Consider the following 72,089-nt stretch of genomic DNA (forward strand, 5'->3'; position numbering starts at 1 on the left):
CCCCCTTCTGACACCCAGGTGGTGACACACATCTCTGCGTGCCTGGCACATATCTCAACTTGGATGTCGGCCCACCATCTCAAGCTCAACCTCGACGAGACGGAACTGATCTTCCTCCCGGGGAAGGACTGCCTGCTCAAAGACCTCTCCATCACGGTTGACAACTCCACAGTATCGCCCTCCCAGAGTGCAAAGAATCTTGGCGTGACCCTGGACAATACCCTGTCATTCTCTGCACACATCAGCACACATCTCCTGCAGGTTCATGCTCTACAACATCCAGAGAGTACGACCCTACCTCACACATGAAGCAGCGCAGGTTCTAATCCTGGCACTTGTCCTCTCCTGTCTGGACTAATGCAACTCGCTGTTGGCTGGGTTCCCCGCTTGTGCCATCAAATCCCTGCAACTTATCCAGAACGTTGCAGCCCGCCTGGTTTTCAACCTTCCCAAGTTCTCTCATGTCCACTACAAGACCATGGTGCAAGAGGAACTGCCCCTCCCTACCTTTAGGCTATGCTCAAACTCTACACCCCAACCCGAGCACTCCGTTCTGCCTCCTCAAGTCTCTTGGCCATCCCAAGCCTACAGGAGAGCAGCTCCCACTCAGCCCAGTCCAAGCTCTTCTCTGTCCTGGCACCTCAATGGTGGAACCAGCTTCCCCAAAAGCTAGGACAGTAGAGTCCCTGCTCATCTTCCAAAACCATCTGAATCCCTACCTCTTCAAACAGTATCTTAAATAATCTTCCTTCTCACCTCGACCCCCCTCCCCTCAAAATATAAAATAATAATAATAATAATATGGCGTTGTGTGGGCGTGCAGTTTGCTGAACAGAGTGCCCCATGGTGGTGGTGGGGTTATGGTATGGGCAGGCATAAGCTACGGACAACAAACACAATTGTATGTTTTCTATGTCAATTTGAAGGCACAGAGATACCTTGATGAGATCCTGAGGCCCATGGTCGTGCCATTCATCCGCCGCCATCACCTCATGGTTCAGCAGGATAATGCACGGCCCAATGTCGCAACGATTTGTACACAATTCCTGGAAGCTGAAAATGTCCCAGTTCATCCATGGCCTGCAAACTCACCAGACATGTCACCCATTGAGCATGTTTGAGATTCTCTGGATTGACTTGTACGACAATGTGTTCCAGTTCCCGCCAATATCCAGCAACTTTACACAGCCATTGAAGAGGAGTGGGACAACATTCCACATGCCACAATCAACAGCCTGATCAACTCTATGCAAAGAAGATGTGTCGTGCCGCATGAGGCAAATGGTGGTCACTAGGGCTGTTGCGGTGACCGTATTACCGCCACTCCGGCGATCACAAGTCATGAAGGCAGTCAAACTCCATGTGACAGTTTAGTCATGGTAATTAGGCTTCTCCAAGCTCTGATGCTGCTGATGGTTATTAGTAGCCTACCAAACTTGCTAACTGCCTGGTACTCAGCACTTTATTGTCCCTCTAATCACTCTGACACCAATGCAAATGTAATCGAAAATCTAATCAAACACTTCATGAGCGCCCATGAGCTCATGTTGTGCAACGTTTCTATAGGCTATGCAATTGAGCTAGACAACAGTGATGACCTCTATTAAAAAGGGGAGGATCCCATCAGCTTTCTGGCTAGGCCTAAAATATTTATTTTTCAACTTTCCTAATATTAAGCACATTGCTTATCTTTACAACAGGAGTATAGGCTACCTGGCTGGCATGAAAATGAACCATGAGAAAAGCTCCTCCATTCGCTATTTAAGTGCATAGATGACATATTTTTTCCCCGCTGCCCCTGTTTGGAGACAAGTGCATGATAATGGTGCATTCTAAATTAAAACAAATTTCACAAATATATTATTTAGTATATGTAAAGAAAAAATCAAGAATAGTCTGATGGGTGACAATATTCTTTGCAACTTTTTAGAATCATAGCCGCACATTAATCTGCTTTACAGGGGGTGTAGAGCCTGACTGCATACATAAGCAGCGTGTGAGTTTCAAGTTTGGGGAAGATCATTTTCACCATAAAAATTCACCTTCATAATAAACTCAGTTAAATATTTGAAATTGTTGCATGTTACGTTTATATTTTTGTTCAGTGTAGATGTCTTTCTTTCATTGATCCCTAATATTCTCAACCTGTTCCCTCGATATATTCTAGTGAGTCTGTAGAAAAAAGTCTAACTATGTAAAAGGCACACTGTATTTAAAGGGATGGCTTAAGATAAATGTACTGAAAACCCTATTCATTGAAAACTCCACCACAAAATATGTTGGCCAGCAAGTGGGAGTGTTTTCAGCAGTTGAATGAAATGTATTCAGAGTGTGCAAGGTAGCCACACCTGAAGAGCGCATTACACGACTGAATAAGGTAGGCTAAGGCTGAATATCAACAACTGAGAAGTGTGTAGGAAAGGCATGTGTAGGAAAGGCATGTGTAGGAAAGGCATGTGTAGGAAAGGCATGTGTAGGAAAGGCATGTGTAGGAAAGGCATACATTCCGAAGTTGGGATCGACCCCTATAGGAATAGGTGCCATTTGGGATGCAACCAATGTCTCTCTGTACTAAGCGGTGTACAGTTTCCTTGTTAGTGGTGATGAATGGGCTGTGGGGCTGGTTTCATTAGGGTCTTTAATTTGAACCATAATTAGATGCAATCCCTTTTAGAAGACAAAGCAGATTCCCAGACAGTTCATTAAAAGACATGGGCCACAAACGCTGAAGATGGATGCTTCTGGTTTCACTGGCCTGGGTCTCTCAGTCTGGGCCTTGTTCACAGTTTACTGAACTGAACCCCCATGAGGCAACTTTCCCCTCTTTACTCTGTAGTCCCCACACTGGCAGAGAAATGGTGGTGATTTTAGTTTAAAAAAGCAGGTAAAAGGAAACAGTTCATTTCTATGTAAAAGTGTTGATGTTGACAATACCACACTTTTCTCATACAATAGTGATAATTATGTCACATTGTTAAGAGAAATTAGACTATAATCTTGAGATGAAGTGAATGTAAAACGCTGTTTGGTTAGTGTGGTTAGCTAGCACCATGCGAACAGATCTAATATTTTAGTTATCTTATCAAACAATAGGGATGATGATAAAGTTTGATGATGGTCAGGTTGTTCATAGAACTGACTGAGTAGGGGCAAACCCATTATTATAAACAAATACCTCCGGACAAACATGCAATCAGTAGCTGTGTGCATTATTGATCAGGGATAGAGAGGAAGGAGTAATGAAGCTATGCCTTGTGTCCAGGGTTTTGGAGTGAGAAAAGAAGAAGGAGAAGAACTTTTAGGTCAACCAAGAGTTTTAACCACACAGAAAGTGCCTGTGCGTTTCTTGGAAAAACAGTGTAAAAAGAGGAATGAAAACACAACATAGACGGAATCGTCAGGGCTGTCATATGAGCTATTGTGTCTCGTCAGGGGAACAGCCAGTCTAGCGTCCCTCCCTGTCCATCTGACAGAAGTTTGCGCTGCATCCCATTTGTGTCACTGTGTCTCCTGTTTTACAGGCCCTATAAACCCTCCATGACAAGGGGGAAAAGAGATGGTAAGCCATCAATTAGACCTGAATGGTGTCCGTAAAAAAAAACAGGCTGATGCCACAAAGGTGAGCTGAGTCAATCTCAGAAGGAAAATGGTTTACGGTGTGATAAATCTTACAGAGAGAGGTGGATAGCATGGAGACATCTCCGGCCCTGTGGAGGTTACGGGATGTCCTCTCCTCTTTCCCTGAGGTTATCAAAACAGAAAGGTAGAGTTATTTAGCTAGCTGATCCAGACAGAACAGGGACACACAGGATCCGTATGTACAACAAGGTCATCTTATTTGGAGAACAAACTGGCCAAGATGTTGATTGGCTTCTTCCATAGAGTTGGAAATGAACTTTGACAATCCCATAAAAGGCCTGCACATGGAAAACTATTTGTTTACATAGGACAAGGTTTATCAACAGGGGTACAGAGGAGGGAATGTGTGTGAGACGTTAAGAGACGGGGGAGCCGTCTGTGAATATGTTTGTGATTTACAACATTCTGCTAAAGACAGGATTCCAAGATTCCAATGCATCACCGGGGGTACACTGCCTGCCCTCCAGGACACCTACAGCACCCGATGTCACAGGAAGGCCAAAAAGATCATCAAGGACATCAACCAGCCGAACCACGGCCTGTTCACCCCGCTATCATCCAGAAGGCGAGGTCAGTACAGGTGCATCAAAGCTTGGACCGAGAGACTGAAAAACAGCTTCTATCTCAAGGCCATCAGACTGTTAAATAGCCATCACTAGCCAGCCTCCACTCAGTACCCTGCCCTGAACTTTGTCACTGTCACAACCAGCTACCACCCGCTTACTCAACCCTGCACCTTAGAGGCTGCTGCCCTATGTACATAGACATGGAATCACTGGTCACTTTAATGTTTACATACTGTTTTACTCATTTCATATGTATATACTGTATTCTAGTTAATGCCATCCTATTCAATTATTGCTGTATATATACTATTCTATCCTACGTATTGTACAGATATACTAAATATTCTATCCACATACTGTCCATAATGTCTATAATGTCTATACATCCAATCATATACAGTACATATATTTATAGTCCGGACTCCGACATTGCTCGTCCTAATATTTATATATTTCTTAATTCCATTCTTTTACTTTTAGATATGTGTGTATTGTTGTGAATTGTTAGATACTACTGCACTGCTGGAACTAGGAACACAAGCATTTCGCTACACCCGCAATAACATCTGCTAAATATGTGTATGCGACCAATACAATTGATTTGATTTGATTTCTAAGGTACCAGACTCCATGCTTTCAAAAAGCCACCACACAAACCTCTGTCTCACACACACATTGAAAAGGCAACACCCATCACATACCCACTCAATCCCTACAATGCCATTCATATCATATCTAGACCCTGGCTCTTTCCACCCTTCCCCTTTCCCTTCCCCTGTATCTCTTTGAGGCTGTGCTCTTTTCATTTCTGACAGAGACCTGTCACACACTCTGTGCCCCCAGTGTCCCCACTTTGTCCTCTTACAGCGCTAGCCAAAGACTCAGAGATGGTCTGACCTGATAGCCCTCAGGCCGATTGTATACTAAGGTTAGCTGTTTGCTACTCTCATACAGAGACACTACAGTGTGTTGATATCTTTCTATAGCCCCGAAGAGCAATGCTTCTATGGAGTCAGAGATCTGATACAGTGAGACCTTCATTGGCCCCTCGCCTGCACCCCTCCTTTTAGCTAACGTTCAGTCTTTTGAGAGGCCAGAGATGGAGGGTTGTGATACCGTCGACCTAGAGTCGTCGTCTTTCTCCCACTTGTGTCACTCACTCAAAACCCAGTGACGCACTTCACGTTGCCTTTATGCTCTCTGGACACTGTTTAAAAAAAATGCAAGTCCATTAAATAGATACACTATATGACCAAAAGTATGTGGACACCTGCTCGTCGAAAATCTCATTCCAAAATCATGGACAACAATATGGAGTTTGTCTGCTATAATAGCCTCCACTCTCCTAGGAGGGCTTTCCACTAGATGTTGGAACATTGCTGCGGGGACTTGCTTCGATTCAGCCACAAGAGCATTAATGAGGTCGGGCACTGATGTTGGGCGATTGTCAGACCAACCACATCTACCGTATGTCTTACAGGCCATGCTAGTGAGAGCCCCTTGCTGTGGCTCGATACCTCCTTACCCCAATAAAGCTCCAGTGTAGTGCTCTGTTTTCAGATGAGACCAGTGGGACCACTCTGCTGGTGGTGTTCTCTACTGCCATTTAGACAGAATAATACAGAGAAAGGAGACCATGTTACATAGAGAGGAGTGCGTTTGTAGATACAGTAGCTAGCTGCCCATAGAGAAAAGGTGTCATTGCACGTCCAGTGCATGTGTCAGAAGGTGAACATTGACAGGTTCTTTAGGATCTGGGTTGAGCAGGCAGAGCGAAGTAGAGACAAAACACAAAAAAGAAAAAGCATATAAAATGTACCCCTACTTCACAACTGCCCACTCTGAGGCCCAGATCTTGCCGACTACGCCAAATATCACACAGTGGAAAAGTGACAGGTACCTTAGGATCTGGGTTGAGCTGGCAGTGTGATCCCAGCTTCAGCCCAGCCTTAGCCCCAGCTCAGCCAAACCCAGCCCCAACCCAGCCCATGCAGCTCCTCTCCCAGCCTTGATCCTGACCTTGCAGGTCCCTGGGTGCTCCAGCATGGGTCCTGGATGGATGGGGTGACCCTGCTTGCTTAGTCCCCAGTCCCCTCAATGCACAACACAGCCCCCCTCAAAACTCGATTCAGTGATTAATGAGCTTTAAGGTGACAAATCGCCCCTGTGGCTCAGCTGTGGGATCGAGCACTAGGGCGCTTCATACGTTGGCCATCGCCACCCATTCAATCGATGCTGCAATGTTTCTTTTTTTAATCCTCATTTTCTCTCTTTGTTTCTCTCTCTTTGTTTCACTTTCTCTATTAACCCCCTCTCTCTGTCTGTCTCCCTCTGTCTCTCTCTGTCACTCTCTCTTTCTCTCCCCCTCTCTCTCAAAGTGACATCACAACAAAGCAGAGAATAAAATATCCTTTTTCAACACTTTTGACATACTAATTTGATCTGACAGAATGCAATGTACTAGTGTGCAGCCTTTCTGCTTTCCCATAAAGTGTGTTTGTGGAGGTTCTGTGTTATTTCAATGTACTCAACAAATTTTCAACCCAAATGGAAAACTCACTTGACTAATATTATGTTGGCCATTGAGGATGTAACACATAACCCCTATGCGTTATCAAAGCAATAACCTTGATATTTACACTTCCCAACCCTTGCCATAATATTCTAATATCCTGGTTCTATTTGCTCTCTTAACGATGGGTGTATTTTAATAAACAGAGTGGGTGGAGATGTGTGAGTTGGCAATGGGGACATTAAAAGCTATTCACACAGTGGCAACGAGGACGTAATCAGAGTGTACACAGACACAAATACACACACAAACACACGCACACACGCACACACACACACACGGGCAGAGGCGATTCACCGGGTAAAGGTTAGATCTGAGAGAAAATTGGCTTTTCTATATTGAATAATTAATGCGATCATCTTCTCTCTGATGGCCCTGCTCTCATTCGCTGGAACACAGCTTCATGTTAAACAAACAGGACATCTGATTGGTCAGGGGAGAACTTAGGGGGGTTCTACGATATGCTGTCAACATTATACAAGCTCAGGGGACTCCAGTGACATGTAAAATGTTTGCCACTTGGCTAGCTGAGCTAAAGACATAGTTCTTTCACCTGAAATGAAATAGGCTTCATTCCTTTTGACAATTCTTATAAATAACCAACCAGACAACATCATTATTTGTGAGATTTTTAAAGCAGCGCCAAGGTTTCAGCTTTGTACTGTAACAAAACACCCTCTTTTTCTCTTGAGATAGACCCACATGCTTCCAGGATAAATGTCATATCTCTCTCTATGTGCAGCCGGGCTGGGCAGCAGGCAGCCTCAGAGACAAAGTTATTACAGAGGCAGAGCTGCCAAAATGGATGACACTGTGGTGGGTAGACCACTTCTCCCTTTTATTTCTTAATAAAAGGATTTCTCTCCCCGACGGCTGATAGATTTCTGCCTGTTTCTGCCTGGAGAGAAGCAGAGGAGAGGGGAAACCCGAGGAGGATATGTTTCCTGACAGTGGGTCTGTCTTCTTAATGACACAGACTTCAACATAACCTTCAATAGCCGCGCGCCGCACATGGTGCCGGGCAGAGCCGCCCTCTTCACTGACAGTTTACCCAGGTCCCCCGGCTCCAATAAATGTCATGCGCTCATCACTCTCTGACCACCGGCCAATTTGAAACCCCCGACTTAACGGACAAGTCATAAATCGGAACATACAGACCCCATTTCTCGCTCTCTCTCAGGTCTATCTATGTGTGTGTGTGTGTGTTTGGCCTGAGGAATCTCCACCTCTCCACCATAATATTCCATATGTTCATTTCAGCTCCCTCCCTCCCTCCACCTCCTCCTCCTCTTCCACCTCTCTCTTACTTCATCTTCTCTTTCTTTATGGCCAACATTTAAAGCCCTGATGGTCTCGCTAAGCTAGCATTTGTCTGGAGGGCTTATGGGGTGTTGGAGGGGGTGGGCAGAGGTAATATTTACCATGTGTGAGGGACTTCATAACTCCCCACTGGTATAGGCAGTTTTCATAGGGTTGATGGGGTGATATTAGAGGCATGGTATAGGCAGAGTGAGACACTCTTTAGATAAGGTTGGGGGGAGGTTAGGGGCATGGAGATATGAAGAGGTTACCGCAAATGACTATTTCCCACTGCAGGAATGACCTGCGAGATTAACAAAGATGATAGATTATTTGAAGCTGCCAAATATAATAAAAAACAAGAGCAGTAAAACCTGAAATCTGTTTTCTTGATGAACGCTCCACACACTGGTGACCTTAAGGAGTGACACTTGTTACCCATAACCCTCCGTTTAACTTTCGATGGCTACGTCCAAAATGGCACCCTATTCTCTACACAGTGTACTACTTTTGACCAGGGCCCATGGTGCTCTGGTCAAAAATAGTGCACTACATACACTCTTAGAAAAAAATTTGCCATCTAGAACCTAAAAGGGTTCTTAAGCTGTCCCCATAGGATAAGCCTTTGAATAACCCTTTTGGTTCCAGGTAGAACCCTTTTGACTTCCATGTAGAAACCTGTACATGGAACCCAAAAGAGTTCTACCTGGAACCAAAAAGGGTTCGACCTGGAACCAAAAAGGGTTCTCCTATGGGGACAGCCGAAGAACACTTTTGGTACCCTTTTTTCTAAGAGTGTAATGAATAGGGTGTCATTTCTTCCCCAGTACTCTCTCCCTGTGCTCATTTTCCCTGGTCGTCAGGACCTTGGCTGTCAGAGGGTTGTTGAACGAGTGCAGCCTCTCACAGTGACAGGTATTCATGTGTGATTAATGGGCCAGGACCAGCTCTGTGTGGGTGAGGCAGAAGTCCTATCAAACCAGAGAAAATCACAGCAATTAGTGACTGACTGATGAGGTCACTCACCATGCTGCTTCCTGCTGGGGGTTTAGAATATCCTGTTCACCCTGACACTACTCAAAAGGACTATAATACACCACATAGACACATAGAGAAAGGCTTTGTCCATCCTGTTTGGGTTGTATTTGTTTCTTGCAAAGCTGAAGACATTTATTTAGTCTCTGAGTCATTCAATTATAAGAACCCAGCATTCAAAATGCAACACAAGCAATTGACAAAGTGAGAGATCCATCCTATTCTCATCCTGTTCTCATCCATAGGGATCAGGCGTGTGTGTGGGGAGGGGCGGAGGTCGACATAGGAGCGTAAGGTGTTTTTAAAGAGGAACCAAAGAGCAATCTCCATTCCTGTCACCTGTGTTCTGACCACCTCAGAGGACAGGGGACACGGGCGGACCTGGACATCCGACCCACAGATTTAAAATGGAGGCTTGAACAAGGCCCCTCTATCACCAAGGGTCCAGAGTGATGAACTACACCCACACCTCCATGAGACAGCAACAATACATCCCTTCAATTCCTTCCTCCCTCTGTCCATACCTTCCAATACCTCATTCATTTTCTCTCTCTCTCTCTCTCTCTCTCTCTCTCTCTCTCTCTCTCTCTCTCTCTCTCTCTCTCTCTCTCTCTCTCTCTCTCTCTCTCTCTCTCTCTCTCTCTCTCTCTCTCTCTCTCTCTCTCTCTCTCTCTCTCTCTCCCTGCACGAGTGTCCAGCCTTCACCTAGGTTTACCCATTCGACTCACCACCCCCCCCTTCAACTCTCCACCCCTTCACGTCTCCACCTCTTCTCCGATCCATCCATCCCACCACCCAGCCCACCACCTCCTCAACCCCTCCTTAAAGACATTGCGGAGATGCAATCGTTTCCAAACTCCTTGTGAGTGATCCCCCAGTCCGAACGTATGCGTGTTAGGGTGTTAGGGTATTCAGGCCCACGGGTGGCAGATGACTGATAGCGCTGTGTCTGCGAGGGGAAACTGAATGATGGCTGTTGGACCACATGGTAACAGAACAGAGGGTGTGTGTATTTAGACAGAGCTGAGGAGAGGAAGGATAGAGCAGTAGCCAAACCTACCCTGCCCTGCAGCTCAGATCCTACCAAATCAGCACAAGCAAGATTACTAGACTTATCTAACAATATCATACCTTTCTAAGGCTGATAAGTCATTCTTTTCTAGAATCACTTTATGCAACGTACATTAATTCTGACCTAATTAACACATTATAAATGCATTAATAGAACACCATAATATGTGCGCGGTAGGTAGTCTAGTGGTTAGAGCGTTGGGCCAGTAACCAAAAGGCTGCTGGTTGGAATACCTGATCTGACAAGGTGAAAAGTCTGCCAATGTGCCCTTGAGCAAGGCACTTAACCCTCATTTGCTCCAGGGATGCCGTACTACTATGGCTGACCCTGTAAAACACATTTCACTGCACCCATCTGGTGTATGTGACAATAAAACATATTTGTTGTTAGTCGGTATAAGTGATCCAGTAAATCTGAGTAAGTTGGGGGAAAAAATGACTATGAGTACTCTGAGTAGCCTTTTGCCAACTCACACCTGGCCCTGGCCCTGGCCCTGGCTCTGGCCCTCGCCCTGGCCATAGTAACAAAACATTTCCTTCCAGTTGAAGTGATTCAGAAGAACCTCCTGTGTGCAATCAGGTCCGCCCACACAAACAAACCACAACAGACTGTTTACAGGACAATAATCATACTCACATATTGGTAATTAGGTGTCAACTGCACCCTCAAGTCTAGCAACCCTCTGGAAGGTATTGATCCCTAAGCTGTGGTAAACAACACAGAGTTAATTATGAGTTAAATGGAAGACACAACCACCAGTAGTCATAATAGCTTTAATCCGCCTTAAATTCTGCTGGACAGTTATCAACCAGACGGAAGGGGGCGGGAGAGGGGGGGTTCTGACAGTGCTATCGCCGATGACGACTGACAGGCGGGTGTTTTGGAGCGCTGGTTGTGGTGTTGGGGAGGAGTGACGCATTGTCTCCTGGGTAATGCTGGCCTACGGTAATGAGTCCTCAACGTGGCTGTCTCCCAGGCTCCCGGCTTGTCTGGAGGAGGAAAGTTTACAATTTATAGCTGTGATCACAGAAGCTGATAAGCCCAGGGGCCGTATGTATCAAACATCTCAAAGTACTGTAGAAGTGTTGATTTAGGATCAGTTTTTCCTTTGAAATCAAACTGAATAAGATTACATGGACAGAAAGAACCTGATCCTAGATCAGCCCTCCTATTCTGAGATGCTTGATACATACGACCCGAGCCCAGCTTTGCAAGGTGGCTGTGGGATTGTTGTTTTTGAAGTTGTGCTGTTGGGTCCACTACAGCCCCCACAGAGTAAGGCCCCCATTTGGGTTTCTCCCAAAGAATAGACACGCACACGTATGCACACGCGCACAAACGCGCACACACCCCTCCCCTGCCACACCCCCTCCAATTGGGTTTTTCAAATCTCTGCCTCGGCCCAACCCTCCTCGATTTAATAAGGAATTACAATTGTTTGTCATTCTAATCTGTCTAGTCAGACAGAAGGAGATATAAAGAGGACGGTAGGGCCATGTTGGACAACAGGGCGTGTGTATGATTCATCACTCTGTCCTCCGGCCCCAGATTAATATTTGAATGTAATTATTACTTCCCTAGCCATTAGCGTACTGGCTAAATGAAATCATGTGAAAGAGGTATTTCATTAAAGTTACCACAGATGGGGAAAGGAGAAATCACTGGCGAGGCGATCCCAGTCCTAGATGACCGATGGGACCCTACAGACAGACATGGAACACTCAGGGTTCTGGAATGCTGTTCTGCATTTTAATGTGGAACTGGTATGATCGTTGCAGTGTAGCCATGGCTATAAAACATTCAGAAGGACATGCCTTTATTATTTAGGCCACAATAAACAAGACATAAATCAATGACTAGATCTAAATGTTTGGATTGAATTGGATTTTATACAAACACTTCTAATGCGGAAATATTGAGTCATTGAAAGGGGTCAGCGGCTTCATGAATAGGCTGAATGAAATAAAATGTACAAGGTGAACAGGTGTTGAGAGCCACAAAAAATGCATTATAGTTGAAATATTAGAAGACCAATATAACTTATTTTATATAAACTTGATTCATAAACATTTTCTAGGGAATGTATTACTTTATTTTTCTTCTTTAAAAGGACAACAAATTGCATGTAAAACTGTTAGCCTTTCAGACAGACTGTTACTGTACCTATAATACATACTGTAGATATTTTTTTAAACAGAGCTGCAGTTCAATCAATTACAAATAGACAGAGCCATACATGAGTTCAAAATGATAAGAAGACAGATGGTGTGTGTGTATGTATGTGTGTGTGTGTGTGTGTGTGTGTGTGTGTGTGTGTGTGTGTGTGTGTGTGTGTGTGTGTGTGTGTGTGTGTGTGTGTGTGTGTGTGTGTGTGTGTGTGTGTGTGTGTGTGTGTGTGCGTGCGTGCGCGAGGGTGCGTGCGCGAGGGTGCGCGTGCGTACAAACACACCCAGTGGAAGAAAGCCAAGTGGAGTTAGCTAGCTGGAGGTGACAGCTTAAAGACTGTCAGGTATGTTTCTGTCCCACTGTGTTAAAGAACACACACACCACGCTACATGGCTCTATACTCACATATAATTTACACCGCTGCTATAAGGGCATCAAAAGAACGAAGACATTTTGTAAATGAGAGGTTTGGGGAGGATCATATCATACAATAGATCCATACCAACTCAGATGGATCTCAAGGGGCATTAACACACACACACACACACACACACACACACACACACACACACACACACACACACACACACACACACACACACACACACACACACACACACACACACACACACACACACACACACACACACACACCGTCACAGTATGAATGTGGTGATCTGAGGCAGGGTGATCCTTAGTACTAGTGACTGGGTCACATGGTCATATGTAACGGAACCCTCCCGCTCTAGAACCATACTAGCTCCATTCTCCACTCCTCCACTGAGCTAATGTTCTGTCACAGCTAATGAGAGTGGTGGAACCAGAGTGATGGATCCGCTCTGGCATCTCCTCAGAGAACTATCCTACACTCAGTGTAGTGGAGATAGAGATCTCTGCTCCTTAGACTCCTAAGGTGTTGTGTGTAAATGTGTATAATACAGGGAGACACATTCGCTAATTACTATTAGCTTGTGTCATGTTAGGTCCTTTCTTACTTTGAGCCAACGATTTGTGAAAGAAACCTAATTCTCTTCCTATACTGTAAAACATTATGCATCAACTATATTTAATTGTGAATTACACCAAAACAAATCCTAACAGTTTAACCATTAAGGCAAGGTAGTCTGCGGGCTACAGTCCACAACAATAACACTGCCTTGTATAAAGCGAGCAGACACTTTTTACAAGGTTGGTTCCCTTCCGGCTAGAGGGGACAGCCTGTTTTGTCCTTGAGATCCTGTACCCAGCGTAGCTCTCATACTCTCAATGGTGATTTATAGATGGTATTGTTGTGCTTCTCAATATTGTTCAATACACAGACTGTGATTACCTCGTCCCCCTGCCACTCTGGACCTTGTCATGGCTTCCTTCCAAATGGCGCCCTATTCCCTATGTAGTGCACTACTTTTGATCAGGGCCCATAGGGTTCTCGTCAAAATGTGTGCACTACATAGGGAATAGGGTGCCATTTCAGACATAGTCCCTGTTTGAGATGTCTGCCTGGTGTTATAAGGCCCCTAATGGCCCTGGGGCCCCTTGACAAAATCATTGTTTTGGGCAGGATTTTGATAGCCTGGAATCCAAACTGATATGTTCTGTTTTAATGGTGAAATTGAGCATATCAGTTTAGATTCCAGGCTATGATTAGTTTGGGTCATTTCAGTTTTAATAAGAGGGAATTCAACACTGTTTGTGTTATGTGGGCAGGAAAGGGGATGCACTGTCATGGGCCTGTCCTGTCTAACCATGTAAAGCACCCGTTGAAAGGGTACATACAACCATGTACGCATGAAGACATGCACACAGCATAGGATCATATGCACTCCAAAATACTGATGCCACAGGGAAGAAGTCGTAATACATCCTTTTCCCAAAAAACATAGTGAACGACAGTTTGGCCATGCTTTCAAAATATCTGTAACTTGACACATCTAAAACAAAAACTATTTACATGTGTTACAACATATATATTAAATAAACAGCTGTTAAATTGGACTGGATGGAATGAAGTGGAACAGCATTCATCCACATTTGGATGGAGGACAGGACGGAGCCAATGCTAACTGTCAGATGGACATAAAACTGTCAATTAAAAATGATCTCTCAGAGCCTATCCATTTTGAAGTCAGTTCCACGACCACTATCCCAATTTAAGCTCTGATATTACCGTTGTGTAAGTGTTAGTTGAAGAGCTATTTCAATTCAATCATTATATTGGATAACACATTCACAGAAAATAACAGTCTACTTACTATCAGAATTAAACAATCGTTGATCTCTTTGAGCACACATCATTCGGTTATGTTACACTTCTTCAGAAAGCAGGGAAATCTATGCCCTTAGGCTGTGAAGCGTGGTGGCTCGTATGTGCTGGAAAAATGAAGAATCAAAGCAATAGTCTTTATGCAATGCCTGCTCTCTTCCTAGTCCACTTTCTCTATCCATAGTGAAATGCATACACCTTTTCTTTGAAATATTGGAATTGCTGTGGTTTAATGATAATAAAAGTCAATTTGTGCAGATAACCGTAACAAGACAAAGGAGCTTGCAGACACTGCCACCTATTGGCAAGAGAGGAAAGCTATCTGGCTAAACTAAAGCATAGAATGTCTAACTCCCAAATTGCACCCTATACCTATAAAGTGCACCCTGTGGGCCTATGTCAAAACTAGTGCACTATATAGGGAATACGTTGACATTTGGGATGCAGCCATAGACATTGATGTCCGTGGCAAAGTGTCTTCTAGCAGTGATCTGAAAAGCCTTCGCTGTGATGGATGGCAAAGCCCAGCTGACCATATTGCTGTGCTAATAAAAACCTGCCCTGCAATTCACATAGCTCACTGTGTTTTTTTTTTACCCCGGCACCATTGCTTTTAAGAGGAAAACTGGTTTAGGTGTCAAAAAGAACGATGCCCCTCCTCAGACCACGACTCACCTCAGAGGTATAGAATGAAAGGAGAGCTATATTTACAACTAAGTTTTCTCCCGGGCTTGAGACAGCAGGAAAGACCTTACAGATTAAACTTTTACCTCACTACTCCTTACTTGAACGTTTTGACTTCATAGCTTCATTACAAGATGGGCAGTTACTGTACAATAACAGTCATTTTAATCGAAATGTAAAAAATAACAAGGATAAAAAGATACAGCATAAGAATTAATGGATCAAATATAAAAGAAGACCTTTAAAAAAACAAAAGCAGTGTGTGTATAAAATGCGGCGCTGCTAACACTATCAAATGATGAGGAACGATCTGATGGTGAGCCAGCTGTTGCCATGCAATATGAACCATGGGCCATCATGGTGTCAGTATACAGTGCAGTCAGCAGAGGATCGCTGGGTACACAGGAAGTCACTTGTTATCTCTTTGTATCCAGGGGCGTCTGTAAGGCCACTTCCTGTTTTAATTACAAGGAGAACAATTAGTGACAACATTTTATAATTCATGTGCAGATGATCCAATATATGTATTGGAGTTAACCATCTCACCTTCCATGAGATTATAGAGGTTGCAGTAGTTTGTGCCGTGATCTCTAATGGCATACCAGCTCTCTGAGACAGACATGGCCTGCAGAGAAAGAATGATTCTGGTTAGAAGAAGTGTTTAAGACCTGAGACCTGTTACTGTAGTGTTAGCTGCAGATAACCCACAAAAAAAAGATCACTAAATAGGCCTACACATTATATTATCTTCTTTATATGTCATATGGATGTATAGAAATGACAACAGGATCAGAGAATATCCCTCCTACCGAGACGTGACAGTGGGTGAAGAACTCAAAGGAGACCAGACGGAACGTCAGGTCATCGACAGACTTCTTAAATGGTGTGGTGTGTTTGGCTGCTATGAAGTGGATAGAGGCTGCCTGGAGCTGGGGAGCAGAGAGAAAGAGATAAACAGAACGAGATAAAGAGAAAGAGATAAAGAGAGCGAGAGAGAGAGAGAGAGAGAGAGAGAGAGAGAGTAGACAGGTCATAGTCTGTAGTCGGAAATATGTAACACACATAGGGTTGTAAAACTACCAGTATTTTACCAAAGTTATTGGAATGTTCTTTAATTTAGGTAATTACCAGGTAATCTATGGCAATCTATGGTAACTTTGGCAATTTATACTTAAATAACTGAAAATATATATTCATATAAAATATGAATTCAAGAGAAAACAGCTAAATTAATGAAAAAAGCATCTAAACAACAATGACATAATTTCCAATTAACTGCAACTTTTCCAACAATTTACTTTTGACAACTGCCACCAGTTTGGCACCAAAACATTTACAACAATCACATATTGACAGAGTAAATAAAGTTGAGTAAAAATACAAAGGATAATTCATGGTGAAACCCTCACCAACGGTATTCACTAAGTTGATTGATTATATTTAGGTCACAGGTGGTTGGTGGCACCTTAATTGGGGAGAATGGGCTCGTGGTAATGACGGGAGCAGAATGGTATCAAATACATCAAACACACGGTTTCAAGTTGTTTGATGTCATTCCATTTGCTACGTCCCGGCCATTATTATGAGCCGTTTCCCCCTCAGCAGCCTCCACTGATTTAGGATAATGTTTTACAGCTTTGTTACAATGTTTTATATTAAAATCATCTCAATTTATGATTTTATATATTTGACATGTTTTGAAAATTCCATAAAAGGCTTGAACGTTTCAACTTTGAAAGTTACCAGTAATATACTCTTCTTTTGCAACCCTAAACACACACAAGTAATTATACGATATAAAAACACACAAACACACACACACCATACCTTGTAGAGGCACCTCTGTCCACCCATCGCACAGCTGGACATGGTCCTCCACTGCTTGATCTGAGTGATCAGACCTTCATAGACCTGTCTACAGGGGATCCCAAAATACCTGTAGTAGGACCCAGAACATAGAAACACATCGATGACAGGGCTTAATACTTAGTCTCGTCGGGCCATCAGCTTGTCTAGTTGAGAAGCCTGGGCCCCGGAGGCTACTCATTACGAGTGTCCACCACAGTCATTTCAGGTAAAATGGCACTGGCACCATCTTGTGGATACAGAGGGTAGTGTTCAACTGGGCCTAACGTAGAACTGCTAATTAAATTCACAAGCGGTTGTAATAAATCAGCCCTATGTAAAGTTATCGATTTTTATTTGGAGCCATTTTGCACAGAGAGCTAAAATAAATTATTAGTGATCATGAGGGGCATGTCCAAGAGATTATATGTTTGTATTTATTTAACCTTTATTTAACTAGGCAAGTCAGTTAAGAACAAATTCTTATTTACAATGACAGCCTACCCCGGCCAAACTCTAACGACGCTGAGCCAACTGTGCGCCGCCCTATGGGACTCCCAATCACGGCCGGTTGTGATACAGCCTGAAATCGAACCAGGGTCTGTAATGACACCTCTAGCAGTGCCTTAGACCGCTGCGCCACTCGGGTATGGGTCAGACCATAAAACAGCAAGAGTGAACAACAGCAACAATTTGTTTTTAAAACAACCAGCACCACAATAAAAACAGCACCCACCATCTGGTCAAAACATAACATATAGTAATAGCATAGTAATGGTCAAACAGTAGCTTACCATTCTACTTTGCATTGTGCATGGAGAGGTCCCGCAGATGTGATCTTGAGATTTGAGGTCCCGAAAACTAGAGCCACCGCAAGGATCCACCCTGTCAAATGCATCTTGTGAAAAGTAATATTTTTTGAAGCAGTATCCAAGTAACACATTCACAACACCAACAACAAAGTTCTGAGGCCTGTTTTGGGAGACGGATAGAAAATCACAGGATGGTCATGTGCGTTTAGAGGAAAGGAAACAGCCTAAACTCAATTAACTTTAGAAAAAAGATCCATCATTCTACAGAACAGAGACAGAGCTACAGAGGGCAAGACTAGAGAGACATCTATGGGTCATTGAAATGAAAGCATCCACTGTGAACTTGTGAAATTGTAAACTGCTTCATAAATGAACATACATTACAGACATACATTCCATGTTCACGGTTCAATAATGAATTGGAGACAGTTAAAAAAGGAGAGATTTTTTTTTTCAAGTTGTTGTAAGAGGATGAATAGGACATTCAAGATACAGTGTGGTTGTTGAAAGCTTTTTTGTTGTTGCAAATAAAATCTATTTTTTATATTGGTTAACTATAATTTAACTTATTTGATCCTTAGAGGTGTCTGTGTGTGTTCGTTTCTCATGCTTGCCCATGTCTTCTAGAAGGAACTAAATATTACAGAAATAGAAAAAAAGAGTAGTGTAGTCCTGTATCGTTCACGAGGACACACCATTCAAAATGTGTGGCTGTGAATTGTATCCAAGACCCGCCCCGAAATGTCATATTCACTCCGCCTCACAGGCGTACTTACCTATCCTTGCCCAGAGGTGTGTAATAGATCACGCCCCTTCCAAATCCAACTTCCAATCCGTGGACAGGATTTGCCAGACCCCCTCCTTACCGCGGCCCTTTCACTATAGAACGCTCAATGCCCCACGTCCGCATCATTTTGAAGACACGTAGGTTGTGGAACTTTTAAATAGATGTAGCCCGAGCCGCGAGCTGGTCGAGGACTGAACACTTCTCTTCATAATGTAAATGATCCCCGTGTCCTCCACGCGTGCTGAGAGTTGTTCACGCAGCTTCTGTCTTCCCCCACAACTTTCATCCCTTTGGACCCGTCCATCGGCAGGATAAATATTTGTACAGATGACCTAAACTTCCAGTAAGTCACTGATATAACACACATACAGTAGTTTGACAGATTTCCACATTTATGCCATTGTTTGCTTTTACTAATGCTGTTTGCGCATATGTTCTCTGGTAAGGATTTTATAGACACTTAAAAAAAAAGTTACAACGAAATTTAAGTAAACCAATAAAACATTCATACAGGTATCACATTTCCATATTTGCTTTCTACTTTAGTAGGCTACACTGCACTATACTAGGCTACAAATGTAATACTGTTTTTCTTCCTATTCTATTTCTGTCACAATTATGTTATTGTGTTACCTTTTGCCAGTCCTGTTTTTTTAATCGTCTGGTATTAATGGTTTCGGCTTAATGCCGTGGGAATGAAAGTCATGTGGATTCTGCTCTCAGATCTCGAGTTCTTCACATTCCATCTTGTGAATTAAACCCAGGAGAGTCTGATTGGAACAGGCTAATTATTCATAGATTTCACATCTGTCACTCGGTCGCGTCATAACATTATTATGAACGTTCTCCAAGCCGCCCTCTACCGGCGGTGTCATTGTGGTGGCCTAAAGTGGTTATATACCCAGTCAGTTATTCTGGATGGAGGTAACTACTGTTTTTGTAAATTACACTATAATGCCTGGAAATACGATGACATTTCAACATTTGTCAAATATTTAGTAGGAAACCACTTTGTCAGCATTATCATGTCGTCAAATTGACTTTAGACAGATGGCAACGTTGTCATTAGCTAGCAAAGTTTGTCAATACTGCATCTACAGTCAATTTGGTGACATCAAAATGATGACAAAAGGTTTTTCTACAAATTATTTGCCTCCATTTGAATGTCATTGTATTTCCAAGCAACTGTAAAGATTGCAGTCAAGAGTGCAGTATAACTAAAGTATGCTGCAAATACTGCATCCAAAATAACACCGTTTTTTTTTACTGCAGTAATTTTGCAGTATAACTGCAGTTAGAGTGCAGTGCTATTACTGCATCCAAAATACCACAGCCGACTGCAATTACGGAACTTTTACTGCAGTTTCAAAACGGCAATATTTTTTTGTAAGCCACTCATTGACAATGCATTGAGTAGAATGCTCTGTCAGGCACCAATCGGTTCAAGACGAAAGTTCAAAACAATATTGTGACTACATGCAACCCATATCTATTCACGATAGTTGCGTCTATTATAGGCATTGGTTGAAGCTCGGCGATAAATTGAAATCTCCGTATCATCATATCTAAGAAAATATGACACCAGTCTCGATGACAATTTGCAAATCAACTTGATTGGAGGTACACAACACACTCCACACCTATCGTCATCAGCCGTCCGTCAGTTACCGAGAACCACATACCAGATTTTTAATAGGGTCTTTAGCAATTGAGTTTTAAGAATAGTGTAACGACCCTGGGTTTATAAACGCAGAAATCGACTCTGCCGCTCGAGCATGCTTTTGCGGCACAGTCGATGCTTGCCCCATGCTGCCAGTCATAAGAAGTGTTTGCGAACAAACCTAGGCTACTGTATAAAGATAGTTTGAATACCACAATGTAGCTGAGGTTAATCAATAAATATTTTGATTATCTAGGTAGCTAACTAGCTAATGTTACCTAGCTACAAAGTACAGCGGCTACTGTAGGCTCTGTAAACTAGCTAGCTAACAAACAGGCAAATAAAGGTACATAGCCAATGAATGTGATTTTGTTTTGATTAGCTAGGTAGCTAGCTAGCTTACGTTATACAAATCAGATGAGCGCTAATGTTGGCTAGTTAGCTAACCAACAAGCGAGGAAAGCTATCTATCTACACTGCTCAAAAAAATAAAGGGAACACTTAAACAACACAATGTAACTCCAAGTCAATCACACTTCTGTGAAATCAAACTGTCCACTTAGGAAGCAACACTGATTGACAATACATTTCACATGCTGTTGTGCAAATGTAATAGACAAAAGGTGGAAATTATAGGCAATTAGCAAGACACCCCCAATAAAGGAGTGGTTCTGCAGGTGGTGACCACAAACCATTTCTCAGTTCCTATGCTTCCTGGCTTATGTTTTGGTCACTTTTGAATGCTGGCGGTGCCTGCTGGAGGTCATTTTGCAGGGCTCTGGCAGTGCTCCTCCTTGCACAAAGGCGGAGGTAGCGGTCCTGCTGCTGGGTTGTTGCCCTCCTACGGCCTCCTCCACGTCTCCTGATGTACTGGCCTGTCTCCTGGTAGCGCCTCCATGCTCTGGACACTACGCTGACAGACACAGCAAACCTTCTTGCCACAGCTCGCATTGATGTGCCATCCTGGATGAGCTGCACTACCTGAGCCACTTGTGTGGGTTGTAGACTCCGTCTCATGCTACCACTACAGTGAAAGCACCGCCAGCATTCAAAAGTGACCAAAACATCAGCCAGGAAGCATAGGAACTGAGAAGTGGTCTGTGGTCACCACCTGCAGAACCACTCCTTTATTGGGGGTGTCTTGCTAATTGCCTATAATTTCCACATTTTGTCTATTCCATTTGCACAACAGCATGTGAAATGTATTGTCAATCAGTGTTGCTTCCTAAGTGGACAGTTTGATTTCACAGAAGTGTGATTGACTTGGAGTTAAATTGTGTTGTTTAAGTGTTCCCTTTATTTTTTTGAGCAGTGTATATTTTGCCATGTAAGGTTTTTCTCGCATAAGGCTGAAGTCATGTGTAAACTGCTGATGTAGACACTTGCGTATAATCGGAGCACAAACAAACTAGCGAACGTCCTTGGCTGCTATGATATCCAATTAACTTTAGCTAGCTAAGTAACCTTAGTCAACGTAGATTTGTAACGTTAGCTAACGTGTATGGCCAGTTCATGCACCACAATAGATTATACTTTCTTACACAAAACTTAACTAGTTAGTTAACATTAGTTATGTTAAGTTTAAAACCACCACATTTTGGGAAACTGCCACGCTGATCACGTTCATTTGCATTGCACAGGCCAAACTACAGTAACGTTAAAACGAGGTAGCCAGATTTCAGACAGGACAAACACTGCAGTTAGCTATGCTATATTTCCTTGACTAAGAACATCCAAGACCACAAAACAAACCGTAGCCAAGGAAACAAATTGCTTTGTTTAAGAAACAGTAAATTAGATATGTAAATTAGATATGTTGAACTGCATATAGTAAATGGTTGAACTCAAAACTAAACTAACAAGTATAAACAAAACTTTAAGCTACACATTATTTTGACAGAGGTAATGAACTGTCCATTGATCAGCACAGCAATTGATAAAACAGGACCATGTTTTGGTCCTGTTTTATCAATTGCTGTGCTGATCAATGAGCTTATGTCAATATTACACAGATAAGTTAACAGTTACAGAAATCAGAAATGCAGACAGGCTCTATCAATCTGAGCTACTGTGTCCAACACACCACCACCTGTGTTTATGTTGGGTGCCTACTGACCAAAAAAAGGATGTTATGTTTTTTTTTGCTAAAATAAAGGTTTAAGGAAATGCACCACATGCGGTACAACTCACATTATTGTGGAAGCACCTCCTCTAAGAGTATGAATTAGGTTGTTTGAGAAGGTTTGAATCCTAAGGAACCTGCCTAACAATAGTTTGAAGTACAATACCAACATAGCTACTTTAGTAGGTCAAAGCTATGTGCTGGAAAACCTTGGTAGAGCATTGTGGTGCACATGTGAATTTCCTGACTTTTTTGGCTTCAGACCAATGCCTATTCTCACTTAAAATGTAGTTTCTTGTTTTTAATAATGTTCTATTGATCAGTAAGACCACATAGTCAACTCTATAGGAGTACTAGCCAAACTATGCACTACAATTAAGAGGAACTACCAAAGGTGTTTCCAGACGCGTAATTCCAGTATGTTGAAATGCCTTAATCTATGGTGATGTCATGATGTCTCTGTTCCTGTCTGCCCAGTCTCTGAAATGATGGAGAAAAGACAAGCGGATTCACAGAACACTGTGGTGGAGGACCAAGAGACATGGCATGAGCTAGCTATAATGGACCCAGTGGACAAACCACACCTAGTACATAAGGTAAAACACACCCATTGCCCATGTCAGTGAATCAGGCTAAGCTCTCTTGTGAGTAGGAAAAGCTTTTTCCGAGGGGAAATATGCCGTGTGAATAGGGGCACTTGTTTAATTAAAAGTTGTCCTGCTTACCCTGTTGCTGTTATTAGTCATTTCAACTGGTTGTGACTCAGACAGAATGTGAACCGTTTGTTTGCATTTAAGCTACCACCACAGAAAACCAACTATATAGTCAGTTAGTTGTTTGTCGGCCATAGATTGCTGTAGTATTACTGTGCTTTAGAAGAGGAAGCTTAGACACATTTCCCGGCCCATTTCCCAGAATCAGAAAGCTCTTTGTTTCCCTAGCAGTGGATGCGATCACATGCAAGTTCAAATGCAGCTCATGGCAGTTAAAAAATACGTAATCAAATGGTTATTGTCTACAATATTGCAGATGTCATCAGAGGATTGATTACATAGCAAGCCAGCGAAGCAAGGTAAAATATAGCTAGATAAAGCCAGAAGAAGAATATACCTGTTGAACATAGCTATGGTTGTTTTCATGGTCATCACTCACTCACTGTTAAGTTTGTCAAGGTTCCGACTGTAGCGTTAGCTATTGTTCTACAGACATTTTTGGTCGGTGAATGCGTGCCCATCAGTCGAATGTGACGTTGCCTCTCCTCTCCTCCCGAAGGACTCAGAGGACCAGGAGGCTCTGTTGTTGAACGGGGCTAAACATCCTGAACATCGCCCTCTGTTGGTCTCCTTTGCCCTGGAGGAGTTTGAGTTTCCCTCCAGCGTCTGTTTAGAAGAGATGCCCCTCTTCCCCCAGTGGCACCTACCCCTCAAACTGATGGCCATCTTGATGGCGCTGACCTTCCTGTACACTTTTATAAGGGATGTGCTGCAGCCCTTTGTGTCTCAGAGCAGGAGTGACTTCTATAAGATCCCTATACTGGTGATGAATAAGACCCTGCCATGGACGGCCATATCTCTGCTTGCTCTAATCTATCTGCCTGGGCTACTGGCTGCCCTGCTACAGCTGTACAGAGGTAGGCTACACACGCATACATATACTGTATGTATGGAGGCAGGGACACACACACACACACACACACACACACACACACACACACACACACACACACACACACACACACACACACACACACACACACACACACACACACACACACACACACACTCTCTCGCAGGCATGGGCACACACACACACAGAGACACACACAAACATGCAGGTAAGCACATACATCTACACCTAAGTATGCTCAAAGTCCTAAACTTAAATTTTCCCATTGCTATGTGCTACACGTGGACGTTTTTCCTTTGAGACTTAAGGCATGCTTCCCAGCCGAAACAGTTCTGAAGAGTTTGTGCATATATTATTGTGACGTTTTTGTTCGTTTTGGACTTATGTTGGCTGTTCTGGCACACAACCTGTTTTCTGGAGGCAAGCCGAAGTCTATGCCCCTTCATCGATGATTGGTCAAGAGTAGAGATTCTTCAATAAAGTCTTAGTTGTCATTAACATTTTTCGTTGTGAAATAATGCACCAAACATCTTCGTTAGATGTAAAATGTTTTCTTGTTTTTCAAGCGAAGGTCTTTTTAAAGGAGTATGCGAGCACACTCGTTCAGTTCGTCTAGCCAACTTCGGCTAGCCGCCAACCAAAGCATGCTGATGCCTTTCCCCCTACACCACTGGGCCGCCAGTGTTTTATGTTAATGTTACCTCTAGTGGTATTATATCAGAAGTGTGCCACTAAAGACCTATGGCAAGCAGAATCAACAACCTCTGCATCATTCAAGACTGTTGCTTTGTGAGAAGGTGTTAAAGTTCACACTTAGCAATTGTTATGTAAATGACATATGAACAGTTCAAATCAAAGTTTATTCATCGTGAACACAGATTTGAAGATGTTATCGCGGGTGCAGCTAAATGCTTTTGTTTCTAGCTCCAACAGTACAGTAATACCTAGACATAAAACAAATTCAAACACAATACACACATAATCCAGAAATAAAATAAAAATCCAAACATGCGTTTACATTTTCTAGACGCTCTTATCCAGAGCAACATACAGTAATGAGTGGACACATTTTAATATTTTGTTTGTACTGGTCCGCCACAGGAATTGAACTCACAACCCTGGCATTGCAATTGCCATGCTTTACCAACTGAGCCACACAAGATGTCAAAGAAGTTAAAGCAGGTCTGCCGGGGGCCATGAGACACAGGTGCTGGCCTGCATAGATGGAAACTGAACATTTTGAAAAGTGAATTGTCAATGGAAATGCACGATTAGGCCTACTACCACAAACAATTGAATTTGAAAGTCATTGGAGTGCACAGTCATACACATACTCCCACAAATACACACTGACATGAAATCAGTGCAGTGAGACACACAGTTTGCATAAGCGCAGTCAGAGTGGATTTATTTACTTATTTATTTAAGTTTAGAGAATAAATTGAATCCTATTTATAGTTGTTATGAATTAGCCCAAGGTTGTCTCTCCCTGCAGGAAGGTCTACTCATGTCTGCCTGGCAGAAGAACCTCAACATATTGTGTATCATTGGGTCAACACCAACACTCTAGTCAAAAAATTGTTCCCGTTTGACCTTACTACCCCCCCCCCCCCAATCCTTGTCTGACCCTTCCCCTCAATCTCCCCTCCCCCTCTTCATCTCTCTCTCTCTCTCTCTCTCTCTCTCTGTCCAGTCACTATTCGTAAGGGTAATTGGAGCCTTGCAGTGTATAAATATAGGTTGAGGTTTCCTCAGTGCAATGCAATTGTAGGGGGTTGAAAATATGCAGCCAGCCACAATGGAAGCAAGGTTCATAGATAGGATAACACATGGGATTTTTTGGGGCTTCGGTTTCTCTACAATAAAGGTTGATGGATCATATGAAAAGTACTGAAGTTAGTCAATATTCGGGTTCCAGTGAGAGCCAGACAGCCAGGATGTGGCAACCTAGTGTCAAACCAGAGCTAGGGTGTTGGTTTTGACATGATGACACACATTATCTTGAGGTTCTTCTGCCAGGCAGACGAGATGTAGATCCACCACGTAAAAACAACTTTCCCAGACAACTGTAAGCCTTTTGTAGCCTGACAGTTTGTCAGCCATTTTAAAAATGTGTTGAGAAGCACTACTAATCCCCCCCCCCCCCCCTCTCACACACACACACACACATCCCTCTGTCAGGTACCAAGTACAGCAGTTTCCCAGGCTGGTTGGAGAGGTGGATGTCTATGAGGAAACAGCTGGGCCTGCTAGCTTTCTTCCTAGCAGCACTCCATGCTATCTACAGCCTCTGTTACCCTATGAGACGCTCCTACAGATACAAGCTGCTCAACTGGGCTTACCAACAGGTAGATGGCTACTGGCTAGACCAGGCTTGTATCAAAAATCAGAAAATTTCATTTTTTTGTATAACTTGATATGCGTTTTATACTATGATGAACAGGAGGCTGCTTATTTCAGCAATATGGCATATATTCAATCAAACTCAATCAATCAAATGTATTTTATAAATTCCTTTTTACATCAACAATTGTCACAAAGTGCTTATACAGATACCCAGCCTAAAACCCCAAAGAGTAAGCAAGGCAGATGTAGAAGCAAGGTGGCTGGGAAAAACTACAGAGAAAGGGGGTTACTTAGTCAGTTGTCCAACTGAATATATTCAACTGAAATGTGTCTTCCGCATTTAACCCAACCGAAAGGCAGGAACCTAAGCAGAAACCTAGAGAGGGACCAGGCTCCAAGGGGCTGGCCAGTCCTCTTCTGGCTGTGCTGGGTGGAGATTACAAGGTTACATGACCATTTAGGCCAGATCGTTCCTCAAGATGTTCAAACATTCATAGATGACCAGCAGGGTCAAATAATAATCAGTGATTATAGAGGGTGCAACAAATCAGCACCTCAGGAGTAAATGTCAGTTGGCTTTTCATAGCCAAGCATTCAGAGGTCAAGACAGCAGGTGAAATAGAGAGAGGGAGAAATAGAGAGAGGGAGAAATAGAGACAGAGAGCTCCCTGCCATCCAGGATGGTCAGCTGAGCTCCCTGCCATCCAGGACCTCTATACGGTGTCGGAGGAAGGCCCTAAAAATTGTCATAGACTCAAGCCACCCAAGACATAGACTGTTCTCTCTGCTACCACACGGCAAGAGGTACCAATGCACCAAGTCTGGAACCAACAGGACCCTGAACAGCTTCTACCACCAAGCCATAAAACTTCCAAATAGTTAGTCAAATAGTTAACGAAATACAGTGCCTTGCAAAAGTATTCATGCCCCTTGGCGTTTTTCCTATTTTGTTGCATTACAACCTGTAATTTGAATTTTTATTTTTATTTGGATTTCATGTAATGGACATACACAAAATAGTCCAAATTGGTGAAGTGAAATGAAAAAAAGAACATGTTTCAACAAAAAAATTACGGAAAAGTGGTGCATGCCCCCTTTGCTATGAAGCCCCTAAATAAGATCTGGTGCAACCAATGACATTCAAAAGTCACATAATTAGTTAAATAAAGTCCACCTGTGTGCAATCCAAGTGTCACATGATCTGTCACAGGATCTCAGTACCTGTTCTGGAGGGCCCCAGAGTCTGCAGCACCACCAAGCAAGCGGCACAATGAATACCAAGGAGCTCTCCAAACAGGTCAGGGACAAAGTTGTGGAGAAGTACAGATCAGGGTTGGGTTATAAAAAAAGATCAGAAACTTTGAACATCCCACGGAGCACCATTAAATCCATTATTAAAAAATGGAAAGAATATGGCACCACAACAAACCTGCCAAAAGAGGGCCGCCCACCAAAACGCAAGGATCAGGCAAGGAGGGCATTAATCAGAGAGGCAACAAAGAGACCAAAGATAACCCTGAAGGAGCTGCAAAGCTCCACAGCGGAGATTGGGGTATCTGTCCATAGGACCACTTAAAGCCGTACACTCCACAGAGCTGGGCTTTACGGAAGAGTGGCCAGAAAAAAGCCATTGCTTAAAGAAAAATATAAGCAAACACGTTTGGTGTTTGCCAAAAGGCGTGTGGGAGACTGCTCAAACATATGGAAGAAGGTGACACTAAAATGTAGCTTTTTGGCCATCAAGGAAAACGCTATGTCTGGCACAAACCCAACACCTCTCATCACCCCGAGAACGCCATCCCCACAGTGCAGCATGGTGGTGGCAGCATCATCCTGTGGGGATGTTTTTCATCGGCAGAGTCAGGGAAACTGTTCAGAATTGAAGGAATGATAGATGGCGCTAAATACAGGGAAATTCTTGAGGGAAACCTGTTTCAGTCTTCCAGAGATTTGAGACTGGGATGGAGGTTCACCTTCCTTCAGGACAATGACCCTAAGCATACTGATAAAGCAACACTCGAGTTGTTAAGGGGAAACTTTTAAATGTCTTGGAATGGTCTAGTCAAAGCCCAGACCTCAATCCAATTGAGAATCTGTGGTATGACTTAAAGATTGCTGTACACCAGCGGAACCCATCCAACTTGAAGGAGCTGAAGCAGTTTTGCCTAGAAGAATGGGCAAAAATCCTAGTGGCTAGATGTGCCAAGTTTATAGAGACATACCCCAAGAGACTTGCAGCTGTAATTGCCGCAAAAGGTGTCTCTACAAAGTATTGACTTTGGGGGGGTGAATAGTTCTGCATGCTCAAGTTCTGTTTTTTAGTCATATTTCTTGTTTCACAATGAAAAATATTTTGATTTTCAAAGTGGTAGGCATGTTGTGTAAATCAAATGGTACCCCCAAAAAATCCATGTTAATTCCAGGTTGTAAGGCAACAAAATAGGAAAAATGCCAAGGGGGTGAATACTTTCGCAAGCCACCGTAGCTACCCAGACCATCTGTATTGACCCTTTTTGCACTCTTTTAACTCATCACATATGCTGCTGATACTGTTTATTATCTATCCTGTTGCCGAGTCACTTTACCCCTACCTATATGTATATTATCTACCTCAATTACCTTGTACCCCTGCACATCGACCCAGTACTGGTACACCGTGTATATAGCCAAGATTATGGGATTTTTTTTTAATGGGAATTTTGGGAAAGTTACTGGAATTTTGCAACCTTAGATAATCACAATTATATTAATCAATCGAATGTATTTATTAAGCCCTTCTTACATCAGCTGATGTCACAAAGTGCTGTACAGAAACCCAGCCTAAAACCCCAAACAGCAAGCAATGCAGCTGTAGAAGCACGGGGGCTAGGAAAAACTCCCTAGAAAGGCCAGAACCTAGGAAGAAACCTAGAGAGGAACCAGGCTATGAGGGGTGGCCAGTCCTCTTCTGGCTGTGCCAGGTGGAGATTATAACAGAACATGGCCAATATGTTCAAATGTTCATAGATGACCAGCAGGGTCAAATAATAATAATCACAGTGGTTGTAGAGGGTGCAACAGGTCAGCACCTCAGGAGTAAATGTCAGTTGGCTTTTCATATCAGAGTATCTCTACCGCTCCTGCTGTCTCTAGAGAGTTAAAAACAGCAGGTCTGGGACAGGTAGCACATCTGGTGAACAGGTCAGGGTTCCATAGCCGCAGGCAGAACAGTTGAAACTGGAGCAGCAGCATGACCAGGTGGACTGGAGACAGCAAGGAGTCATCAGGCCAGGTAGTCCTGAGGCATGGTCCTAGTGCTCAGGTACTCCGAGAGAGAAAAAGAGAGAGAATTAGAGAGCATACTTAAATTCACACAGGACACCGGATAAGACAGGAGAAATACTCCAGATATAACAGACTGACCCTAGCCCCCCGACACATAAACGATTGCAGCATAAATACTGGAGGCTGAGACAGGAGGGGTCGGTAGACACTGGGGCCCCGACTGACGATACACCCGGACGGGGCCAAACAGGCAGGATATAACCCCAGCCACTTTGCCAACCAGGATAGGAAGATCACGTCAGTGACTCAACCCAATCAAGTGACACACCCCTCCTAGGGATGGCATGGAAGAGCACCAGTAAGCCAGTGACTCAGCCCCTGTAATGGGGTTTGAGGCAGAGAATCCCAGTGGAGAGAGGGGAACCAGCCAGGCAAAGACAGCAAGGGCGGTTCGTTGCTCTAGTGCCTTTCCGTTCACCTTCACACTCCTGGGACAGACTACACTCAATCATAGGACCTACTGAAGAGATGAGTCTTCAATAAAGACTTAAAGATTGAGACCAAGTCGGTGTCTCTCACATGGGTAGGCAGACCATTCCATAAAAATGGAGCTCTATAGGAGAAAGCCCTGCCTCCAGCTGTTTGCTTAGAAAATCTAGGGACATTAAGGAGGCCTGCATCTTCTGACCGTAGCGTACGTGTAGGTATGTACGGCAGGACCAAATCGGAGAGATGGGTAGGAGCAAGCCCATGTAATGCTTTGTAGGTTAGCAGTAAAACCTTGAAATCAGCCCTAGCCTTAACAGGAAGCCAGTGTAGAGAGGCTAGCACTGGAGTAATGTGATCAATTTTTTTAGTTCTAGTCAAGATTCTAGCAGCCATGTTTAGCACTAACTGAAGTTTATTTAGTGCTTTATCCGGGTAGCCGGAAAGTAGAGCATTGCAGTAGTCTAAACGTAGAAGTGACAAAAGCATGGATACATTTTTCTGCGTCATTTTAATTTATAATATGGTAATCTCTCCATCAGGTCCAGCAGAACCAGGAGGACTCATGGGTAGCAGATGACGTGTGGCGTATGGAGATCTATGTCTCCCTGGGTATCATGGGTTTGGGTCTCCTGGCTTTATTAGCCATCTCCTCCATTCCCTCCATTTCTGACACCCTCAACTGGAGAGAGTTCACCTGGATGCAGGTGAATCTTTTGACCCTGAAAAATAAATAATGATGTCTGTCTGTATGTCCTTCCATCCACCCGTCTGTCTGCCTTTCTATCGATGACTTAAGTGGTCAGGGTTTCCTCTCCAGTATCTATTTATCTCTGTTTGTGTCAATGACCCTGAATTTCACTGTCAGTCTGTCTGTTTGGCAGTACCCGTGGAACTGTCTCCTTGTTTACCAATTATCCTGTTGTCTGTCTGTCCGTCCGTCTGTCTGTCTTTTCTTAGTAGCTGTTGACAGGCCTCCTTTTTGTTTACCTGTCTTCTGGTCCTTCCGTCCTGCAGAGGAGTCTGGGATATGCTGCCCTGGTCCTGTGTACAGCCCATGCTCTGGTCTACGGCTGGAGGAAGTGGGTGGAGCCTAAGCACTACGTGTGGTACACCCCTCCATCCTTTATCCTGGCCTCGCTCCTCCCAGCCACCGTCCTATTGGTCAAGGCTGTGCTGCTGCTGCCTTGCCTGGACCGGAGGCTGGGGCAGATTCGTCGAGGCTGGGAGAGTCCCCGCCCCCCAAGGGGAAGGGGAGTGACTGAAAAAGACTCGCTCTGAAAGATGACACGTCAAAACCTGGGATGCAGCAGTGACGATTGATAAATTGTTTCAATTTTGGGATAAGACCGGAAGCTTGGTCTCTGGACCTCAAGGAGAATCGGTGCTGGTTGATGGGCAACATAAAGTGGCCACTGCACAGTTCCACTCTTCTGCTTATTATACAGATATCTGAGGTGACATACTCTGTAGTCTACACACAGTGTGCTTACTGAATTGATGCCTTGAGAACATAGCCTGGTTAAGCAGACTGACCGCTGTGCTCATGTTTTGTTTAATTGAGATATTGCAAGATCAGACTGGTTTCACAAGGCTACTGAGGAAGCTCAGTTCAGTTGAAGGTAAAAGTAAAACGAATGACCATCTTGTGGCATGTTTGCACCCAGTCAGGGAAACATGGAGAAACCAAAGCCTGCTGCTCTTAGACATAAATTCTATAAGTAAGTAGTTAGTGCATAGTAATGTTATTTAATGTCAGACTAGACAATGGCTGTAGACAATCCCTGTAGACAATGTAAAATGTAGTGCATTATATAGGGAATAGGGTGCCATTTGGGAAGCAGCCATTGAGAGCATCATCATAATTCCGATTTAAGTAGGCCCATGACCATTTATATGAATGATTTCGAAGCTTACTTTGTGCTTGTTTTCAACTGTGTTTTCTCTGGCGCTAGAACATCCATTAGAATATATTGTATTAGAATATGTTGTATCAAGACAGCAGCAAAAGGTGCTGAAATATCCCAAAATGCAGTTGAAGGTAGAGGAAGTACCCTCAGTTTCACTCTGAAATAAAGATTTGAACAGGATGAGAGTTCAACTACTTGCCCTTTCATGACTACAGTTCACTTTTGACATTCACAATTGTTATTTTTTTTTAAACACATGACTCTAGTTCTTTGTCTAACTGAGTACCAGAGTCAAAGAGGTAATTGTTTTAGATGAATGCGTCTAGCTGTACAGTGACACTCTTGTTTATAATTCTTGGTCTGTGCCCTTCCTCGTTCCACTTTATTTTGTTCCACTTTATCCTTTGGATAAACATGGTGAAGATGTTGGAGAGATAATGCATAGATGCATAGTAATTATACTTTGTTTATAATTACTTCTGTATTCTTTGTAATTTCTAATGTATAAAAACGTGAGTAATGTTTAAAAATATGACTTTATCCTATTCTAACTGGTACTTGGCCCGTTTTTGTATGGCACTGTTTAATCAGAGGATGCTCAACTAGTCCTTTTCTTTCATCAAAATTCAAACTCACATGGGATTTAGCCTTTGCAAATGAATGATACTACTCCAACACGGAAATCCTAAAAGGATATGATCTGTGTCCCTAACTGAAGGAGACCTCGTTTTGAGGACATAGTGTAAACGGCAGTTACAGATCTACCTGCGTTGCATTCGTGCGTGGCACTACCTCCCCTTTGTGCGTGGTGTGAGGCTCGTCGCTGGTACGTGCTCTGCCTGCAAGACAGGAATCCGCTCAGTGTCTGTATGCATGACAGCGCTGCTGAGCCGAAGCACAGCCACAGCCAGATCCTCCTAGGAGAGAGAGGGAGGGGAGTCCGACAGACAGACCTGTGGCGATCAGCTGGCTGGATGTGTGTTATTCGTGCAGTGGTGTCCTTACCAGCTCCATGAAAGGTATGGCTGTAACCTTGCGATTAACGGACGAATTTGCACACTCTTGACACGCAGCCTACAATTTACGTACATTCACCTGTGAGCTATAGTAGGCTGTATTTGTAAAGCGTAATAATGTTTTACATTGTATAATGGAGTCTGAAGCGAAATAATTCCTCTGCGATGTGGAGCCTGGTTATTCTGCACTAGCAGCAATCTATTCTGGATGAGATGAGTCATATTGTCTAAACCTCGATTGGCGGGATTATTTTTCTAACGTTAGGAATACAAGGTTTACTGTGAATTAATTTTAGCATATTGTAAATTGTTAGTGGTAATAGTTCTACAGGTTAATACATCGCACATTTTACGAGAAGATATTTCAAAGTCACCAAAGGACATATTGTGACATGCTAGTGCCGTTCAAAAATGTTGAATGTATAGATTATACAGTATTTCTCAAAATATGTCATAGGTTAGATCATTTAAAATAATATGATCTCTATATGATAAGATTACATTGGTGACATATTTTGAGAATTCTTTTTTTTATAACCTGAAAGCAACCTATAGCCTACCATACTAATTTTTAATATCACGTTGTAGTTGGTAGTGTAGTCGGTTAATATCATTTTAATAATATATATAATATATTTTTTGGCTGGTTAGACATACTGTACATCAACCACATATATTAGATTCCACCCTGATTTTTCTAATTCGATTTAATCTACAATTTGCAGGCAGTTAGATAATTTAATATAACCAATTAAGGTCCCCAAGCTTTGCATCATCATAATGTGTTCCCGGTATTAAAACGTCCAGACCACCAAAGAAGGAACCATCAGCATCCCAAACCTATAACACTCTGCAATGAATGTCTCCAGTTCGACTGTACTTGGCCTAACAAGCTGTTGCTGCATCCTGCAGAGTAAAAGGGAGGAATTCCTTCTTGATAGGCTAGGGAACCAGGCAGCTGGGTGGATAGATGTTACCAAGGGTACTTACTCTCTTCTGGTAAGAGAGCAAGCAAACCGCAGTTCACACAGTTGGAGGCAATGTACTACACAGTGTATTTTTAATCTTATAATGTAAAGTTATAGCCAGACACCATCTATCTCTATGCTCAAAAATCAAGTACTGTACATAACTATCTAACCATATTCCACCATCCTAGAACCTGAGACGTCCTCCTAAAGGACAGGAGAGGTCTGGAGCCTCAGGATGGACACCATCTCCATGCTGGGCAGCGGCTGCAGCAGCCCGGCTTACACCGACACAGCCCACCCTACCACCCCCTCCCTGTTCCTCCCCAACGGGGTGAGGAAGAATGGCCCCAGGGACCCTCCTCCCCACAGTCCCCTCCACAAGCCTGTTATAGCCATCCTGGGCTCGGGTGACTTCTCCAAGTGCCTGACCATCCGTCTGCTCCGCTGTGGCTTCAAAGTGGTGGTGGGGAGCCGCCAACCCAAACGGGCCGCTGAGTTCTTCCCTCATGTTGTTGATGTGACCCACCATGAAGACGCTGTGGGTAAAGCTTCTGTGGTTTTCCTCGCTATCCGCAGGGAGCATTATTCTGTTCTCTGGGACCTCAAGCATCTGCTGGCAGGGAAGGTGTGTGTGTTTGTGTGTGTGTGTGTGTCAGGGGATTGGGTTGTGAGCAAAAAGACACATTTCCATTCTTCTTCTTCTTCTTCTAAGGTTCTGGTGGACGTGAGCAACAACCGCCGTGTGAACCAGTACCCTGAGTCCAATGCTGAGTACCTGGCCTCCCTGCTCCCAGACTCTACAGTTGTGAAGGGCTTTAATGTCATATCTGCCTGGGCTATGCAGTCTGGACCCAAAGATGCCAGCAGACAGGTAAGATGGAAGAAGAGGTCTGTGTCCCAAAGGGCTCTGCTCAAAAGTAGTGAACTATTTAGGGAAAAGGGTGCCATTTGGGACACACACACACAAGGTTAATTTCAGGATTTACTTATTCAGAATTAATTCAGGATCAAACACTGTCCCACTCTTTAACTCATTGCACAGTTAGTCATTCATTTTTAACTTCTAAATATTGTATTGCATAAATAACGCATAGCGACTTATGACTAAATTAGTATTTTTACATAAATAGAATGTCTCCCCTGGTACAGACTTGTTGCAGGTAACAAACCACTCAGTCTATTAAAGTTGGACCCAGAGCTGAATCTGCTGAAATAACAGTGTTGGCAGCCAAGGCAGTATAGATGTTGACCTGTCTGTCTAGCATGGTTCCAGATCTCTTTCTGCTGTGGTGCCAAACTGGCTAACATCCGTTTACAGAGAAATTAAATGGCAGCATCAGACTCTGCAACAGGATCAGCCAAATGGCTGCTGATAGTCTCTAAGCATCCATTGTCCTAACACTCGTTTGTTGTGATTTTTTTGGACAGCAGCTACCTCTCTCTACATCATTCTCAGTTGTTCAATGTCAGTTGTTACAAACCATTGTTGTTGACACAATCTGATTGGCTGACCTTTCAAAGAGGTGCACTGACATTATCCTCAATACATCCCCTCCCCCTACGGCATGATGATGTCATATGCGGGGGACAGATCAAACATGATTATGACATATCGCATATCAGGGTAAAGTCACTGCACCCTCGTCTTTATTCCTATGATATCCTCACTAGAAGGTGTGGCAGGCTACTGAGCTGGTTAAAGCATTAACAGTCTGGTCTGTGCTTGCCTGGGAGGGAGACTAATTCCTCCAAATATTATGCAAGGATTATAGTGAGACTCTACAGCTGAGAAGAACATTTTACGCTGCCATCCTTCTTCAAATAAAACCATTCTGGTCACACACGCACGCACGCACGCACGCACGCACGCACGCACGCACGCACGCACGCACGCACGCACGCACGCACACACACACACACACACACACACACACACACAGTAAATACACACAGTAAATTCAATTAACACAATTGGGACAATGAAAAAACAAGCTCGATATTATGAACCAGGGAATCAGATTGTGTTTGTGTCAGTCACAAGGGATAGAAACAACCACATCCATGTTTTCCTTTTACATAATTATATCTGCTAATTATTTGTTATTTCATGCCTATGATTGACAAGATAAGCCTTCCCCGAGGTTGTTTAGAAAAAAATGTACACTACACATTACATCACATTCACAATACATGAAATGCACATTGACCATGTCATACATATTAGATTGATTGACTATGTCATACATATTAGATTGATTGACTATGTCATACATATTTGATTGATTGATTGATTGACTGACTGATTGACTACCTTGATTTATTATTGCTTGATTACTCATTCCTCAAGGTGTACATCTGCAGTAACTCTGTAGAGGGCAGACAGCAGATCATGGAGCTGACCAGGCAGCTGAAATTCACCCCAGTGGACATGGGAGCCCTCTCCTCCTCCAGAGAGATTGAGAACATGCCCCTGCGCCTCTTCCCCGACTGGAAAGGCCCCGTGCTAGCCACTGTGGCTCTCTCCATCTTCTTCTTCGCCTATTCCTTTGTCCGGGACATCATCCACCCGTATGTGAAGAGCAAGCAGAGTGACTTCTATAAGATCCCTATAGAGATGGTGAATAGGACTCTGCCCACAGTGGCCATAACACTACTCGCTCTAGTCTACCTGGCTGGCCAGCTAGCCGCGGTCCACCAGCTGTACTATAGGACTAAGTACAGGAGGTTCCCTCACTGGCTGGAGGGCTGGTTACAGAGCAGGAAACAGCTGGGGCTGCTGAGCTTCTTCCTGGGGTGTGTCCACGTTCTCTACAGCCTCTGTCTACCCATGAGGAGGTCAGAGAGATACCTGCTCCTCAACATGGCCTACCAACAGGTGGGTGATGGACAGAGGAAGGGAGGGGGAGAGAGAGTTAGAGAGAAAGGGAGGGGGAAGGGGAGAGGGAGGGTGTGTGTGTCAAATCAAAATACTTTTTATTGGTCGCATACACATATTTAGCAGATGTTATTGCGGGTGCAGTGAAATGCTTGTGTTCCTAGCAACAACAGTGCAGTAATATCGAACAATACACTCTAAAAGTAAAATAATATAATTAAGAAATATAGAAATATTAGGACGAGCAATGTCTGAGTCCAGAGTATAAGTACAGTGGGGCAAAAAAGTATTTAGTCAGCCACCAATTGTGCAAGTTCTCCCACTTAAAAAGATGAGAGAGGCCTGTAATTTTCATCATAGGTACACTTCAACTATGACAGACAAAATGAGGGGGGAAAAATCCAGAAAATCACATTGTAGGATTTTTAATTAATTAATTTGCAAATTATGGTGGAAAATAAGTATTTGGTCAATAACAAAAGTTTATCTCAATACTTTGTTATATACCCTTTGTTGGCAATGACAGAGGTCAAACGTTTTCTGTAAGTCTTCACAAGGTTTTCACACACTGTTGCTGGTATTTTGGCCCATTCCTCCATGCAGATCTCCTCCAGAGCAGTGATGTTTTGGGGCTGTTGCTGGGCAACACGGACTTTCAACTCCCTCCAAAGATTTTCTATGGGGTTGAGATCTGGAGACTGGCTAGGCCACTCCAGGACCTTGAAATGCTTCTTACGAAGCCACTCCTTCGTTGCCCGGGCGGTGTGTTTGGGATCATTCTTATGCTGAAAGACCCAGCCACGTTTCATCTTCAATGCCCTTGCTGATGGAAGGAGGTTTTCACTCAAAATCTCACGATACATGGCCCCATTCATTCTTTCTTTTACACGGATCAGTCGTCCTGGTCCCTTTGCAGAAAAACAGCCCCAAAGCATGATGTTTCCACCCCCATGCTTCACAGTAGGTATGGTGTTCTTTGGATGCAACTCAGCATTCTTTGTCCTCCAAACACGACGAGTTGAGTTTTTACCAAAAAGTTTTATTTTGGTTTCATCTGACCATATGACATTCTCCCAATCTTCTTCTGGATCATCCAAATGCTCTCTAGCAAACTTCAGACGGGCCTGGACATGTACTGGCTTAAGCAGGGGTACACGTCTGGCACTGCAGGATTTGAGTCCCTGGCGGCGTAGTGTGTTACTGATGGTAGGCTTTGTTACTTTGGTCCCAGCTCTCTGCAGGTCATTCACTAGGTCCCCCCGTGTGGTTCTGGGATTTTTGCTCACCGTTTTTGTGATAATTTTGACCCCACGGGGTGAGATCTTGCGTGGAGCCCCAGATCGAGGGAGATTATCAGTGGTCTTGTATGTCTTCCATTTCCTAATAATTGCTCCCACAGTTGATTTCTTCAAACCAAGCTGCTTACCTATTGCAGATTCAGTCTTCCCAGCCTGGTGCAGGTCTACAATTTTGTTTCTGGTGTCCTTTGACAGCTCTTTGGTCTTGGCCATAGTGGAGTTTGGAATGTGACTGTTTGAGGTTGTGGACAGGTGTCTTTTATACTGATAACAAGTTCTAACAGGTGCCATTAATACAGGTAACGAGTGGAGGACAGAGGAGCCTCTTAAAGAAGAAGTTACAGGTCTGTGAGAGCCAGAAATCTTGCTTGTTTGTAGGTGACCAAATGCTTATTTTCCACCATAATTTGCAAATAAATTCATAAAAAATCCTACAATGTGATTTTCTGGATTTTTTCCCCCTCATTTTGTCTGTCATAGTTGAAGTGTACCTATGATGAAAATTACAGGCCTCTGTCATCTTTTTAAGTGGGAGAACTTGCACAATTGGTGGCTGACTAAATACTTTTTTGCCCCACTGTATACTGTATGTACAGTGGGGAGAACAAGTATTTGATACACTGCCGATTTTGCAGGTTTTCCTACTTACAAAGCATGTAGAGGTCTGTAATTTTTATCATAGGTACACTTCGACTGTGAGAGACGGAATTTAAAACAAAAATCCAGAAAATCACATTGTATGATTTTTAAGTAATTAATTCGCATTTTATTGCATGACATAAGTATTTGATCACCTACCAACTACCCGAAACCTGAAGGATCTGGAGAAGGTCTGTATGGAGGAGTGGGCCAAAATCCCTGCTGCAGTGTGTGCAAACCTGGTCAAGAACTACAGGAAACGTATGATCTCTGTAATTGCAAACAAAGGTTTCTGTACCAAATATTAAGTTCTGCTTTTCTGATGTATCAAATACTTATGTCATGCAATAAAATGCGAATTAATTACTTAAAAATCATACAATGTGATTTTCTGGATTTTTGTTTTAAATTCCGTCTCTCACAGTTGAAGTGTACCTATGATAAAAATTACAGACCTCTACATGCTTTGTAAGTAGGAAAACCTGCAAAATCGGCAGTGTATCAAATACTTGTTCTCCCCACTGTATATATACAGCACAAGTCAAAAGTTTGGACACAACTACTCATTCAAAGGTTTTTCTTTATATTTACAATTTTCTACATTGTAGAATAATAGTGAAGGCATCAAAACTATGAAATAACACATATGGAATCATGTAGTAACCAAAAAAGTGTTAAACAAAATGCATTTTAATTAACAGATGTGCATTGTTAAAAGTTAATTTGTGTAATTTCTTTCCTTCTTAATGAGTTTGAGCCAATCAGTTGTGTTTTGACAAGGTAAGGGTTGGTACACAGAAGATAGCCCTATTTGGTAAAAGACCAAGTCCATATTATGTCAAGAACAGCTCAAATAAGCAAAGAGAAACGACAGTCCATCATTACTTTAAGACATGAAGATCAGTCAATCTGGAAAATGTCAAGAACTTTGAAAGTTTCTTCAAGTGCAGTCGCAAAAACCATCAAGCACTATGATAAAACTGGCTGTCATGAGGACCGCCACAGGAAAGGAAGACCCAGAGTTACCTCTGCTGCAGAGGGTAAGTTCATTAGAGCTAACTGCACCTCAGATTGCAGTCCAAATAAATGCTTCACAGAGTTCAAGTAACAGACACATCTCAACATCAACTGTTCAGAGGAGACTGCTCGAATCATGGTTGAATTGCTGCAAAGAAACCACTACTAAAGCACACAAATAAGAAGAAGAGACTTGGGCCAAGAAGCACGAGCAATGGACATTAGACTGATGGAAATCTGTCCTTTGGTCCAAATTTTAGATTTTTGGTTCCAACCGCCGTGTCTTTGTGAGATGCAGAGTAGGTGAACAGATGATCTCCTCATGTGTGGTTCCCACCGTGAACCATGGAGGAGGAGGTGTGATGGTGTGGGGATTCTTTGCTGGTGACACTGTCAGTGATTTATTTTGAATTCAAGGCACGCTTTACCATTATGGCTACCACAGCATTCTGCAGCGATATGCCATACCATCTGGTTTGTGCTTAGTGGGACTATCATTTGTTTTTCAACAGGACAGTGACCCAACACACCTCCAGGCTGTGTAAGGGCTATTTGGCCAAGAAGGAGAGTGATGGAGTGCTGCATCAGAAGACCTGGCCTCCACAATCACCCGACCTCAACCCAATTAAGATGGTTTGGGATGAGTTAGACCGCAGAGTGAACGAAAAGCAGCCAACAACTGCTCAGCACACAGTGACTTGCGAAAGTATTCACCCCCTTTGCCATTTTCCCAATTTTGTTGCCTTACAACCTGGAATTAAAATATATTTTTAAGGGTTTGTATCATTTGATTTACACAACATGCCTACCACTTTGAAGATGCAAAATATATTTTATTGTGAAATTAACAATAAATTAGACAAAACAAAACAGAAAACTTTAGCGTGCATAACTATCTTAACTATTACATTTTTGCCCATTCTTAAGGTAATTGGTTGCACCACTTCAGGTAATTGGTTGCACCAGATCTTTTTTAGGGGCTTCATAGCAAGGGGGGTGAATACATATGCACGCACCACTTTTCCGTTTTTTATATTTAAAAAACAAAAATGTAAACAAGTTATTTTTAAAATTTCACTTCACCAATTTGGACTATTTTGTGTATGTCCATTACATGAAATCCCCCCCAAAATCAATTTACATTACAGGTTGCAATGCAACAAAATAGGAAAATGCCAAGGTGGATGAATACTTTTGCAAGGCACTGTATGTGGGAACTCCTTCAAGACTGTTGGAAAATAATTCCTCATGAAGCTGGTTGAGAGAATGCCAAGAGTAAAAAATAAAGAAAAACCCTTGAAAGAGTAGGTGTGTCCAAACTTTTGACTTGTACTGTATATGTAATGGGATGTACAGACAATATGGACAGTATATGGATAGACCATTTAGTATATCTGAAGAATAGTGTTTGTGTCAAAGACACCCTTCATAAATGCTGTTGTTTATGTAATTGAGGTCTGTAGATGTTTTATCAGATTAAGTTCACTTTGGAATCGTGAATCAGCAACAATGCAGCAACACTGTAACCGTTATGCAGTTTTATTCTCCTCTATAATTCTAATCTTGAGAGTGACCCACATTGAAGTGATTGGATGTTTGGCCTCAGAGTGACTCATCTATTTGTGCTGTGGCTCCTGAGGCATGGCCATAAACAACACTTACGACAGCCAGCCAGCTGCACTGGGAAGACCACAGAGGGACAAACAGCATGCACATACTGTAGATCCTTCGGTTACCATATAGTACACATCTTCTTCTTCACAAACGAATTGCAATGCATCTTTTACTGATGGTGTTCCTCCTTGTTCATATAAGTGAAACTATAAGCTATGTTCTCACTCCAATTGGGTATTGTGAACAACATACATATTGCAGTTTATGTAACGGTTGTACATCCAAAATGTTCCTGCAACATTTATCTACTGATCTATGTGGCTTATCTGCATCTTCACCGGTTTAATCTCAGTTTATTCATTCACGTCCTCATTTGACCTTCATCTGTCTCTTACTGCAACCCCCTTCCCAGCATCCTTCATTCTCACGCACACACAAACCCTTCTAGCTGTGTGTGTCTGTGTGTCTGTGTGTCTGTCGATCCAGGCCACAGCATCAGCTGCACTCTCAAGCACATCTCTCGCTGTGTGTTTTGCTTCTCAAACACACCTCTGGCTGTGTGTGTGAATCCAGGCCACCTCACCCTGTCAGCCTGTCCTCTAGTTCAGGCCTGTTAGACCCATATGGCATCTGAGGTGCTCCTGCAGTTGTATTGAAATAGCTTGATATGCCGCATGCGGTTTTGCTTTATTTCACCTTGTGTGACACACACACACACACACACACACACACACACACACACACACACACACACACACACACACACACACACACACACACAGCCAGTGGACTGTAGAGGCTTTTGTTAATGAATGAACATTCTGCCAAATTTAGACCGAAAACTAGGTCTCCTCATTTAGATAAATCAGGCAGCGGCATTTGTGAGGGAATGATATTTAATTTTCTTTGTCATTTTTACTCAGGTGTGCGTGCGTGCGGTTGTGAGCATTTATTTCATGTTAAGTGAGTGTTTATTTGTGAATAAACTGTGTTTGTGTGACTTTTTTTTGTATTCATACAGTATGTGTTTACTGAATGTATGTGTGTCTGTGTTCTCTCTGCAGGTCCATGCTAACGTGGAGAACTCGTGGAATGAGGAGGAGGTGTGGAGAGTGGAGATGTACCTGTCCTTTGGTATCATGAGCCTTGGGCTCCTTTCTCTCCTGGCCGTCACCTCCATTCCTTCTGTTAACAGCGCCCTCAACTGGAGGGAGTTCAGCTTTATTCAGGTACTCAGACAGACACTGTTGATGATGTTAATAATGGTGATGGTGAGGCGGAAGATGATGACAATGAAGATGGTGATGAGGATGATGAACATTCTTATGGAAAGGCCTCTGATAAAAAATACTGACTAAGAAATAATAACAAGCGGTCAACTCTGGCCAAAACATTTGTTTGTTTTCTGAGTAGTCTTCTACATGTTGTTTGTAATCATGTTCTTACTGTAGATGTAAAAACTGTGATATAATGTATTGTTGATGCATGCATGTGTTTCTCTCTCTCCCTCTCCCCTAGTCGACGCTGGGCTACATCGCTCTGCTTATCGCTACGTTCCATGCTCTGCTGTTCGGCTGGAAGCGGGCCTTTGAGGAGGAGGCTTACCGTTTCTACCTACCCCCTAACTTCGTGGTGGCCCTGGCCCTGCCTGTGTGTGTCATCCTGGGGAAGGTGTTCCTGCTGATCCCCTGTGTGGGACGGAGGCTCCACAGGATCAAACGGGGAGCTGAGAGCAGCCAGTTGCGCCAGGACCCTGTTGGGGCAGCAGCACACGTCTCACCAGAAAGGGTCACTATCATGTGAATGATTGGGTGGAGGGGTGGATGGATGGATGGATTGGGTGGATGGATGGATAAGTGGATGTGTAGATAGACAGGTAGATGTATGACTGGATGGATAAATGAATGAATGAACTTTATTCATCCTCAGAGGAGAAATTGGATTGTGGAACTGGACTGTGAAGCCAGAGCCCTGGGTTGGTTGGGCTACACAACCAGACTGGGCCAGACTGCAGCATAGCCTATCTAGCTATCAATATTCTACCAATGCTCTGCCAGTGCTCTAGCTAGCTACCACTGCCCTGCCAATGATCGATCAGACATACGTCTTTGCTCTTCAGTGAAACTTTGATGACACGCTGCCATGACCAACCATACTGTAACATTTCCAACAGCATTTAATGAGCCCCTAGTTACAGACAATATCAATAAAGGATAATTAGCCTATATGCTATATGCCCTTGGATCTGTGGTTCGGTCAGTGCTGCAAAAGGCACAATGTGGTTCTGTGACTGTTGTCTGAGTATTGTCTGCAAATTGCCAATTTCCTTGTTGTAGAATCATAATAGTCATCATGGAATTATGTTCAGCCCAAGTACCATGTATTTTTAGATATGTACTTTTAGGAATTATGATATATGTGAAAATAGTATTATATGTGAAATCAATGTAAGAATGAGTTAACTGAGAATCACACACTTGAGAAAAACATATTTCGATGATCCGTGTCACTGTGTTCAACAGTCAGAAAAATGTGCCAAAAAAAATTGTATTTTTTACACGGTCAATAGAAATTATGCAGCAGGTTATTGTTGAATCAAGCTATTTGTTGTCAATTGAAGTCATGTAATTATGTAACAACGTTCATGTATACTGTGTGTGTATTGATAATGCAATACTGTATGATACACATACATCCTAAAAATGATAATTTCATGACACTATCCTTGGTATAAAATGTATTTACTAGTAGTCATACTTAACAACAACAACACAACCATCAGTAGTGAAGAATGTGACAATCCACAAAGACTTGATCCAGATGTTTTTATACTATTGATACATTTATTTCCTAGTTCTTCTGCTTGGATTAAGAGAGCCTAGTCAGTAGGAGAACATATCAGCTATCAACCTGCAACATGCCAAACAATCTAGCAAATTGTCATCTAGCCTCTCCCCCTGTATTAGAGTATGTTGAAAGAGCATGTGTGACAACGTGTTTGAAAACACACTGAACAAAATATAAACGCAACATGTAAAGTGTTGGTCCCATGTTTCATTAGCTGAAATAAAAGATCCCCAAAATGTTCCATACACACAAAAAGCTTATTTCTCAAGTTTTGTGCACAAATGTTGTTTACATCCCTGTTAGTGAGCATTTCTCCTTTGCCAAGATCATCCATCCACCTGACAGGTGTGGCATATCAAGAAGCTGGTTAAACAACATGATCCTTACACAGGTGCACCTTGTGCTGGGGACAATAAAAGGCCGCTCTAAAATGTGCAGTTTTGTCACACAACACAATGCCACAGATGTCTCAAGTTTTGAGGGAGCATGCAATTGGCAAGCTGACCTCAGGAATGTCCACCAGAGATGTTGCTAGAAAATTTAATGTTAATTTCTTTACCATAAGCCTCCTCCAATGTCGTTTTAGAGAATTTGGCAGTACGTCCAACCGGCCTCACGACCGCAGACCACGTGTATAGCATTGTGTGGGCAAAAAGTTTGCTGATGTCAACGTTGTGAACAGAGTGCCCCATGGTGGCAGTGGGGTTATGGTATGGTACAGCATAAGCTACGGAAAACAAACACAATTGCATTTTATCAATGGCAATTTGAATGCACAGAGATACCATGACGAGATCCAGGGGTACATCTTTCACTGGGGACGGGGAAGGGGGGGGGGGGGACATGTACACCCCACATTCTGAAATTCCATTTTTGTCCTCCCCAGTTTTATCATTGGAATGTGATACAAAACTAGGACATGTTGTGCCTTAGGAACATGTGGACGCCTCCGAGCAGTCGGGTAGGTTGTTTGGAGTGTTTATTTGACAGAAGAAAAAATAAATATTTATATATATATATATGTCCCCCCACTTCTAAAACCAATTACGCCCCTGACAAGATCCTGAGCCCCATTATCGTGTCATTCATCTGCCGCCATCACCTCATGTTTCAGCATGATAACGCACAGCCTCATGTCGCAAGTATCTGTGCACAATTCCTGGAAGCTGAAAATGTCCTAGTTCTCTGGATCGACTTGACAACAGCGTGTTCCAGTTCCCTCCAATATCCAGCAGAATCACAGCCATTGAAGCCTCTACCTTTTTTTAAGGTATCTGTAACCAACTGATGCATATCTGTATTCCCAGTCATGTGAAATCCATAGATTAGGGCCTAATGAATGTATTTCAACAGACTGATTTCCATATATGAACTGTAACTCAGTAAAACATTTGAAATTGCTGCACGTTGCATTTATATTTTTGTTCAGTATAAATATTATTTACTGTGTATTTCTCTGTATTCACTTTCTTCTGCCGTGTATTACAAAATGTTGCCGATTGTTTAATATATTGATGAATAACCACCTACTCTGAAGAGAAAAGAGGAGACGGAGAGGAGCGCAGAGGAGAGGAGCAATGCATGCACTCAGGCCAGTACTTCACCTTAACCACTAGGGGTCAGTGCCTAACAACATTGATGGACTTGGTACCTCTCTTATGGATTCCCACCCTCTAAACAAGTTATCTCTAACTGGTTTCTCACAGAAAGCAGTCAATTTATTGATACCAGCAATCCTATCCCCGCTTAGAGCTAGATGCTTAATTCCATCTCCTTTTGATTCACGCCTGAAAAGCAGCTTATCTTTAGAGGCTGGTAAACTCTAATGGACAGCAGTGGAAAACAAATGCCCCTCTAAAAGCAGCTAAGGCTAATGATTGTGATAATATGTTTTGTATGCATGCTATTCATAGCCTGCATCTTAACATAAAGGAATGGTGAATGTAGGTCATGGACTAAGCATATATGTGTCCCAATGGAACCCTATTCCCTATATAGTGCACTACTTTGCATTACTATTGTTTAATAATGTGTAATGCACTATAAAGGAAATTGGGTGCCATTTGGGACAAGAACTATATGATTCTGGTCATGATGCCAAGCACACTTGACCTCAACCCCCTGCTAGCAGTTGTACAAGCCTAAAGTCTACAATCAGAGGCTGTTTGTCTGTAATACCTTCGATAGTCACCATCAACAATTCGACAACCAGCTCTCCAACTCATCCGCCACACACCTCCAGTGTTCTCTCAGTCCTAATGGAGCAGCTCCTCATGTGAAGTGGGCTGGCTGTACGAGACATTGTCATGCCATTGTGCTTTAGCTATACCAGCCCCACAGTGAATGCTACTTTTCTATTTCCATTTGTGCCATAATTCCTCTACAAATAATGAGGACGAGTCTGTGGGTAGAGGAGACACACACACACACACACACACACACACACACACACACACACACACACACACACACACACACACACACACACACACACACACACACACACACACACACACACACACACACACACACACACACACACACTAGAGGAGCCGTACTTCTACACTGTGTCACGATTTGGGAGAGCGGGTTGGATCGAGCGGGTTGCCATGGACACAAATATGCTTCCTGTCGCCGCACAGAGACGGGGGAAGAGATTAGTCTTAATTAATGCTTGTGATCAACAAACAACAAGAGATGGGCCTCCTCTTATCCTCCGCCGCAGGTTAGCAACACAAACCCTTAATAACGACAATAATGGTCCCACAATGAAAGCCTGGATGGGTGCTCAACATTACAATGAAATAACAAGATGCTGTGTTTCAATGGAACTTTGAGAACACATTTTTTTAAAATATATATTCTTCTTGCCAAGCCCTAACCCAGGAGTGCGCTAAAATTAGCATACAAGCAGTTTTAATATGACCTCTGCAGTTCATGGCTTGACTCAAGTCTCGGGCAACTCTACTTTCCTGGAATTCTACCCATGCTGCCTGGGGCAGCGAGAGCATTTAGCAGTTTTAAAGCTAATTTCTTGCAATTCCGCACATTTTGCTATGGCGCAGAACGTTTTCAGGTTTAAATTACAGTGCTTTTAAGTAAAAAACAACATTTTGGGGGAATTCAAGAAAAAATTTAGCGTTGATAGAGTACTGTGGATAACAATATCCCTGTGAGCCTTCTGGCCCATGTTGTCCATCTAAGGGGTTAAGAACATACATTGTGGATGAATAATGTGACATTATATTGCACCCTAAACCCATTCAATGGATCCCTTGTCCAAAATGTGTTGAATCTGTTGTTGCTAGCAATATTCATTCAAAAATCTGTTGTAATTATTATTATATTTTTTAATAAATATATTGAGATCTGGCCTCTGACCCGAAACCCCTGCCCTAACTAACTGAACAATACTTTTTCATACTTTTTCCTGATAGCAGGGTCAATGATAAAGTGCAATGACAGGAACGTTTGTGGTCAGTACAAAACAAAGGGTTACGGTACCTATTGAACAATTAGCTCAAGTGGACGCCATCAATGCCCTGTTGACTGGTCATATTGTGGACCGCCATACCAAATACATTAGCAAAACAATGCAAAACGTTATACTTCATTGTAAATGATCAGAATTTGCTGTGCTTTGTGGATGTTGATTTGCGGTCTTGGACTGCAAACAACTATTTCACTGTAGAGTGCCTGTGGGTGGAAGGATGCTATTCTGAACAGTGGCTCTCTTTATTATCGATGGCTGGCCGTATAGCAGTTCTCACCCACTGCCCACATAGAAAAGAGAAGGCAGATTATTCCTCTAATTACTAAATCTAGTTACTAAATCTACTATCAGCGTAGTACCACACATTTTATAGAGCATCTCTGGTATTGTTGTACTCAATCCTCCTCTCTTTCCCTGTCTGTGTCTCTCTCTCTCCCCCCCCCCTCTCTCTCTCCCCCCCTCTCTCTCTCTTTCTCGATCGCCAGATCACTCTTTACAGGCTGACTTCATTTCCCATCTTGTTGAAGTGCGTGGTGAGTCTGCAACAACCCCTGCTCCTCTCTGTTTAGCTGTGGGTGGTTGGAGCGTTGTTTCTTCACTGTTTTCCTCCCGCTCTCATCACTCACTGTGCCATGACACAGTTTGTACCATCAGCCCACACAATGTAGAGGACAGCCTTCCTCCTGTACTCAACTGACAACTCCCTCTTTGTCTTGTTCCTCTGATTTTGTTTTCTAGCTCACACTCATCTTGGCATCCATTATGTCTGTCTTTGTCACTCTCATGTTGTCTTTCTCAATATTTAACTACTTAAAAAAAAAAAACATTTATCTTCTCTCTACATCTAAACCAACTGTAGTTTGTTGTGCAATTGAGTTCTTGTTACAGCAATCTAATTTTTTTGCGGACCCCACTATACCCCGTCAAGCAGGGGCCATTTTGGCCATGGAGGGTGTTCTTGCTCTGATCTTTTGCCCATCCTCTTAATGAAAAGAAAACTGCTTTGCCTAATGTTATGTGCAGATCCGTCTTTATCATGCAGGGCATCAAGAAACTTGCCTGCATCCCACTTCTGAACAACTGCCAATAAAGGCAATCAGAGCGTGTAAAGGAGAGGCCCCCGGATACAGAGAGAAAAAGAAAGACAAAGAGATGGGGAGAGAGAGAGATGGAGAGAGAGCGAGAGAGAGAGAGAAAGGGGGGAGATAGAGAGAGCGTGTGAAAAAGACAGCCTCAGAGAGGACACCCAAGGGTACATTATCCCTTCTAGACACAAAAGCATCACTCATGGAAAGTGCTTATTTCAACAATAGACATAGACCTTTGTGCTTTTTGACCCTATAGGCAGTGAGAGCAATAGGAAGCAAAACACCCATTAAAATGAATGCATAGACAATTAAGCAATCAAGCATGGAATATTATGAATATCTGTTGGATGCTAATCTTCAAAACAGGATGTTTGTCACTTTGTGACCAAGCCACCAGACTATACTGCAGTGGGAGGGAGTGGCATTTGGAAGGCTGTTGCTATGTGTGACAGAATCACCGTGACAGTTGATCAGGCAGAGGAGTGGGAGGGTGGCAGCTGCTCCGAACAGCCTGGTGATGAGTAGGAAGGGCTGACCCCCCTGCTACTGCACTAATTAAGATCTTATGAGGATTATTAAAGTGAGCTTTATGGACGTGAGACTAATGTGCTCAACGGTAACACAATGTATTTTGTATAGTAGCTTTAGTTTCAACTATGGCGTTTCTTGGTCTATTCGCTGTCAAACCCATTGATGGATGGTGTCATTTTAGGAAGAAGGAAATAAACCGCAGCATACTACTACTGCTTCACAGCGACTCTTTTCTAAAATATCAAGCATCATGACACTAGAGAAATGACATAAAATCACTTTCTAGCAAATGTTCTCAGTAGAAAGTAATCTGGCTTATATGTTACAGCGGTCAGATACAAATGCGACTCAGCGTTTCTCATTTCTTCGAGTGGTATCTTAACTACTATTTGACATATGGAGCCGCTGAGTGGAGGCAGCCAGTGTCGGGTCCAACCGACGTACCTTCTGAAGAAAATACAACTGGTGTTTTTATTAGAGCACATCAAGGACTGCCAGTTGAGAAAGGTTTGCATGTGATGTATTGGTGCCCACGGTAAAGAGCTCCATCAAATCATCACCCTGAAACAGTTGTATTTGTCAAAATGAAGGCTGTGTGTGTTTAGTTGGGTGGGTGGGTGTGTTTTGGGCAGACTTAAAGAAAGGGAGAGAAAAACCTACCCCACACGCACCTAATATACACAGCATCTTCAACATGTATCTAATCTCAACCACTAACCCTATAGCCACACCTTTATCCTAAACCCATACCTCAACACTATACCCACCACCAGCTCCTTTCGACAAACCCCCGAATGATTTGTCTGTGTCTGGGTTTATCCAGATCGACAGCCACTGGAGATAATAATTTTTCAAAGTCGGCATACAATATCAGATCCCCAACTAAAAACATGCAAGTTTTGTATTCTGTTATCAAAAGATTAGCAGCTAAATCTATTTCTGCAAGCAAAGAGATGCCCAACGAGGGTTGGTATTTCACCCTGTTTAAGCGTTTGTTAGTTTAGGCATTCTAGCCAGACTTCATCTCACATCTTGATGTGTGTGGTAAGTTTCATACAGTCTCTCTCCTCTCTCTCTCTGTCTGTCTCACTCTCTCCTCTCTCTCTCTCTCTCTCTCTCTCTCTCTCTCTCTCTCTCTCTCTCTCTCTCTCTCTCTCTCTCTCTCTCCCTCCCTCCCTCCCTCCGGGGAGCTGTGGGTGGTAGAAATGTTGTTCCGGGCTGTTCTCTTCCCTTTCTCATCAATCGCTGTGCTGTGCCACTCTAACCCAATTTAACCCAATTTACACCAGCCCACACAAGGAGAAGGACAGGCTCTGCTTCTTGCCTGGCAAACTCTTTCCACTCTATCTTGTCCTTTCTCCCTCACAGCATCTCTCTGTTATTCTCTCTCTGTATCTTTTGGTCTTCCTCTCACCATCGTTCTCTAACTGTTTGTTCTTTCCTTCTTGGCTGTCTTTTGTCATCTCATTGGAGACTGTTGGACACAACAATGCAACATCAATTTACAACAGCATCAGCCATAACACCTGGGAATTTGTATTATGGGAGTCTTTGGGTTGCAATAAGTGGGAGATTAACATAGCAGTTTCTCTTTCAACCAGAGAGGGCAGTGCAGTACATCAGTTACTTTCAATGCCACAAAATGCAAGTGTCAATGTTCTACAGACTTGGTTGGTGCTTCTGATGTGGTGGTCAATAGCCCAGTCAGTGAAAACTGACCCTGGTTTGGGTCAATACACCCCAGAGAGTGTTGCTAATTTAGACATGCAGATGTTGATGGTGGATAGACTAAGTAGGGAAGACAGAGACACCCTTTAGGCCCACGACCGGGCTTGGAAGGCTTGGGGAGGAGGGGGGTCTGTCTGGAAGCCTCATATGTGTTACTAAGTGAGTCACTTCCCTCCTCAGCCTTATTGACCTTTATCAAAACGTGTAATCAACACCTCAAAGACGTCAATAACCACCACATGAGTCACTGTCACTGTTACCAGTTGGGTTCAGACTGGAGAAATGTATTCTGAACTGAATCAGAAAGAGCAGAGGCAGTGGCTCTGTGTATAACTCAACTAAAGTTTTGTTTAAAGAGTCCCTTGCTGGTGTATTCAGTTTGCTGATTAGACAAGAGAGAGTTCATACTTTCAACTCTTCAAACCCCACTAAGGTCTATTTGGACTGAAGAAACACAACTTCAAATTAGCTGATGCTAGATGGCAATATAAAAAGATGGGCTCATTTTGGCCAATTCAACTGATGGGCCATGTCTAAAGATTGTTGTGTTTGAACAAAGAAATAAAGTTTTCTATACTAACAAAAATGTTGTACAGGATATTTCAACTATACCTTAGAAACTAGGGATGTGCGTCTTTCCCTTTCAAGACGATCCAATACGTATCTAGATACATGGGCTCCGATACAATACAGGAATGATTTGTTTTAGTTTGAAATGATTCGGTTCGAGTTGTTGTGATTAGAGAATGATTCGATGTGATTCGGTTAAATGCGACACAATACAATTCAATGTACTAGCAATTGTTTCATAAACATATTCATTTTCCATTCTAAATTAAAATCAGCTGCTCATGAGCTGGGCCTGTGAACTGGATCTGTCTGAGCTGAGCTGAGCTGAGCTGAGCTGAGCTGACCTGTGTGTGTGTGTGTGTGTGTGTGTGTGTGTGTGTGTGTGTGTGTGTGTGTGTGTGTGTGTGTGTGTGTGTGTGTGTGTGTGTGTGTGTGTGTGTGTGTGTGTGTGTGTGTGTGTGTGTGTGTGTGTGTGTGTGTGTGTGTGTGTGTGTGTGTGTGTGCGCGCGCGTGCGTGTGTGTGTGTGCGTGTATGGGTGTGTGTGTGTATAAATGATGTATGTCTAGGGTGGCAGGTAGCCTAGTGGTTAGAGCGTTGGACTAGTAACTGAAACGTTGCTGGATTGAATCTCCGAGCTGACAAGGTAAAACTCTGTCGTTCTGCTCCTGAACAAGGAAGTTAACCCACTGTTCCCCACTAGGCAGTCATTGTAAATAAGAGTTTGTTCTTAACTGACTTGCCTACTAGTTAAATAAATGTTAATTAAAAAAATATGAATATGTAGGCACCTGAACAGAGCCTTAAGGGAGACTAGGCATCTACCACCAGTACAACTATCAGATTAGGGGGGTCAATGTAGCCTTTTTTTTGTCCCTCCACTTTGGAACTGAAATCACCATCACCAACTAATTAACTTGTTATTTTTGCAGATCAAATATTTTAGCTAGTAATGTATCAATATCTATTATTTACAAATTAGCTATGACATAGCCAGTGGCGACCCGTCATTTTGGGCAGGTGTGGCTTGTTTTGAGCCCCACATTTTTTGTAAAAAATAAAATAAAATAATATACTGTATGTATATAGATATATTTTTTCTTTTTTGGTGGGGGGGCGTGCCTGTTTTGCATGTTATTTTGGCATTAATACGTATCACATATCAGTTTGCAAACAATGTAAAATATATATATATCATTGAGTTAATAAAGCTGCATAAAAACAGACAGGTGTTTCAGCCTAGCTCAGTGCTTTCTGTGGTGGTGGGGCAGGCCAGAAGAAAATAGGAGCATTGCACCGTGATTGGCTCAGTGTTCTGTCACGGGGGCAAGGGTAGACATCACTGCACCTGTACATAGCCCATCTGTAAATAGCCCATCCAACTACCTCATCCCCATACTGTATTTATTTATTTATCTTGCTCCTTTGCACCCCAGTATCTCCACTTGCACATTCATCTTCTGCACATCTACCATTCCAGTGTTTATAATTGCTATATTGTAATTACTTCGCCACCATGGCCTATCTATTGCCTTACGTCCCTTATCCTACCTCATTTGCACACACTGTACATAGACTTTTTCTACTGTATTACTGTATTATTGTCTGTATGTTTGTTTATTCCATGTGTAACTCTGTGTTGTTGTATGTGTTGAACTGCTTTGCTTTGTCTTGGCCAGGTCGCAGTTGTAAATGAGAACTTGTTCTCAACTAGCCTACCTGGTTAAATAAAGGTGAAATAAAATAAAAATAAATAAAATAAAATCAAGAATGTGAGCCCTTTGGGTTCTGCCATAGAGTTACGTTAGAAGTACCCTTCCAAGAAGGCTCATTGGACACAGATAAAATGACGTCAAATCACGTTATATCTACAGTAGATTTGATTGGACTTTTACTTTCAAAATCTTAGCTAGCAGTCATCATCATGAATCAAGTAGACAATCTACTGGCAAATCCTTTTTAATCCTTGTCATATGAAGAGAAATAATGAAGATAAATTATAGATAAAAATGTATCGGTGCTCATCGGCCATTGGACATAAACATTACACAAGTTGGAAATCACAAGTACAACAATGAGTTGTTTGGAAGGAATTGGTGACAGTGGCTAACCGCAAGCATTGCAACTGGGAAGTCAGACTGGGAAAATACATTTTGAACAGTCATCCAACTCGGAATTGTAAATATTTTTCTTTGATGACAAACTTTGACAAACAAAGGACCGCCACGCAAAACAAGGTGAGTCCAAAAATGTCTTATATGCTGCTGCATAAATGATGTAATATGCCAGGGAGATATGGTCAGCCATATCAGCTATGTTTTGTTTGAATGAATTGAACTGAATGAATTGTTTCGCTGCCAGACAAGTGTAGAGGTGGTAAGGATTCACTCCATGGTGCTGGAAAGAAATCTCTGCTGTTGGGACAGCTTTACATAGGCCCTAACAGTTTGTGGTCGGCGCATGTCGTCGTTATAGTGCAATTCATGTATTGTTTAGTGTTGTGTTGTGTAGTGGCTTTGCTGGAATGCATCTAAAAAATTGGGGGGGAGTTTGCCCCACCAAGATTGACTAAAATCTTCACTGGACTGTCTTGTTTTGCACACTTTGTACAAAATAATAAAATGCAGTACTACAGGATATTTCTTAACGTAGCTCTTTATTAGCTAGCTATAACTGGCATGTTCACGTATCGCCAACCAGGATCAAAACTAACCATGACCTAACCATTTGGGTGGTCTTAACCAATCATAGCACAGTATGATATGGCGGTAAAATGCATCCAATTATAATTCAGTATGTTTACACATATGAATATTACAAGGATCACTCCTAAAAAACTTCCAAACAGTCAAAACCATTTAATTTTGAGATGGGGGTGAAATCCAAAGTTGTCCATGTAATATTCATATGTGTAAACATACTGAATTATAATTGGATGCATTTTACCGCCATATCATACTGTGCTATGATTGGTTAGGTCATGGTCAGTTTGATCCTGGTTGGCGATACGTGAACATGTGGATATTGTGGATACAAAGTGCATGGCGAACAAGGAAATTACCCAGCTAAAGGCAAACAGTGTACTAAATGTGGAAAATAGAATCACTTTGCAAAAGTGTGCAGAGCTTACCGTGGAAAAACAGTACACACAGTGAGTGAAGATGAAATGTCAATCAAAGAGTCAAACGCTGATGAACTGTTTATTGATTCAGTGACACAGAAAAGTCAAATATCAGAGACAGAGCAAGCCTTTGCTGACATTGAGATAGGAACACATGGCACAAAGCAACAGTTCAAACTAGACACTGGTGCACAAGTAAACATTATTCCTCTGAATAAGTACCACAGCTTGACATCTGAATGCAAGCTACAGCCCACCAAGTGCAGACTGACTGGTTATGGTGGTGAACAGCTCCCAGTAAAAGGCACATGCACTTTCAAATGCAAATACAAGGAAAGTGACATGATGTTGGACTTTTATGTTGTTGACACTAGAGCACCCGCAGTGCTAGGTCTTAAAGCATGTTTAGACATGGACCTCATCAAGCTAGTTTTATCAGTGACAGCACCAGTAGAGACAGACAATGTACTGGAGGAGTTTGCTGATGTTTTTACAGGAATAGGATTATTCCCAGGAGAATGCACCATTCACCTTGACCCAGACGCAATCCCTGTGGTCTACCCACCGAGAAAGATTCCCCTTGCTCTCCGTGCCCGTCCGAAGAAAGAGTTGGAGAGCATGGAGCAATCTGACATAGTCACCAAGGTTACAGAACCGACTGACTGGGTAAATGCGTTAGTGGTGGTGGAGAAACCACGCGCAGGCAAGCTCCGAGTATGTCTCGACCCAAGAGACTTGAACAAGGCTATCAAATGCCCCCATTATACTTTACCGACGCTAGATGGCATCACACACAAGCTAGCGGGAGCACACTACTTCAGTGTCATGGACGCTAGATCAGGCTACTGGGCTATCAAGCTCACAGAAGAGTCATCTAAGCTCACAACATTCAACACACCGTTTGGACGCTACAGGTTCCGTCGCCTGCCTTTTGGGATTATCTCAGCCCAAGACGAGTTTCAGCGAAAGATCGACAGAACCGACTGACTGGGTACACGCATAAGTGGTGGTGGAGAAACCACGCACAGGCAAGCTCCGAGAATGCCTCGACCCAAGAGACTTGAACAAGGCTATCAAACGCCCCCATTATCCTTTACCGACGCAAGATGGCATCACACACAAGCTAGCGGGAGCACACTACTTCAGTGTCATGGACGCTAGATCAGGCTACTGGGCTATCAAGCTCACAGAAGAGTCATCTAAGCTCACAACATTCAACACACCGTTTGGACGCTACAGGTTCCGTCGCCTGCCTTTTGGGATTATCTCAGCCCAAGACGAGTTTCAGCGAAAGATCGACAGAACCGACTGACTGGGTACACGCATAAGTGGTGGTGGAGAAACCACGCACAGGCAAGCTCCGAGAATGCCTCGACCCAAGAGACTTGAACAAGGCTATCAAACGCCCCCATTATCCTTTACCGACGCTAGATGGCATCACACACAAGCTAGCGGGAGCACACTACTTCAGTGTCATGGACGCAAGATCAGGCTACTGGGCTATCAAGCTCACAGAAGAGTCATCTAAGCTCACAACATTCAACACACCGTTTGGACGCTACAGGTTCCGTCGCCTGCCTTTTGGGATTATCTCAGCCCAAGACGAGTTTCAGCGAAAGATCGACGAAGTGTACGAAGGCCTCGACGGAGTTGTGGCGATTGTGGATGACATCCTTGTCTATGGTCAAACCAAAGAGGAGCACGACCGAAACCTCCGCGCGATGCTGCAAAGGTCCCGCGAGAGAGGAGTCCAGCTCAACCCCGAGAAGAGCACAGTCGGCGCTACAGAGGTCAGCTACTTCGGACATCTTCTTACAGCGACTGGAATCAAGCCAGATCCACAGAAGATCTTAGCCATAAATGAAATGGAGCCACCAAAGAACCGTGCAGAGCTGGAAACAGTGCTTGGCATGGTCAACTACTTAGCCAAGTTCGCACCCTGCCTCTCCAATGCTAATGCACCCCTGCGTCAACTGCTAAAGCAGTCCAGTGAGTTTCTCTGGGACAAGCAACACGACATTGCTTTCCAGAATGTGAAAGACTTGATCACGAGAGAACCAGGACCGATCCTTGCCTACTACGACCCCGACAAAGAGCTCAGACTCCAAGTGGATGCGTCGAAGTATGGACTAGGTGCAGTGCTACTGCAAGAAGGAAAGCCCATCGGCTACGCTTCCAAATCTCTCACAGACTGTGAAATCAACTACGCTCAAATTGAAAAGGAGCTCTACGCCATTCTGTTCAGATGTAAACGTTTCATTCAGTACATACAGTGGGGAGAACAAGTATTTGATACACTGCCGATTTTGAAGGTTTTCCTACTTACAAAGCATGTAGAGGTCTGTAATTTTTATCATAGGTACACTTCAACTGTGAGAGACGGAATCTAAAACAAAAATCCAGAAAATCACATTGTATGATTTTTAAGTAATTAATTTGCATTTTATTGCATGACATAAGTATTTGATACATCAGAAAAGCAGAACTTAATATTTGGTACAGAAACCTTTGTTTGCAATTACAAAGATCATACGTTTCCTGTAGTTATTGACCAGGTTTGCACACACTGCAGCAGGGATTTTGGCCCACTCCTCCATACATACCTTCTCCAGATCCTTCAGGTTTCGGGGCTGTCGCTGGGCAATACGGACGTTCAGCTCCCTCCAAAGATTTTCTATTGGGTTCAGGTCTGGAGACTGGCTAGGCCACTCCAGGACCTTGAGATGCTTCTTACGGAGCCACTCCTTAGTTGCCCTGGCTGTGTGTTTCGGGTCGTTGTCATGCTGGAAGATCCAGCCACGACCCATCTTCAATGCTCTTACTGAGGGAAGGAGGTTTTTGGCCAAGATCTCGCGATACATGGCCCCATCCATCCTCCCCTCAATATGGTGCAGTCGTCCTGTCCCCTTTGCAGAAAAGCATCCCCAAAGAATTATGTTTCCACCTCCATGCTTCACGGTTGGGAGGGTGTTCTTGGGGTTGTACTCAACCTTCTTCTTCCTCCAAACACGGCGAGTGGAGTTTAGACCAAAAAGCTCTATTTTTGTCTCATCAGACCACATGACCTTCTCCCATTCCTCCTCTGGATCATCCAGATGGTCATTGGCAAACTTCAGACGGGCCTGGACATGCGCTGGCTTGAGCAGGGGGACCTTGCGTGCGCTGCAGGATTTCAATCCATGACGGCGTAGTGTGTTACTAATGGTTTTCTTTGAGACTGTGGTCCCAGCTCTCTTCAGGTCAATGACCAGGTCCTGCCGTGTAGTTCTGGGCTGATCCCTCACCTTCCTTATGATCATTGATGCCCCACGAGGTGAGATCTTGCATGGAGCCCCAGACCGAGGGTGGTTGACCGTCATCTTCAACTTCTTCCATTTTCTAATAATTGCACCAACAGTTGTTGCCTTCTCACCAAGCTGCTTGCCTATTGTCCTGTAGCCCATCCCAGCCTTGTGCAGGTCTACAATTTTATCCCTGATGTCCTTACACAGCTCTCTGGTCTTGGCCATTGTGGAGAGATTGGAGTCTGTTTGATTGAGTGTGTGTACAGGTGTCTTTTATACAGGTAACAAGTTCAAACAGGTGCAGTTAATACAGGTAATGAGTGGAGAACAGGAGGGCTTCTAAAAGAAAAACGAACAGGTCTGTGAGAGCCGGAATTCTTACTGGTTGGTAGGTGATCAAATACTTATGTCACGCAATAAAATGCAAAGTAATTACTTAAAAATCATACAATGTGATTTTCTGGATTTTTGTTTTAGATTCCGTCTCTCACAGTTGATGTGTACCTATGATAAAAATGACAGACCTCTACATGCTTTGTAAGTAGGAAAACCTGCAAAATCGGCAGTGTATCAAATACTTGTTCTCCCCACTGTATATGGACGACAAGTCATTGTGGAATCCCACCACAAGCCCCTTGAGTCAATTATAAGGAAACCACTAGCCGCAGCCCCGCCACGGCTGCAGAGAATGATCATTCAACTTCAAAAATACGACTTCACAATCACTCACCGTCCAGGCAAAGACATCCCTGTCGCAGACACGCTCTCCAGGAAGTTTCTTACCTACAAGGACAGCAGCCTCAGTGAAGGCATGGACATGCAAGTGCACACTGTGTACATAAACTTACCAGTTAGTGACACAAAACTGAAGGAGATCCAAGCAGAAACAGAAAAGGACTCGCAAGTCGCACAGCTGAGGAAAGTCATACAGGATGGACGGCCTGAGGAGAGGAGAAAATGCCCTCAGAGCGTCTCAGAATTCCGGAACCATCGTGATGAACTATCACAGATCAACGGAATAATTTTCAAAGGAGAGAAAATCATCATTCCTACCAGTCTCAGAGAAGAGATTTTGACAAAGATCCATGCTTCGACACATGGGCATGGAAAAGTGCAAACAGAGAGCACGGGACATTTTGTTTTGGCCCGGAATGTGCAAACAAATAGAGGACATTGTTGGTAAATGCGCCATATGTCTTGAACGACGCCCCTCAAACACCAAAGAGCCAATGTTACCTCACTGTATTCCAGACCAACCCTGGCAGGTCGTGGCAACCGATCTGTTTACCTGGAACAACGAGGACTACATCGTAACAGTGGACTACTACAGCAGATACTTCGAACTTGACAATCTTCACAGCACCACATCTGCAGCTGTGATACACAAGCTGAAAGCAGCCTTTGCCAGGCATAGCATTGTAGAGACTTTAATATCTGACAATGGGCCCTGTTACAAATCAAACGAGTTTGAATCCTTCACAAAAGCATGGGAGTTTACACATGTCACCACAAGCCCACATTACCCTCAAAGTAATGGCCTTGTTGAAAAATCTGTGCAGATTGCTAAATCACTCATGGATAAAGCAAAAGCAGACAAGAGAGACCCCTACCTCAGTCTCCTTGAATACCGCAACACTCCAGTTGACAACTTCAAATCACCAGCCCAGCTGTTGATGAGCCGCAGACTTCGCTCAATCCTTCCCAGCACCAACCAGCAGCTGCAACCTGAGGCACAACATACACCATACTTACCTGCAACACCACAAGAGCTGTTGACTGACACAGAAGCATGCTCAGCATCATATCGCACAAGGTCAGGAAGAGAGGTCAGGCCCAGAGCTGTCCTAGAACTGTGAAATGTCAAAGGGTGTAGGCGGATCGCTGCCCTAAAAGAGTTCCACACTGTAAACTTGTTATTGAAAGTTCACTTGAAATGCTTTGGTATTGTATTTGTTTGAAATGTTAAGATGTATTTCTACTGTGAAAGCTGAGTTGCTGAGAATCCCTTGTTCGAAAAGTAACAGTATGTTGGATCATTGTTTCAGAGTCTATGTTGATTCAGTTGGTGTAGTATGCAATATAAATGGTTACTTACCTTGAGTTCAAACTGCAGAGCATGTTTTCAAAAGAAACGCTTAGAATATGTAAACATTTTTCTTTTGTTTTAAAAGAAGGGGGATATAATATTCATATGTGTAAACATACAGAATTATAATTGGATGTATTTTACCGCCATATCATACTGTGCTATGATTGGTTAAGACCACCCAAATGGTTAGGTCATGGTCAGTTTGATCCTGGTTGGCGATACGTTAATAACATGCCAGTTATAGCTAGCTAATAAAAAGCTACTGTCACGTTCTGACCTTAGTTCCTTTGTTTTGTCTTTTGTTTTAGTATGGTCAGTGCGTAAGTTGGGTGGGTTGTCTGTTAGTTTTTCTATGATTTTCTATTTCTGTGTTTGGCCTGATATGGTTCTCAATCAGAGGCAGCTGTCAATCGTTGTCCCTGATTGGGAACCATATTTAGGTAGCCTGTTTTCTGTTGGGTTTTGTGGGTGGTTATTTTCAGTCTTTGTGTGTCTGCACCAGATAGAACTGTTTCGGTTTTCACTTTGTTGTTTTGTATTTTGAAGTGTTCACTTTCATTAAATAAGATGAACACTTACCACGCTGCACCTTGGTCCTCTCTTTCTCCCGACGACAACCGTTACAGCTACGTTAAGAAATATCCTGTAGTACTGCATTTTATTATTTTGTACAAAGTGTGCAAAACAAGACAATCCTCTCTTGAAAGAAACTGGGGGGGGAGTTTGCCCCACCAAGATGATCTAAAATCTTCACTGAACAACTTTGGATTTCACCCCCTTCTCAAAATCGAATGGGTTTGACTGTTTGGACATTTTTAGGAGTGATCTCTTCTCCTCTCACTTCGGCAATGCAGTGAACCTCGCAAAAGTGATTGCTGTCCTCATTAATATATACACTTTACCTTGTATATCTAAAAATGACCATATACATTGATTGTTCAAAGCAAAACTACCAAAACTATTGTTGATGCTGAACCTAGACAATCAAAATCAAATGTATTTATTGTATGCCCCGTTCAGCAGGTATAGCCAGGTAAGAGTTGTGGTAACTTACTTTTATTCCGGTAAAACAACATTTTCAACAGCAGATAAATAACAATAACCTTTCAAGTTACACGGGTTGTCACTTAACTAATGAAGCCTAATATCACGCAAGTCATTTTAGCATTTGAATGATAAAGGTGCCGTGCAGATGAGCAAAATCAGGAGCAAGCCGCCTACCTTGCGTTGGTCACTGTGCGAAGCTGGGCACAGTGCAGAGTTTGACTAGGCTACTGCTATTTGCCTGGGGTTATTCGGCATGCAAAGGACTGTCGTTTTTCTTTACTTATTTGAGCTGTTCTTGCCATAATATGGACTTGGTATTTTACCAAATAGGGCTTTTTCTGTGTACTACCCTTACATTTTCACACCACAACCGATTGGCTCAAACGCATTAAGAAGGAAAGAAATTTGACAAATTAACATTTAAAAAGGCACACCTGTTAATTGAAATGTATTCCAGGTGACTACCTCATGAAGCTGGTTGAGAGAATGCCAAGAGTGTGCAAAGCTGTCATCAAGGCAAAGGGTTGCTACTTTGAAGAATCTCAAATATAAACATTACACTTTTTTGGTTACTACATGATTCCATATGTGTTATTTCATGGTTTTGATTTCTTAACTATTATTATACAATGTAGAAAATAGTAAAAATAATGAGTAGGTGTGTCCAAACTTTTGACTGGTTCTGTAGGTCTTGGATGGCAGGAAGCTTGGCCGCAGTGATGTATTGGGCCGTACGCACTACCCTCTGTAGCGCCTTATGGTCAGATGCTGAGCAGTAGCCATACCAGGCGATGATGCAACCGGTCACGATGCTCTCAATGGTGCAGCTGTATACATTTTTGAGGGGGACCCATACCAAATCTTTTCAGTCTCCTGAGGGGGAAAGGTGTTGTCGTGCCCTCTTCACAACTGTCTTGGTGTGTTTGGACCATGACAGTTTGTTGGTGATGTGGACACCAAGGAACTCGAAACTCTCGACACGATCCAGTATAGCCCCGTCAATTTAATGGGGGCCTATTCGGCCATCCTTTTCCTGCAGTCCACGATCATCTCCTTTGTCTTTCTCACATTGAGGGAGAGGTTGTTGTCCTGGCACCACACTGCCAGGTTTATGACCTCCTCCCTATAGGCTGTCTCATCGTTGTCGGTGATCAGGCCTACCACTATTGAGTTGTCAGCAAACTTACTTGTTCACATAAGGAACAGTTACAGTTCATATAAGGAAATCAGTCAGTGGAAATAAATTCATTAGGCCCTAGTCTATAGATTTGACATGACTGGGAACACAGATATGCATCTGTTGGTCACAGATACCTTAAATAAAGGTAGGGGCGTGGATCAGAAAACCAGTCAGTATCTGGTATGACCATCAATTAACTCATGCAGCGCAACACATCTCCTTCGCATAGAGTTAATCAGGCTGTTGATTTTGGCCTGTGGAATGTTGTCCCAGTCCTTTCCAATGGCTGTGAGAAGTTGCTGGATATTGGCGGGAACTGGAACATGCTGTCATACACATCGATCCAGAGCATCCCAAACGTGCTCAATGGGTGACATGTCTGGTGAGTATGCAGGCCATTGAAGAACTGGGACATTTTCAGCGTCCAGGAATTGTGTACAGATCCTTGCGACATGGGGCCGTGTATTATCATGCTGAAACATGCGGTGATGGCGGAAGATGAATGGCACAACAATGGGCCTCAGGATCTCATCACGGTATCTCTGTGCATTCAAATTGCCATCAATAAAATACAATTGTGTTCGCTGTCTGTAGCTTATGCCTGCCCATACTATAGCCCCAATGCCACCATGGGGCACTCTGTTCACAACTTTGACATCAGCAAACCGCTCGCCCACACTACGCCATACACACTGTACACGCCATCTGTTCAGTACAATTGAAACCGGAATTCACCTGTGAAGAGTACACTTCTTCAGCGTGCCAGTGGCCGTCTAAGGTGAGCATTTGCCCCCTGAAGATGGTTAAGATGCCGAATTGCAATCAGGTCAAGACCCTGGTAAGTACGATGAGCGTGCAGAAGAGTTTTCTGATACAGTTTCTGACAGTTTGAGCAGAAATTCTATGGTTGTGCAAACCCACAGTTTCATCACCTGTCTGAGTGGCTGGTCTCAGACGATCCCCCAGGTGAAGAAGCTAGATGAGGGGGTCCTGGGCTGGCATGGTTCCATGTGGTCTGTGGTTGTGAGGCATGTCGGACGTACTGCCAAATTCTCTAAAAGGATGTTGGAGGCGGCTTATGGTAGAGAAATTAATATTATATTCTCTGGCAACAGCTCTGGTGTACATTCCTGTAGTCAGCATGCCAATTGTACTCTCCCTCAAAACTGAGACATCTGTGGCATTGTGTTGTGTGACAAAACTGCACATTTTTTAGAGTGGCCTTTTATTGTCCCCAGTACAAGGTGCACCTGTGTAATAATCGTGCTGTCTAATTAGCTTCTTGATATGCCACACCTGTCAGGTGGACGTGAGAAATTGAGAAATGCTCACTAATAGGGATGTAAATACATTTGTGCAAACAATTTGAGAGAAATAAGCTTTTTGTGTGTATGGAAAATTTCTGGTGTCTTTTATTTCAGCTCATGAAATATGGGACCAACACAATGCGTGTTACAGTTGGATCGGTTTGGGTCTGCTGCGGACCGAATCACTTATATTGTAGCTACACTTTTCCTGCAGTCAAATGACCAAATCGCCTTATAGTGGCCTCATGGGTGGAATGTTATTCATATTTTTCATAATTTTATAATTAATAAACAATAAAACAAAATTCAACGAAGAACTTCTGGTGTTTCTATATCAAAGAGTTTTTATTCTAGTTCAGTGATGAATATAAAGTGTAATATTAGGATGCAAACTCAAAATTGAATACATTTCTATTTCTGACATTGTACAGGTGTCTTCTTTTTGTTTAACCATATGTGTGAGGTGTATACTTTTGTTTCAAAGTAGATTTGAACCAAGAAACACTCTGTGTGACCTTCCTTTAGCCCAGTGCAGTAAATGTAATATCTGAATTGGTGACTGATGCGTATCGATGAATCATTACATCCCTATTAGAAACCTTTTGGTCCTTTTTCATTTTTTTAAAATTTTGCAGGCAGAAAAAAAGGAGAGCACAGGTATGAGTGAGTCACAGGTCCTCCTTTACGTTTGTCAAGCCTAATGATTGAAACCAGCAGAGCCACGTCAGGGATCACTACTAACCCAGGGCTGTGAGCATCCGGCATCATGGCAGGTCCTGTTCCCAACCATTTGTTTCTCAGCAGCAGAGGGAGGAGGCAGAGTAGTGGTGTCAATGTGATCTCAGAGACAGATGTCTTCCTGTGTCTTACACACACACACACACACACACACACACACACACACACACACACACACACACACACACACACACACACACACACACACACACACACACACACACACACACACACACACACACACACACACACACACACACACACACACACACACACACACACACACACACACACACCCCTCCTCTACCAGCCAGGTCACACAAGATCGACTTCAATATTCAACGTTTGTCCAGGTCCCTAGGACGTTGGGACATGACTTGAATACCGTCCACCACTGTTAATTTTGGCAGCTATTTTAGATGTAGTTTTAGTCTTAAAAATACCTTTTCGTCTTAGTCACATTTTAATCATTTCATCCTTCGTTAGTTGTAGTTATTATCAGTTGACTAAATCTCTGGAAAATGTTTGTCTAGTTTGAGTTGCAGCCATTTTAGTCACATAATATTGTACGTGAATTTGTTTATATTAAATAAAGAATATTTAGGCTACCTCTAACTTCCGTCATGTGCACATCCGTGGAGGCTGCTGAAGGGAGGACAGCCCATAATAATGGATGGAATGGAGCGAATAGAATGTCATCAAACACATGGAAACAATGTGTTTGATGTATTTGACGCCATTCCACATATTCCGCTCAGCCATTACCACGAACCCTTCCTCCCCAATTAAGTTTCCACCAACCTCCTGTGATGCACATCAGATAGTCTTGTCCAACTAGGCCTAATATCCCCTCATATAGCTTAGCTGGCAACATTGATATTGTGGCAGATTGTAACCAATACCAGCCATAATGATCCATATAGGCTATAAAGCCTTGGCTATATGTTAAACATTTACAGCTCAGATTTTCTCCCGATTATATCCGTCAAGTGTGGTCAATAAAAGTGGTTTCCTTGAAAAGAGGAGAATTTGAGCTGTACAAAAACGACAGAAGTATTACTGTACTCCTAAAATTCAACAAATAGCATTTGTTTTTCCTATAGGAAAAAAGCAACCACAACTCGCATTTGCGCACTGCAGCGCGAGAGCGGCAACACAGATGAATGGATAACAGCACACATTGGAAAATAGAGCTTTTGATGCGGGAAAAGCAAGAACGAGAGTAATTGATTCTAGTTGATTCTAGTTGAGGTTAGTTACAAGTCAAGTGTCCTTGCTTCGCATCAGATCAAAAGATTGACGAGTGACTGAAGTGACCGCCTGGGAGCTGTGTGGGAGAGCTGGGCAGAGCAGCTCAACCAGACCATGCAACTGAAAGATGTCAACTCTGCCAATGGGAGGATTGCATGAAATATTCTGCAAGCATGCCTCCTTAGGATTGGACAAAACAGATGAAACGGAGGTTCATGTCAATATAGTTCAATTTTTTCTTATCCAGGGAATCTGGTCTCGTTATTTTCATAGTTTTAGTCAGGAAAAAATAGGTAGTTGCCAAGTATTTTTCATCATAGTTATTGTTGACAATTCAACACCGCCGTCCACTAGGGGCAACGTGAGCACCTATTGCCATCTAGTATGCTGGCAGCTTGCTAGGACATTAGAGGAAGGGCTTAAACCGCATGCTCCAGCTTGGAGGATTGCTGGTTCAATCCCAGTGCCAAGCACTTATCTTTTTTTCTGTTTTAACCCCACCCCAAACCTTAACCCTTACCTTAAACAGTCGGAATGAATGCCTAAACCTAACCATTGACAAATATTGAATACTGAAATGAGACTGTGAGATCTTGTTGCCTCTACGGCAGACAGCCGGTCACTGGAAGGCAAACGTTTTGTTTGCCATGTCACATAAATGTAAAATACCGGATCCATAATAAAGGCAGCCGGTTAATTTAATAAGTGTTTGTGCGTGTGTGGGTGCGTGCGTGTGTGTGTGCGTGCGTAGGAAGGGGTGGGATGAAGGGCCCTTTTGGCATTTTCTCTCTTGCAGACTCTCTCTGTCTCTCTGTCTCTGTCTCTGTCTCTTTATTGGCATGGGAAACATATGTTTACATTGCCAAAGCAAGTGAAATAGATAGTAAACACAATTTTAATAAACAATAAAACATGTATTTAAAAAAATAACAGTAAGCATTACACTCACAAAAGTTCCAAAATAATAAAGACATATTAAATGTCATATTGTGTGCAAATAGTTAAAGTACAAAAGGGAAAATAAATAAACATACATTTGTATTTATGTGGTTTGTTCTTCACTGGTTGCCCTTTTCTTGTGACAACAGGTCACAAATCTTGCTGCTGTGATCTCTGTTAATTCAATTCAAGGGGCTTTATTGGCATGGGAAACATATGTTTACATTGCCAAAGCAAGTGAAATGGATAAAACAAAAGTGAAATAAACAATAAAAAGTTAACAGTAAATATAACACTCACACAAGTTCCAAAAGAATAAAGACATTTCAAATGTCATATTATGTCTACATACAGTGTTGTAACGATGTGCAATAGTTAAAGTAAAAAAGGGAAAATAAATAATATAGGTTGTATTTACAATGGTGTTTGTTCTTCACTGGTAGCGCTTTTCTTGTGGCAACAGGTCACAAATCTTGCTGCTGTGATTGCACACTGTGTTATTTCACTCAATAGATATGGGAGTTTATCAAAATTGGATTTGTTTTCAAATTCTTTGTGGGTCTGCGTAATCTGAGGGAAATATGTGTCTCTAATATGGCCATTCATTCTCTCTCTCTCTCTCTCTCTCTCTCTCTCTCTCTCTCTCTCTCTCTCTCTCTCTCTCTCTCTCTCTCTAAGGAAATGAGTGCTCTGGCCCATCAGTCTGAGAGCAGAGAGGGACTGTAGTGCTCTACTGTACCGTGCCACAGCCACACCTTGGCCTGCACCTTACATATTCAGGCTACGAGCAAGTGTGTGGTCTCTCTTACACTCTGAGCAGGTTCAAACTCCCTGTGCTGTTCTCTCTTTTTCTTCTGAAGGTCAACACATGACATTATATCAAACATTACATGTTTGGCATGACAAGAAGTTGACATTATAGCACAAACAGATCTGGGACCAGGCTATCAAAAGGATGCCTTTTTCCTTCCATCCATAAAGCAGAAATCAATCCCTATCAAAACTGACCTAATTCAGGAAATAATTTATCAGTCCCGGTATAACTTTCCCTTCCTCATTTCATTAATGTTTTCTTTCAGGCTTAGGCAGTGTTTAAAGAGCAGTTCCTCTCTGGCTTCCAGTCCACAGCAAACGCCAGCTTTCTCTCCCAGATTCAAACTGTCTGACCCACCAAGCCGTTTCTTCTATCGTTGGCATCCGCAGATGGCGTCGAAATAAACTAAAAACCTGTGGCTTGTTCCTCTCACCCAGCGCCTCTGATCTGCTGAACCAATGCCTGCCTGCCTGCTTGTCCTAATAAGGAAGAAGAGACAAGGTTGGCATGTTATTGGCAAGGAGAGGAATCAGAAATGTAGAGCAGCAAACCCCATGCAACTGGCCACATCTCTGGTACTGGAGAGAATCTTCGTTTCAGAATTTGTAATGACACTGTGGTGTGTGTTTGGTCTTACACAAGGACAGTAAAACAGCCTTGTGCGTGTTTTTGCATGTAGGCGAAGTTGGAATGACATCGTGTTTCACAGCAACACGTCCAATGTTCCATGATATATAGATCCATCATCAAACAACCAGGAACACGAACCATTTAATTTTCTCTTCTGTTTCCTCTTCAGTAGACAGAGGCATAGTGTCATGTCATGGCCCTTTCTGGGTGTAGATCCTCTCTCACTCTCTCCTACACCCAGGTTCTGTTATCTCAGGTCGTACATTCCTGGCGTAGACTCTCTCCCCCTTTTCATGCAGAGAGAGTGAACAAAGGATTTCACGTGGCCGAACTCCTAAATCCCCAAAATGGGAGAATGAAACAATATGTCCACTTGTGAGAATGTGGGAATGGTCTGTGGACACTTAAGGGACAGTTATGTTGAGTGTGTTTCATTTGGTGACCACATGAAGGACAGGAACGATGGGGAAAATAAGTTGGACCTGGGAGGAGATCATGGGAGGACACAAGACCCTTCCTTGGCAGGAGTCGCAGGGGACGCAGGAAGGACAGCAACGATGCCGGGGACCGTGGCCACAGAAACCCCAAGATTTTCTTTGGGGGGGGCACATGGAGCTGGCGGCTGAGCAGAGGGAAGAGCCAGAGACCGTCTGGGAGGCGATAGAGAAGTGGTCGGTCGACCCAAGGAGAGTGCCAGAGCCCGCCTGGGAGTCGATGGAACAGTGTGAGGAAGGATACCGGAGAATGGAGTTAGCTAGGAGTATGCGGCAATGCAGGCGTTTGGAGGAGCGTGTCATCAGTCCGGTGAAACCTGGGCCGGCTCCACGCATCTGGCCTCCAGTGCGCCTCCCCAGTCCGGTATGTCCTGTGTCTCCTCCTCGCACTCTCCCTGAAGTGCGTGTCCCCAGTCCGGTACGTCCTGTGCCTGCTCCCTACACCTTGAAGAGCCAGAGACTGTCAGGGAGGCAATGGAGAAGTTGGGAGAGAGAGAGATGAGAGAGATGTTGTGCAAGTGTGTTCTGCTCAACATCCCACCAGAGGATCCGGTTAGCAGTCTGGTGCAACCTGGGCCGGCTCCACGCTTCTGGCCTCCAGTGCTCCTCCCCAGTCCGGTACGTCCTGTGCCTGCTCTCTGCACTCTTCCTGAAGTGCGTGTCACCAGTCCGGTGCCACCTGTGCCGGCTCCACGCATCAGGCCTCCAGTGCGCCTCCCCAGTCTGGTACGTCCTGTGCCAGCTCCCCACACTCTTCCTGAAGTGCGTGTCACCAGTCCGGTGCCACCTGTGCCGACTCCACGCACCAGTTCTCCAGTGCGCCTCCCCAGTCGAGCTCCAAGGCCGGAGCCTTCCTCTGCGCCGGTGCCCAGTCCAAGCACGGCGTCCAGTCCCGCTCCAAGGCCGGAGCCTTCCTCTGCGCCGGTGCCCAGTCCAGGCACGGCGGCCAGCCCAGCTCCAAGGCCGGAGCCTTCCTCTGCGCCGATGCCCAGTCCAAGCACGGCGTCCAGTCCAGCTCCAAAGCCGGAGCCTTCCTCTGCGCCGGTGCCCAGTCCAGGCACGGCGTCCAACCCGGCTCCATGGCCGGAGCCCTCCTTTGCGATGGCCTGATCCGGGGTCTGGGCGCGGGCTATGACCTGCACCGGAGCCACCACCGACACTAATCACCCCCCATACCCTCCCCATTTGGTTTCAGGTTTTGCGGTCGGAGTCCGCACCTTTGGTGGGGGGGGTACTGTCACACCCGGACCATAGAGAGCCCTTGGTTCTCTATGGTGTAGTAGGTCAGGGCGTGACTAGGGGTGATCTAGTATATCTATTTCTATGTTGGTGCTATTATGGTTCCCAATTAGAGGCAGCTGTTTTTTGTTGCCTCTGATTGGGGATCATATTTATGTAGCTATTTCCCCACCTGTGTTTTGTGGGATATTGTTTGTTTGTTAGTGTGTTTGGGCACTACGTGCTCATGGTCTTTGTAAGTTTTGTTATTTTGTTTTGTTAGTTTCACTTAAATAAATATGTGGAACTATACTGCGCCTTGGTCCGCTCATTTCCAAGAACGTGACAGATTATTTAGTTAGTTAGTAAATAAACGATTAAGCCAAATGGTGTATGGATGATTCGTAGTTTAGGCTGGGTTCGTGCAGATAACCAAGAATTCTAAGACGTTTGAAGTGAGACTGATGTAAGGTAAAGAATAATTAGTTAATAGAAGACTAATTGATCAGATATTAAAATATCTGAAGAGTTACATTCGGAAAATTATAACTCTGTAATCTGAAGATTTTCCTTCATGCCCCGACCTCCTAGTTAATTACATTTACATGATTAGTTTAATCACGTAATTATAATTACAGAGAATTGATTTGATAAAATAACAGTCTTCACCTTTAATGATACTAAAGACACGACAATAGGATGGATGTATAGTTGTATAGTCCATATGATCCTATGCATTATTACTGTGTTTTTGTGTGTTGCAGTCAGACATGCATGTGATGTACACATCAAAAGTTTTAGAACACCTACTTATTCAAGGGTTTTTCTTAGTTTTTACTATTTTCTACATTGTAGAATAATAGTGAATACATAAAAAACTATGAAATAACACATATGGAATCATGTAGTAACATAAAAGTGCTAAACAAAGTAGCCACCCTTTGCCTTGATGACAACTATGCAAACACTTGGCATTCTCTCAACCAGCTTCACCTGGAATGCTTTTCCAATAGTCTTGAAGGAGTTCCCAAATGCTGAGCACCTGTTGGCTGCTTTTCCTTCACTCTGCGGTTCATCCCAAACAATCTCAATTTGGTTGAGGTCGGGTGATTGTGGAGGCCAGGTCATCTGCTGCAGCACTCCATCACTCTCCTTCTTGGTATAATAGCACTTACGCAGCCTGGAGGTGTGTTGGGTCATTGTCCGGTTGAAAAACAAATTATTGTCCCACTAAGCCCAAACCAGACAGAATGCTGTGGTAGCCATGCTGATTAAGTGTGCTTTGAATTCTAAATAAATCACAGACAGTGTCAACCGCAAAGCACCCACACACTATAACACATCCTCTTCCATGTTTTACAGTGGGAAATACATATGCGGAGATCATCCGTTCACCATCACTGCGTCTCACAAAGACACGGCGGTATAATCTCCAATTTGGACTGTAGACAAAATGACAAATTTCTACCGGTCTAATGTCCATTGTTCGTGTTTCTTGGCCCAAGCAAGTCTCGTCTTCTTATTGGTGTCCTTTAGTAGTGGTCTCTTTGCAAAAATTCAACCATGAAGGCCTGATTCACACAGTCTCCTCTGAACAGTTGATGTTGAGATGTGTCTGTTACTTTAAATCTATGAAGCATTTATTTGGGCTGCAATTTCTGAGGCGGGTAACTCTAATGAACGTATCCTCTGCAGCAGAGGTAACTCTGGGTCTCTCAATCCTGTGGCGGTCCTTATGAGAGACAGTTTCATCATAGCACTTGATGGTTTTGCGACTGCACTTGAAGAAACTTTCAAAGTTCTTGAAATGTTTCGTATTGACTGACATTCATGTCTCAAAGTAATAATGGACTGTCGTTTCTCTTTGCTTATTTGAGCTGTTCTTGCCATAATATGGACTTGGTCTTTTACCAAATAGGGCTTTCTTCTGTATTCCCCCTTACCTTGTCACAACACAATCGATTGGCTCAAACACATTAAGAAGGAAAGAAATTCCACAAATGAACTTTTAAGAAAACACACCTATTAATTGAAATGCATTCCAGGTGACTACCTCATGAAGCTGGTTGAGAGAATGCCAAGAGTGTGCAAAGCTGTCATCAAGGCGAAGGGTGGCTATTTGAAAAATCTCAAATTTA

General features: G+C 43.2%; 3 protein-coding genes across 10 annotated transcripts; 2 read left to right on the forward strand and 1 right to left on the reverse strand.

Annotated features, from left to right (window-relative positions):
- Positions 1-15,446: 15,446 nt before the first annotated feature.
- On the reverse strand, positions 15,447-23,799 carry LOC139583711 (uncharacterized). Of its 5 annotated transcripts, none has more exons than XM_071415082.1 (6): positions 23,633-23,799; positions 17,936-18,026; positions 17,124-17,232; positions 16,106-16,225; positions 15,843-15,921; positions 15,447-15,751 (listed from the first exon to the last, which is right to left on the reverse strand). In XM_071415082.1, the coding sequence occupies exons 3-6, from the start codon at positions 17,163-17,165 to the stop codon at positions 15,660-15,662; spliced, it is 333 nt and encodes a 110-aa protein (XP_071271183.1). In that variant the 5' UTR covers positions 17,166-17,232; positions 17,936-18,026; positions 23,633-23,799; the 3' UTR covers positions 15,447-15,659. The 5 variants fall into 5 exon arrangements, with proteins under 5 accessions (XP_071271183.1, XP_071271185.1, XP_071271184.1 ...); XM_071415084.1 differs by lacking the exon at positions 23,633-23,799 and adding an exon at positions 19,374-20,924; XM_071415083.1 differs by lacking the exon at positions 23,633-23,799 and adding an exon at positions 18,730-18,839.
- Positions 18,840-32,345, forward strand: LOC139583710 (STEAP family member 1B-like). 4 transcript variants are annotated; one of them, XM_071415080.1, is made up of 6 exons: positions 18,840-19,083; positions 23,000-23,118; positions 23,795-24,152; positions 26,330-26,496; positions 30,787-30,951; positions 31,262-32,345. In XM_071415080.1, the coding sequence occupies exons 2-6, from the start codon at positions 23,008-23,010 to the stop codon at positions 31,523-31,525; spliced, it is 1,065 nt and encodes a 354-aa protein (XP_071271181.1). In that variant the 5' UTR covers positions 18,840-19,083; positions 23,000-23,007; the 3' UTR covers positions 31,526-32,345. The 4 variants fall into 4 exon arrangements, with proteins under 4 accessions (XP_071271181.1, XP_071271179.1, XP_071271177.1 ...); XM_071415078.1 differs by having other exon boundaries at positions 18,944-19,083; positions 31,208-32,345; XM_071415076.1 differs by lacking the exon at positions 18,840-19,083 and adding an exon at positions 19,562-19,664 and having other exon boundaries at positions 31,208-32,345.
- Positions 32,346-32,965: 620 nt separating this feature from the next.
- LOC139583712 (metalloreductase STEAP2-like) lies at positions 32,966-44,686 on the forward strand. The gene is made up of 6 exons (XM_071415086.1): positions 32,966-33,173; positions 34,330-34,766; positions 34,854-35,012; positions 36,489-37,016; positions 42,649-42,813; positions 43,103-44,686. The coding sequence occupies exons 2-6, from the start codon at positions 34,377-34,379 to the stop codon at positions 43,385-43,387; spliced, it is 1,527 nt and encodes a 508-aa protein (XP_071271187.1). The 5' UTR covers positions 32,966-33,173; positions 34,330-34,376; the 3' UTR covers positions 43,388-44,686.
- The last annotated feature ends 27,403 nt before the right edge of the window (positions 44,687-72,089 follow it).

This window comes from Salvelinus alpinus, chromosome 8 (assembly GCF_045679555.1).
Source record: "Salvelinus alpinus chromosome 8, SLU_Salpinus.1, whole genome shotgun sequence".
Taxonomy (NCBI): Eukaryota; Metazoa; Chordata; class Actinopteri; order Salmoniformes; family Salmonidae; genus Salvelinus; species Salvelinus alpinus.

Coding starts and splice junctions, on each gene's coding strand:
- LOC139583710 (XM_071415076.1), top strand. CDS start 19,577: ATGAACGTTCTCCAAGCCGCCCTCTACCGGCGGTGTCATTGTGGTGGC. Junction 23,119..23,794: donor AACCACACCTAGTACATAAG/GTAAAACACACC, acceptor CTCCTCCCGAAG/GACTCAGAGGACCAGGAGGC. Junction 24,153..26,329: donor CCTGCTACAGCTGTACAGAG/GTAGGCTACACA, acceptor TCCCTCTGTCAG/GTACCAAGTACAGCAGTTTC.
- LOC139583712 (XM_071415086.1), top strand. CDS start 34,377: ATGGACACCATCTCCATGCTGGGCAGCGGCTGCAGCAGCCCGGCTTAC. Junction 35,013..36,488: donor CCAAAGATGCCAGCAGACAG/GTAAGATGGAAG, acceptor TCATTCCTCAAG/GTGTACATCTGCAGTAACTC. Junction 37,017..42,648: donor TCAACATGGCCTACCAACAG/GTGGGTGATGGA, acceptor TTCTCTCTGCAG/GTCCATGCTAACGTGGAGAA.
- LOC139583711 (XM_071415081.1), bottom strand. CDS start 18,084: ATGTGTTACTTGGATACTGCTTCAAAAAATATTACTTTTCACAAGATG. Junction 17,233..17,935: donor GCACAATGCAAAGTAGAATG/GTAAGCTACTGT, acceptor GTCCTACTACAG/GTATTTTGGGATCCCCTGTA. Junction 15,752..15,842: donor CCTCTATAATCTCATGGAAG/GTGAGATGGTTA, acceptor TAATTAAAACAG/GAAGTGGCCTTACAGACGCC.